The sequence below is a fragment of the Falco rusticolus genome, chromosome 8 (assembly GCF_015220075.1).
Source record: "Falco rusticolus isolate bFalRus1 chromosome 8, bFalRus1.pri, whole genome shotgun sequence".
Classification (NCBI taxonomy): Eukaryota; Metazoa; Chordata; class Aves; order Falconiformes; family Falconidae; genus Falco; species Falco rusticolus.
In genome coordinates this window covers 22,739,935-22,812,023 of record NC_051194.1, presented here as the reverse complement: position 1 = coordinate 22,812,023, position 72,089 = coordinate 22,739,935, and positions in this window count along the sequence as shown.

Sequence of the window (72,089 nt, the reverse complement as noted above, 5' to 3'; positions counted from 1 at the left end):
ATTAGCTCTTCAGATTCTGAGGAAAAAACAGAAAAGATTGCCCACTTTGCAGTTCTAGGAATTTCCCTACAAGTAAAATACAAGGAAAAAGATGGCATATGTTGCAAAATGAGAAATCGTGGCCCACCAAATATTTTGAAGGAATAATTCGTCGTTATAAAGAAGATTTAAAGGATGTCTCCTTTAAAAACAAAAGCAAAGAAACCCAGACAAAATACATGTAATGTTTGTGACCAGGTGCACAGAAATACCCATTTGTCAAAGAGCAAAGCAGTCAAATTCACAGCTGCAACCTGTCAAGAAATTCCAAATTATTTCTGTAAAGTCTAAAAGTCATGTTTGTACAGTTAACTGTCAAAAACTTTGGTTTCTGATGTAAGTGCATCCTGATTTCATAATTTTGTGGCTTATACTGCGTGGGGTGCTTCTGTTTGATTTTTAGGAACAGCTATTATAAACACTCTATTGAAATTGGGCTGTTCATGAAATTAATCTATAGCAGTTCGTTCAGGGGCTGCAGTTCATTGCAAATAGGGAACAGGAATCCAGAATGAACGTTGCTCGTGTGTTAAACTGTGCCCTGGTTAGTATTTGCCATAGAAGACAGGACAGGGCATTCACATACTTAGAAAGAAAAGAGTTAGAAAAATTAGTAATGGAGCATCATCAAATGAAACATCTTTGCAATTCCATTAGGAAAATCATGACTTCTGATGAAACATTTAACATACAATAACATTAAACAACTTACAAAGAGCAACAATGCAAGGACTATCAAGAAAGCTGAGATTTCTAGGGACGATGCAAACTAGAAGGTGCAAATGCACCAGCTTAGCTCATCTCCCCAGGACTCCCCTTCCCAGAGGTGCCTTCACCTCTGGCTCTGATCCACAGCCAACCCAGCCGGTGTGAACCAGCTAAGCATCACCAAAACGTGGGTGACTGACACCACAGGAGACCGACTGAGTGCCAGCCTGTGGTACGGCAGCAAAACCTGCCCACGCTGCGCGGGGGGCAATCTCAGTGCCCCGCCACCACAGCCGGCCAAAGGGTTCCAAGGTAACAGGGCCGGGGCGGTGTGTTTGGAACACCCACCGAGGCAGGCAGCGCATTCCCTGCAGAACTGCTGACTTTTTCCCCTTCTGTGAATTCTCCATCCAATTTGTCACCTTATAGACTCACAGCTAGGTGAAAGTTTTAGAGGTGCAAAAGATCTCGCCAAATCATAGATTACTCTCTTTCCCAGTGTAAATCCATAGACTTACGCTGGGGAAAACACAAATGCTGTGAGGTCAAAACTGGCTTAACAACCATCAGGTTGCTCACGTGGCATTGCTAGGTGGTATAATGCCAGAAAACACTCTTTATCAACAAACTCCAGAAGTGAAAGGTTTTTACAGCAAACAATGAGGTGAAAGAAAGCCATATATATAATCAATTTTGTTTTAAAAGTCTGGGGATGTGTACTGTTTGTTGTACCAGGTATCAGTGGGCTATTACTTCTTCTCCAGCACAGATGAAGATCGTAAAGTACGGTCCCCCACTTTCAAACATCAGTGACTACTGTTTGTTGGGGGAAAACAATTTCCCAAATGATTGACGAACAAGGTATTCCAAATATACCCAGGCATCACTATTCACCTGGGAATATTTGTGAACAGAAAACCCACAGTTTTCCATACACGTATTGTCAAACTATCCAGAAAACAAATGTAGCAGCAATCACTGTTCAGCATTTTGTGAAGACGTAACACCACAGTCCTCTTCTCAGTGTCTCTCCAGGCTCAGAAACTGTGCTCAGAATGATCATTCTTCTTCCGTCCAACTTGTTACCTTCATTGTTACTCAGTATTTGCAGGCAAAACTGCCAAAGGGGCCTGAAATCCACTACATAACACGCTAATCTCACAGCAAAGATGGTTACTGGCCCCGAAGAACTCACAATAGAAAAGACAAAGAAAACAGCAGATGCAAAAGCCACGCTGTACATTCCCCCCCCCCCACCACCTCTGCACACCATGTTCCTCCCTTACCAGCCAGACCATTACGGAGCTGCGGCTCACCCAAGTAGCCCCGGCAACTTGCTAATAGCACAGGGGAAACAGATTCATTTTTGCAAGATACAACCAACCAAAGTCCTTTCCACCCTTGACTGGCCAAATGCCCTCAACAATAAAAAGGTGATTTGAATAAATCTTCAGTGCAGTGACTGATTATTGTTACATTTACAGAAGCACAAGTTCTCTTCATTAGAGGAAAACAAGCAACGATGAAGAAGGGGTAAGAACAGTACCTAATGGCCTGGAACTATTATTTTTATATTGGGAATGCTCCCAAGCCTGGTTTCTTGGAGGAAGGGATGAAGGGGACAGAGGAAGAGAAGGCACAACACAGACCACAATGAGATGCTGAAACCAAGTTGGTACAAGACGACACGTTCAAAGCGCCCCATTCCCTGCTGAACGCATCTTCCTTGTGATGTGACAGACCTGGGGGGTTGCTGTTGTTCAGGCCCAGCTGTCGGGAAGAGGTGTGTGCCCTCAACCCACCACACATGGATGCAGCTGCAAGCGGGAGGTCTCTGAAGAGCAGAGGATGCACAGAAACCTGGAGCAGAGGGAAATAACATGGAAAACTCTGCACATGAAATGGGAATGTTGGCTGTTCCTGAGCTGGAGGCTAAGCAGCAAAGACTGTCCAACCACACCAACCACTGTCTCTTTTGTACTGAGTGGTCACTACATTCAATCCACCCCAGGATCAGGTAACTGAAGAACTCCTGAGAGTTGAAAAATATATAACACTTTCAAAATATCAACCCAGATTAACACTTATGGATCTTCCAGCCTTCCAGTATGTTTCAGAACCAGGAATGCAGTCCATCATCAGGATATGAATGGCATGTGGACCTTACTGTAATCCACTACTGCTAATCAAATCCACTCACATCTACTTACATTGCAAGCAAAACCACTTGCTTAAATTTAAAATCTATTTTTAAATGGTTTTTACCTGACCTTGTCCTCAGGAAGCTAATGGACAATAATGCATTATTGCCCAATTAACAGTCCATCAGAACCTTGTTTGCATTAGTTGCCTTCCTATCTTCCATCTCCCCTCTGCATCTCACTAGGCAGTATTAGCCCATCATGTATGCAGAAGAGATTATCTGAATAAGCACACATCTCTAATCTGAAGATGAAAAACAATGTCCTGAGAGCCTTTAAAGTGGTTTCATAGAAAATGAGGGTGAGATTATTTTGTTCTCCTGTTTTCATTTTTCTTGGGGGGCTTTAATCATTTTTTTTTAATAAAGACAGTTGAGATAAGTGAAATATCAGTTCAGAAGTTACTGAGGAAACAACATTTAGACCACAGTAACAGAACAGGCAAATGTGAGCGTCATAATCTTTTAGCATCTTTTGCACAGTATTAGCAAAACACAGTATCATCAATCTCCCAGTGTTGTTTTTCACCTGACTACCACCTTTTGCCTTGCACACCCTGAGGAGCGTAATTACAGTCACATAACATATGTACATTGAGTTTGAAAAGAAGGGAATAAAAATGATTTTCATACAGATAGCTTTGGTAAATAGGCAAAGTCATGTGGGTTTTTTTCCTGCAACTTTCTGAAAGTTTTACACATATCTTTGTTTAATTTAAAATTTAGGAGAGCATTAGAGTTTGACAGCATGAAGATTCTACATATAACAGATATGCCTCCTGAATATGAACCTACATATTTTTGCATAACTCTAGAATTAATACGGTGGCTTTAAACAGAGAAGCTACTATCTATATGTATTTTCTTGGTAAAAATGTCTTTAAAAACCAAATATGCCTGGAAGAAGGACTGCTATATATGCATATAAATCCACACTTTGAAGCACCTATCAACCAAATTTTTAACTTGAGAAACATAGATTTATACTTCTACATTTTTCACTATGAAAGATAAGAGGCTGAGTTCACAGCAAGAAGTAAAAACTCAGCACTAAATAGATTTTCTGGAATGCTGAAAAAATCTGAACGAGACATCCATTATTTCCAAAAACATAGCACAAACAGACTCCTTAGACCTTAATCTTACCCTAATTTAAGATAAGGGAAGCTCGCAGAACATCATTTTGGCTGTAATTATTATCTCCTGAAAAGCGCACCGCATTCTCTAGGGCATGTGCAACTGAGGAAGATTAGAGTTCAGTAAGTCTCCTACGTCTTACCGAGGTATTTATTTCTGCCTACCAATTTAAGTATGGATAACGTACTACAGTTGCGGAAGTTAAAAAAAAAAAAATAATAACCAGGACACATTAGCACAGTCACATTCCCCTCCCTCTCCCTGCTGAAGGCGTTCTGTCTGTACTGATTACAACTCACTCACTCATTAGAAACTGAGGCCATAAGCTTGTTTTATTGGTGCTCTCAAGGCAACTTTAAACCGTAGCAGAAAGGCTTTAGCTGTGAAATGCACAAAACGTTCCCAATCCAGCCTGGAAACAGAGAAAGCAGCAAGCCAGAAACACAGCGCTGCTAGGGGCGTGAAGCCGAGCAGGATGTGATCCCGCATTGGTTTGTATGTGAATGCCTTGCCCTGGGACGACCACGCTCCTGGAAGCAGGGAGGCAGGATTCAAACATTGAGGTGCGCTCAGAATCAATTTGCAGCAGCAAGTAAAGCTTCTTATGTGTGTGATTCAAAACAAGGTAGGCACTGCCTGCCCCAGGGAGTCTCAGCTGCTGTTTTCCCATCCTGAAGCTCTTGTAACTGATTTCTGCAGAACACGAGAGGGAATGCGTGTCTTTCAATATTTAAGTGTATTGCAATGATCAAGAAGATTGCGTTATAGCTAAAACTAAGGTGTTCCTGAATTTAAATAGCTATATTAGACATACTACTGCCTTGGTGCTTTCTTCTACCGTGAGACCTGTTCAAGAAATCGATAAATTTTGTCTATGGAATATACATAAATCTTCTTAAGTCATGGTCCGCTTTTAAGTAATGTGTAGAGGGGTATTAGGCAATTAGAGATGGCTGAGTAACTGAGCGTTTTTGTGCACTTTTAATGCCTGACCTTTCATCTTTAGCTTGGATGGTGCTAAGACAGACCTAAAAATACACACTGGATGAGTTTAGATGATCAGGTACTTAATTTAAGATATCCATCTTAGCATTTGAAAACCTTACAAATGAAGTGTCCATGTTTTAAAAATGGGCCATATCCAGTAGCCGCTAAGTCTGGTCTGTAATCTGTTCCTGGTTATGCAAAGAAACCACTTATTGAAATTCAAGTACATGCTTAAGGCCAGTTAATGGCTATTTTTCCCTCATTAATACAACAAACATAGCTGATATGAAAGGTAGCTGTTCTCTTGCACTAATAAATCTGCAAGACGACAGAAATAACTTCTTGCGCTCTCTCTGGTTCTTAGTCTAATATGTCTAGTGACAGGAAACTGAATATCAAGTAGAAATAGGAAGATGGTTTTATCAACGTATATGGTATCAGTGAAACCATTAATGGGACAATCTATCCTCTTCCAGTGTCCACATTTCAAAAGAAGATGTTGAAAAATTTAAAAAGGTCCTGAGAAGCACAACAGGAGCGACTAGATTCTGCAGAAGAGCTACATAGGGAGAGGCATATGAAGTTCAACCTGCCCAATTTATTCAAAAGAAGGTTAAGAATTGACTGGATCATAACTTAAATTATTCGTTCCAGTTACAAATTCCTGAAAGCAAAGAATTCCTTAATTTGCTAGGCTAAGACTAAAAAGATCCAGCAACAGCCAACAGTTTCAAGGCAGATGCGTTTGGACTAGAAGTAACTGCACCTTTTTCAGTGCAGCTAATTAGTTACCAGGAAAGCTTTCCAGGTGGCACAGCTGACTCCCCAGCTTGTGAGTTTCTAAAGCAGGAGTGCCCCTGTGCGTAAGGCAGGTCCTTTGGATCAAATGGCAACTGCAATTCTGATGCAGAAGTTTCAGGGCAGGAGGCTGGATAGGGAGGGTTTCCCCGTCTGGGGGAGGCAGGAAGCAGAGGGAGACTTTGTCAAACTTAACATCAACCCTGTGCACGGATATAACTGACCTGCACCTCGGGAATCTGGTAACATGGCAGATCACGGGCTCCAGCTGCACGTGCTGTCCCCAAGGCTCGTACATGAACAGATTTCGTTGGGGTACGCTGCTAACTGTACAGCACCTTACCTCTTACTTGCACGTGGGGGTGCACAGAGGATGAGGAAGAACAGCAGAATCCATTCCCTTTCCTAAAATTCCAGTAGAATTTGTGTTATTCAGTCTCAAATTAATTTGAAACAATGGAAGTATCAAATGCTTACAGATCTGTTTTCTAGTATTACAAAGCAGGATATTCTGTAGCGGTCTAACCCCGCAGCAGGGGTTAGGGCAAGCTCCACTGCTCTCACTTTTGCCCGGGGCTCTACACTTTCTGGAAGGGAGCAGCAAGTTTTTCTTGCTAGCACTCTGCTGCGACCCATGAGGGACAGCATAAAAGGAGTCTGGTTTTGGCTAAGCTTTACATTTCTGAGTTGGTTTTTATAACGACGCCACTACAAACTTAGGAGATCTCCATCATCTGCAACACACCCCAGAAATCCTGGATGCGCTTTTCCTGCATGTTTGTAAGGAAGAAGCGCACATTCATGCAGGGCACCCCTTCGTGCCTTGTACAGCACCCAAGTAACAACCGCAACGGGAGTCAGAAAGGTAATAATATTCCAAATTCTACATGAAATCACTTTTCATTCTCCACATGGATATGAACCTGTTCTTCTTTCAAAGGCAACCCCTCTTCCCAGCAGCTTCAACAGAGTGACCGCTGTGAGACGGTGGGGGCTGGAGGAGCCCCAAGGCCCGGGGTGCCAGCAGCCTCCAAGGAGCCCCATCGCCAGCGAGACCCCCAGCTCCCCGTCCTCCGTGGCAGTTACACGGACACCACAGGCTATTTACAAAGACAAACAAATTGAAACCAGCTATGAGAGGTTACAGAGTGAAGTTCAAGCACACTGCTTTCAAATTTCCTTGTAAATAAAAATACATGTGAAAGAGAAGAGCTCAGAGTACCTTGGTGTATCCCTTGAGCATGGTTCATAGCCCCCAACATACTGTTCTGGTTTTATAAATTAGAAATCTTGTCATCTTACCATAGAGACCAAGAAAATTGTGGCAAACTTTATCTGCTAAGTGAACCTTAATAACCTCAACTTTAACTTCAAGAAAATTACACTTGGAAACATTTCATAGTCTTGCAGGAGACATAAAATTCTTTCTTTTCTCCCACCTCTCTGGGAGTTATTAACCCTCCCCACAGAGCCGCAGAGACCTCCAGCAAATTGTCCCTTCCCAGAAACCACAGGCAATGGCAGTGCCGAGGGCTCCACTGGCTTTGGCAACATATTTTCAGTAAAAGCTTACATCACAGAGTCAGATGAAAACCTTTAACAGTTAATTAAAAGAAGTCAAAGGAAAAAAAAAAAGTCATAGCCTTTGAAATAAAAATGTTGTATTGCTGTGATGGCTTCTCATGGAACTATTCAGAAATGATTTTTCATGATCAAATGGATGGGACTATTTAATTACAGCACTGTACTAAATACCCCAGTCCCTCTGAAAGCAGCAACAGTAGTTATTTAATTTCACAGCGAGAACTGCCCTCCAGATGCATTTGCTGATAAGGATTTGCTGTGGACGCTGCAGCTGGACTCTGGGCGCAGCGCTGGCAGTTTCACAGCACAGACAACTCCGAGGCGAGCTGGGGATTTACTGGTGCTTAACAGCTCCAGCCCTCCTGACTTTTAACCATCAGCCTAGGAATATCGTGTGATTATGGATGCTTCCAGAGATACACGAATATGACAAATTACAAATATATTCTGGGGCGCGTTTTTGCAAGAGAAGTTTGAAGCAACCTATAATGCCTTGAAAAGGTAAACATAAAGACTAAAATATATCATTCAAACAAAAGCACAGAAAGAATTTTTATTATTATTTAGAAAATTCTCGGGTGTGTTCTCATAGTGCTTTTTACAACAGACTTGGCAGTACTGCAGCTCTATACCTGTACAAAAAAAACCCCAAACCCTATGAAAGAATGACATTGAAAAAGTAACACCAAAAAACAGACCAAAAACTCTGATTGTGCAACTGAGTTTCAACCACTAGTTGAAAAAACACTTACTAGTTCAGATGAGCAGAGCCTGAGCATCTTTAACATACACAAAGAAACTTGCCTGACTACTCACGTCGGTCAGAGATGTCAATGCCCAGACGCTGCAGCGCAGAAATTTTTTTCCTCAAGTTTTCTCAGATCTCGGGGACACAGCATTCTGAACCTGTTTCCTTACAGTTTTTATTCAATACCTGCTCTACCTTTCACTATTGGGGAATTCCAGACTTCCCAATCTTTTTAATTATCATTAATAATATTGAGTTTTGACTATGAGCAGAAAGCACAAGTTACAGTTCTTACAGGAGCACCAGAACACCTTCTGTGAAGCCAAGCGGCATGCCTCCAGTTTTAGGTTCAGAACAGACTCTTTCCTCAGTCCAGGCAAAATTAAAATTTCACCCTGCAGATCCTCCTGGTCCATAACCTGGTGACATCACGTCACACACAGTCTCTATACACACATCAGAGAGATTTTGATGGTGTGACTGGAGTATTAAGCAAGTGGCCAAAAATACAGTTCTACTTGATCAAGCTCTCAAAGGCACGTGGAAAACCCTCCTGCAAGGGAGCCGTACCCACCTCAAAGCCTAAATGTGATTTCTGAAAACACTCGTCAGGGCTATCTGCAGGAAACATCCTCCCACGATGTTTATTCAAAAATTAAATTCAAAACTGTCTAGTAAAATACTTTATGTTTAACATGACCAAACTGTGGGAAAAAGCCACAAATTTATTGAACTTTCCACTTTAGGCTGACAGCCTTCAACATGTTTGCCACCACACCAGTGAAAAGTGTAAAAACCGCCCCCTTTCAACCGTTTCAGCCAAACCCTGCTGACACAAGCGAGTGTTAATTATCCCAGGCCAGACCTGAGGACCAGACTGCATGCTGGCCAGTGCCTCCCAGTGCAGAACCAGCATCCCAGCGGGAAAGGCTCCCATGCAGAAGGGTTGCACTGACCATGTCCTGTGCAGGAGCATCCACAGCTGCAGCACGGACAACTGTTTCACCCCTGGCTGGCACAGACCACCAGCAGCCACCGTGACACAGCGGGGAGCGGGTCAGGATCCGTGCGCTGCCCTTTGCGAGGCAGATCGTAATGTACAACCCCAGTGAATGCTCCTGCTTAGCCTGCACAATCACGTAATGCATCACACAACGAAGTGATCTGTGTGTTAATCCACTGCATGGGATTATAAAAATCAGATTAAAGACGACACTAGAAACCTTCTCTGGGAGTACTTCACCCTGACCACCATGGCAGCGGGGGCTGAGGCAGGCATCCCAGTGCCAGGCTCTCCTGAACTTTGCCTGCAAACGGCAGATCCACTGCCAGCTAAGGCCATCGATGGCACGTACAGATACAGGGTCTGTAAATATATTAAATTGGCGTCAACTTTGAGAAAAGAAACCAAAGAACTAATTCATGTGGCCAGACCAGGCTATTGGAGAGAAATGTGTAATAAAGTGATTCTGTTTAAACAAGGGGAGTTTTTAAATTTATAGGCACGTTATTAAAGAAACACAGCAGTCACTTCAGGAAACTCTTATTTTGTTACAAGTAGAAAAGGCAGAAGAGCTTCCAGAAGTTCATTTTCTAAAGAAATTTTCACTGCCACCCGACCAGTGCAATTCAGCAGCCGGTTACTATGTCATTACAATTCATTCTGCCAGGCATCCGTGGTTATTTGGTCTTTCAGTGGGACTAAGGGTGCTGTGCCATCTATCTTCTGCTTTGAAGTACCAAGGTAACACTTTTTTTTTTCCCCCCTCAGAAACAAACGACTATAAATTTACAGTACAAAGACCTTCTAGGTGCATATAATGCTTGGAAGCAGCCTTCGATCCACACAAAGCTGCTGTACGGGATGTGGCTTGAGAGGGCCCATTATTAAAAAAGGGATCAAAACAGGCTGCAATTATGCCCAGCTAATCCTCTGAAAACAGTGAGGTATTTCTTCACCACAATAATTATTTGCATGGGGTGAAAATAACAACCATATAGAACAAATTAAAACTTTACCTTCAGATGCGACCTCAATTGTTATGCAGATTTCATCATTTTCATTCAGCCAAAAAAGACCCTTAATACCAGCCCCTCTCCCAATAATCAAAATAAAAGTGTGACACCATTGCTAAATTAATTACAAGTTTATTTGATTTATTTTTGCCATACGTGGTTTCTTCATACGACTTTGACCAGCCTCATATGCTCAAAGCAGATGCGGCCTGAAATCCCTCTGATTAAAAGGGTGAGCAATACATCAAGTGTACTTGGAATTTCCCGTAGGCTATACCTGAGCGCATGAGGAAGACTCAAAATGACAATGCAGTGTACAAACTGCTTGTCGAGGCTTTGTTTAATCCAACTATCACGTGTTTAAATGTCAGGCTGAGCTTTAGTTACTAAGGTGGCAGGTTCTTAAAGCGAGAATTTATTATGTTGAAAATTTTCCAAATGTAAGACTGAAACGGGAAAAATATGTCGACTTTTATTTATTCCCTAGATAAATATAGGCAATTTAGTCCTTCCCCCAAAGTACAGGCAGTTAGATGATTAGACCAGTAGTCAATTCAGTTGGCTAGGAAGGGCTCATTAAAAAAAAAAAAAAGAAAAGAGCCCACATTTGTTAGGCTCCGATTGGACAGTGCACGAAATGAATTTACAGTGTCAAATCAGAGATGGTAGCAGGACGAATGAGGGAGGATATAGCATGCGGGTGGGTAAATCTACCGATATTCATTCCCTCAGCTGGTATAGCTCACGAAATGGAGGTGTCCCTCATTATGTATGTGTCTCAGGAGCTTTCTTTATATTTTAATAAATAACAACATCAGCCCAACAAGATTATGAAATATATCATTAATATGAGCTAGAGGTCTGTGTAGTGATAGGACAGATATTAAATTGAACCACAGTGGTGCTATCTCTAGAGACTTGGGAATTTTCCAGCGGCAAACAAGGCCACTGAATGAAGCAGCCATCGCTCTGTGCCAACAGCTTTTACAACAGGTTGGGAGTAATAAAAGAGGATTTTCTGCACGATAAAGTTAAGCCTTAGAAAATCTGCTGGTGTAGATCGGTGTGAAAGTACTCGCCAAACGTGATCCTTAATTAAACTTTAATTAAGATAAAGCTCTTTCCTTTAAAGGGGGGGGGGGGGGGGGTAGCTGCAGCAAAAAGTGTCAGCTATTTTCCTACCAATTCTTGATCTAAAATAATTCTACATTAAATCACAGAAAACTGTGTTCAAATAAGTTAAATCCACAAAACCCAGGAAATTCAGAATCGCGGATGAAATGCCACCCTCAGCTCGCCCACGTGCCTTTGCCTGTAGGAGCCTGCGATGCCCCAGGTTGGTGGCATTGGAGCCCTGGGAACAGCGGTGTTGGCTGCGCGGCGTCCCTGTCCCCCCACCCCCGCAACATCCTTCCCCTGCATTTTTGTGGAGGTTTAGGACTTCTGCATTTCATCGTGAAGGCAGAAAACAACACGCGCCATGCGTATGGGAAACGTTCTTCCACAACAGAACGTGCTCACTTCAAAACCCAGAACGAGACCTGTCAGACGTGCGCTGCCCGCATTCGCTGCGGTGAACGAGACTCTGTATGAATGGGGGGTACTGGTAAGTATCATCATATTAATTTGTAGACAGTTTCTCAACACAGCGAATCACCAACACTCCCACATAAATCTATTTCGCATGAGTTCACAGCACGTTCTCCGCTAAAAAGTTTATGGCCAGACTTCAGCTGCAGCAGGATGGAAGAGGAGCTCGCGGGGGGCTCTGCACCCTGAATCACTGTGCAGGGGCCGGTTTGCACTCGAAAAGCCACTCTGTTACCCTGCATAGCCACGAATTTTGGCCCGTATACGGCCCATACACTGTCCCCCTTCTTCTTTGGGAGCTTAAACCAGCTCCTTTCCAAGCATCTCAAGCCATTTCTGCAGCTGCGCACTTGATTTATTTTTTTAAAATAATTAAGATCACCAAAAAACAACTGCTGACCATGTTTTTGAAGTCATACTTAATCACATCTCCCGTTCATATTTCAAACTTTTCAAACTGGACCGACTCACCGGTCTTTCTTCAACGCTTACTTGGGGCAGCATTCGCCTATCCTCAAACATCTAATTCATGCTCTCCGAATTACACCTGGGAGACAGTTCCTTTGCTCCTGTAACTATATAAAGACAGTTTGCTAACTTGAGATGTTCCAGATCAAAGCAAACTGCCTAATCGAATTTTGACAGCATAAACACCCCTCTGGAGAGGGCTTCCAATCGCCTTATAGCCACGTCTGGGTAAGAACAGCAGAGGTACCGGGGGACACTTGGCTCTCTTTCTAAACTCTTCCAGGTGCCACCATGTACCAGAGCGGGGATCCAGCTTGCATCAGCTGCAAGTGTTCTCGTCTGTAGCAGAGCCAGGTTTTTACAACAGCAGACCCTGAGAAAACTGTAAATGTTCACAGATCAATGAGATCAAAGTACGTTAGGGAATGAGAGGCAGGGAGAGTCTTCAGCTTCAGTCATAAAACTGAGAAGCTGGGAGCCAGTAAATAAATAATGCTGGGGAGAAAGGTTCTCAGACTCTCTTTTAACTAGTGCAGGGACAGGCAATAGTTCCTTTAGAGTCCAAATTTACTTTAAATGGGAAAACAAAACAACAAAGAAACCCACACACATAAGAAGCTTCTTTTTTTTCTTCTCCCCTTCTCCCCGGCCCCAGCATTCTTGCAAAGAACAGCTTCCTAGTTTTTACTGAATTTGTTAAGAATCTCCTTTTATTCCCCAGAAATACTAGAGAGCGGATATGATCCTCCCCACGTTGCAATTAAATCCAAGGGGAGCAGGATGGTGCTTTAATGTTTTAATTACTCGGTTTGTCGTAAGCCCCAGGAGCAGACGGGAGTGCCGACAAAGGCTGGGAGCCCCACGGTCACCAACACAAAGACCCACCAGTGGCTGCGGGGCGGACGCCTCGCTGGCCCGTCTCCTCCACCACATCTCCCAGCAGAAAGCCATCCCAGCACGGCTCCCTCTGTGCAGGGACTGGGCTCTGCCGCCGTTCTTAGCCCTGTACGAGTGAACACGCGGTCAATCAATTAGACATCTCTCCGCTTGCCTCCAGAGGCTGCACATGTTTTTAAGGTTTTAAGTGTATCAATTGCAGTTTCACTGAAAGTCAGTGGTAATTAGCACTTTTTTTTTTTTTAAGTGCCAAGCTAAGCTCTTACAGAACTGTTATACTTCTTAAAAAATATTAATCAAGGCAAGAAAGTTAAATGTTTCTCTTAAATGTCGATTGCAATGACTAACAATTTTGAGATAGACAGGAAATATTGCTAGCGGGGAGAGAAAAGGGGACAATGGGGAAGAAATACACATTTCATCCCTCCAGAGCTGGTCAACCATTCTATGGAATACTGACAAAATCAATTTTATAGGTACCAGTTTTTGCATGTTTATTTAATTCTTTGTATCTGGTACATATTCATTTATACCTTCCCTCCCCACTGGGCACATTTTAAAATTAATTTGCTTGGTAATACAATAGTGTAATACAGCATTCCAGAAAATGCAGGTTCTAGATACTGTGGGAAATCCATAAATCATTGCCAATATAGTATTTTAAACAACAGTATAAGCTCCCTATAGCAACATATAAACTTAGGGGTCTTAGCTAAATTCAGGAAGCCAAATAAAAGCAACAGGGGTATTGAACCAGAGAGCAGATCGTCTATATATGTTCTTATACATTCTCTTAATCTATTTACAGCATTGGAGGTTGCATCAAGTTTCAGAGATCAAACTTTAGCAGCAATGGCTTCTCTTGCTTCTGCACAGCCCTCAATCCCATTTTGAAGAAGCTTGATCTGAACCGTGATTGTCAACATCACATATGATGTTAACAGCACAACTTCAAATTGGAGAAGAACAACCCAATCTTTTGGGACTGCCCAGCCCAGCTCTGACAAAACTAAGGCTCCCCCATGCCACTGGTCTATTTTCTTCAGCATTACTTTCATAATTAATATTAAACTTTTCTCCTAAAAGTCTCAAAATTTGTTACGCAATTAAGACATATGTGCACACAGAGAAATACATGCTGCCTTGCCTCAAACCTAGCTGAGACTGGTAAAATCGTATTACTTATACAGAACATATATCCACAGGGTAAAACAAGTAATTTCTACAAAGTAAGCAGCAGAGGCAGAGATAAGAAGAAATGTTTTTTGTCTTCCCCCCCAATTGTTTTATTCCCCTAACACACCTCCTTTTGAGATTATTTCTTTAAGTGTCTGTACGGAAAGTGTCTTTAAGGATCTGTACATTCAGGGGTACTTACTTAACCTTTTTAGACTCTCAGTTTTGATAGAACTTTTTCTTTAAGCTTCAGAAAGTGAGTCAAGTATGGATGACACGATGCTAATTCTTTTCTAATTCAAATTTTAAACTAGCATGTTTGACTTAAATCAGAGATTGAACAGGCACGTTGGAGTGAACAAGATCTGATAAATTCAGAGGAAAGAAAAAGCAAGGTTTAGAACATCTATTGTTCTTCCAATTAAACAATATTCTGTTATCTAGTGACTCTTAATAAATTTAGTGATAAATTAATAATTGGGGAGCAACAAAACAGCCAGCTGATCCTTCCATCTGTCATCCAGGAGCTGAAACTCCAGCGAGCTGCTCCCCTGCACTCCCTGCGCTCCACAAGCAGCAGCTGCATTATCTTGGTTCGGATTTTGCAAAGGAGAAGAGGCACAGTACGATGGGATAACGCGCATTGCCTCCGGTGTTGAAGCTCAGCCCCTCACCATCCCTCCCAACCAGGTTCTAAGGTTTGTACTGCCTTTACTGGGACTTTTACTCCGTCCATCTCAACTCTATGTTCAGGTGCTGACTCCACCATAGCAGACCTAATCAAGGCTAACGAGCGAGAGCCTGCACTCTGCCTGCAGGACCCCTGAGCACCAGTTATGACCCACGTCCTCCCCATGGCACCAGGGTTCACAAAATACTATTCTTAAATGCTCTCTGCCACCCAGGGCAGAGAGTAGAGAGGCATCTTTCCAGCGCCACATTATCTTCAGATGCAGCCCAAAAGTGCACCTCTGTCCACTCCCACAAAATCATTAATCACGCAAATTAGCATCACTGGAGAACTAGCTATCTTTTATTTACCACATGAAAGAGACAGTAAGAGTAACTGTACATTTTGACATGTTCATGCCATAAATTATCCTATGTCCATATTTTACCAGCATGCTATTACCCTGGAAGATAATGGTTCATTTTTAGGCTGTTACAGCAGAGATCGTAAGGTTCCACCGTCAGCAGCTACATCTCGTAACTGCCTTTCACTCTCTGAAAGCACAGGCAATTTTTTCCATAATAAAAACTGGATTAGCATGTATCAAGAAGAGGTTCCACCAGCTGTCACTTTGAAATCAGGCTACTCTATCTGATGTTCAAGATGATAATGGATAAACCCATAAATGACAAGCAGTTTTCTTGTATTTATCTAATAAGTGGCTAATACAGGCTAGCATCTTCTCTAATAAAACAATATAACAGAAGGAAGAAACAGGCTTAGGTTCTATTTGAATTAAATATGAACTGAGCAATAGCGGCACATGAAAATATAGCATGCCAAATTGCACATTTTTTTTAACCTGTTGCTGCTTTCTGAAATTATATTTCATTTTAATGCACTATTCCCCAAAGTAGTAAAGAATTATGTTTAGGAGGATCTGATTTAAAGTTTTCTGAGATCCAGCTAATTTTAATTTCATTATAACCAGAGTCTCTCTCTCGCTCTGTGTACTTATGTATGCTAAACAGAAAAACAGGGGTCTATAAATGAATGGGTTCTGCAAGTATATTTAAAACAGCAGCATTGCACTACATGAATTAGCAGTGGTAGCAATAGCTTCAAAAAACAAGCAAAGAATCCTTATTAATCTGCAGAATATTTATGAACTATTTGCTAACTTTTTTATTATTATGATGATACAATATTAAAATTACAGTTGAAGAATCTCAGTGGAAAAAATCAGCAGCTTCCTTAAGGTAATGCAAAAATTGGGGTTAACTTGGCTGTATTAATCAAGTAGGAAGAAAAATATCATCAACAAAAGGTCGATCACTGGCTAATAATGAAAAGACGAAAGAGCTACCTTGATGAAATACTGTGTGTTCATCTTGTCTTGAAACCAACTTTTACACTTTCACTATATAAATCCACAAAAAAGCATAGGTGAATAATTAAGGTATGAAGAGCAGATAAACAATGAGCAGTGGAGCCTCTACAAGCACCCAGCATCTCTACCGCTGTTGGCAATTCCTGGCAAACCCACATCCACCAAAAGGTGGTGCTGGAAGGGACAACTGCAAGAAGTCAAAGACGGTGTAAGAAGGGAAGGGACCCTTCCCCTCTTACACCAGCTTCCAAATGGACAATGGTTTTCCTCGGTTCCTCACTAATATTCAGCAGCGTGGTGGGGGTTTATTATTGTCTGGAGCCCTTTTCTAGTTTTATCTACTCTTCCTCCCAATCCTCTTCTTTAGATGCCTGCACAATACTGATAAAACAGCATCACATGAAAAGAACTTCTTCCTTACAACAAGAGAGGAACCTTTTAAGAGGGTTTTCTTTTCAACACGTATGTGAAATTTTTCAGAAACTGCAGACTGCTTCTACAGAAGAATCATGACATGCTTCTTGCAGCACGTGTTACTGTGCAGAGCCATAGGAGTCCAACATGAAAATCACCTGCAGTAAAGGACAGGGAGAGGAGGGACACAGAAAGTGAGGAAGACAAAAGAGCAGAACTAGGACCCAAGCCAGGAGATACCCCATCTCCTGCACATCCCTTTCTGGGAGCTATCAGCAATTCAATTAGATCATCAGCAGCTCCTCAAGCAAGGGAAACTCCGCACACATCCCGTTAGCTCAGAATACTGCTTCCTATGCTGACTGGCAAATTAACACAATACGAACACAGTCGCCTCTTGTGCTCTGCTGTATATACGGCATACTATTCCTTCCTCCATTTTCACTGTCCATCAGTTTATATTTTGATACATAAGACTTAATCACCTTTATTATTGCTTTACTTTGTGCAGCTACAAAATTTATTAGGGACCATAAAATGATCTGAGCCCTTTCCTAAATCCTGCCACAGCATCCGGCTTGATAACCCTCTGTGGCAGGCACGGAGAGAGGCATCGCCTTTAATTTTTTCTAAAATTACTGTACTTGAAATTAAAGTGCTTCCTTGTTACAAAGCAAGGTAAAACAAGGCTCTTTGTGACTGCCTTGCCATACCTTTCAACACCAGAAAGAAAAGTGCATTAGTTTAATGCTCAGAAACTGCACGTGCAAGTCCCAGCTTAGGCACCTCACTAGGTCTAACCCCTCGTGCTGGCCCCATGGCCCCTCCGCTGCTGACACCACTCAGAAATAACATCTGGAGTGGAGTTTGGAGTGGATTTGGAAAGATGTGGGGGTTTTCCATCTGCAAACGGTCCGGTTTACATTTTCTTTGGTTTCATAAAAAGGAGGAGGCGTGAAGGAAACCAGCCACTGGCACGGCACCAAGTGTCTGCAGCAAGCGAAAAGCAGCTTTCACCAGCCAAAGGGGGTGGGGGGGGGGCATGGAAGAGGAGAAAACAATACTTGCTGGTCACAGGAGAGGGGGAGCTGGAGGTCAGAGGGTAAATTCCACTTGCAACATGCAACATATTTTCGTGGGCTGCATCAATACCCTGACGATCACCAAGACTTCAGCTTGAGAGAGGGGCATTTGATGGCAGAATAAGCAAGCTCATGTAGGTGTGGAAGAGAAAGTAGTTGGAAATGTAAGGAACAATTAGCTGATGAGTAATGAGAAATGCACCACATCGCCTCACTTTCAGCTGGTTCTTGGTTTTTGTTGTCTGGCTCTGGGAAAAGCAGCTTCTCAGTTTCTTTCCTTTGTTTGGCCAGGCATGTGGGAAGGAGCCGGGTGTGATGAAGTAGAGGCCAGTAAAAGGGTTTGTTTATCGCATTTTTTGCTATATTGTTTTGCTTATTGTTTAGGAGAAGTTTTGGGTTTGTTTTTTATTAAAATCACAGATGAGTCAGAAAGGAGGAATTGTTAGCAAGAAACCACAGGCACCAAAATTCTTTGTACTTCCAAGAGGTCTCCCACGCAAAGGCTGTAAAACCTCTCCCTCACACTAACTGATAAACATCACCTATTTTATAAACACTGATGCACATAAAGATTAAGAGAGTTCCCAAATGTTTGGCAGTGGCAAAACTAACAGTATGCCATAGACATCGAGTGCTTCTCTACACAAATGTGGTAACATTTATTTCCTGAACAAATTAAATCTGATATTAAAAAAAAAAACAACAATGCACAAACAAAACCCAGTCCCACAACTTTTCCTGCCCTCAATTTAACTTTTCCCTATGAAACACTTAAAGAAAAATAACATCTGGTAATTACTTAACAGCACTGTAAATCATGAGCCAAATACACCTGCAAATATTCATCACCTGATGCACTTGAAGGCCTCCTATTCAACAGTTTCATTCTGTAAAAAAATCTAGTAACCCATAGGAAAGGAAGATAAAAGGCAGACCATGGAAAATGGTAATTATGAAACAAAGTAGTTACACAAAACAATGTGGTAATGCTGAAATCTACTTACGTTTTTCATAGATTCAGGTATCTAATAACATGTTTGAAAACAGTTGACCTTGTGAACTGGCACAAGAACAAGTTTTTGCTGCTGCTGTTGTTATTCTGTTGCATATTTAAGGCAAGATCACAACCATCACCTCCATACATGGTCAAATATAAGGACCAAAGCGTTCCTTCTAAAAATTGATTTTAGCTGAGCTATTTTGTTAGTAAATGTCATATTCCCAGTACAGAACAAATTGCATCAAGTGACAGGTGATTTGCATTAACAGGAAATAACCCACAGAGAACGTGTGGGTTTGTAGGTGGATGCAGGGGGATGGAGAAGGCTCACTAGTCTAGTTTTGCCTGGAAACTTTCGCGAAAACAAACCTACAATATTTCCCCAGCCCAGCCATACCTCTGCTGTTAGAGGAGGACATCTGCCTTCCTGCGGTGGGCAACCCATGTTCAGGCTCCCAGACAACATTTGACAAAAGTTCCACATCAGAGATTAAGGTCTTTGCACAGAGATTGAGGTCTAAAGAAAGAAAGGAAGTGGAATAGACATAAATGTAACATAAAATGGATTGACATCGGCTAAAGGGCAGATGGGGAGGGAGGCATAGTCATAAATAAAAACTTTTCTTTAGGGGAGAAGGAACTGGAAATATGTTATTGGATCGGCACGAAGAGCCTCAAATTATGTCACATAAGCAGAAAAAGACATGAAAAGTAAACATAAATTGATAGTAACTATTGAAATCTACTGTTCTTAATCACTGTGAGACTGATGGAAGGTCACTTGGATCATCTTTCCTGCGAATTAACTAAACAGGCAATATTCATCAATAAACTACATCACATTAAAAAAATACACAGCTGCTCTTGGAAGGTTATTTGTTAGACTGGCTTGAACATTTACACAAAACAAGAGACAAAACATACCTGGTTCAAAAGAACATTGGCTCGGAAGCCTAATTAGGTTTGGAAGACACAAGTCTGACCAAACCTCCACGCTACAGAAGAAGCCAGCACAGGGCAGGACTCTGCACAGGTCCCAGGAACCTGGCAGATCTGCCCCAACAGCTCAGCCCCAGAGATGTGCTGGTGGTACCCCACCTGCCAGGCACTGGTGCTGATCTTATCACACCAAGCTCTAGCCAGCTAGCAGGTGTAAATGATCACTTATGTCCCTCTGAGAGAAAAAAGACAGAGTGCCTTATGTTTATCTCAAGATATTTTAGGAGCATAGAGTGGTCTCCATTATCTGTGGAAGAAGATTTAATAACTAGCTTAGACCAAGAAGCTCCTTTTACATGTATTTAAGGTCAGATGAGGTGAATCTCATTGATTGCCTGCCTCAAACATGAGGGTGATGCCATTCTGCATGCACTGAGGCCTCTGTGATAATGATGCTTTAGCTACAGGCTTGCTCTCAGGGAAGTCCCTCACTTCTCAGGAATGCAGAGGAACGACAGCCCAGCCTTCCTGGAAACCCCTCGCTCCTTACAGATGTATTTCAGGCTCTTGGTGGTGCTGGCACCCTTTCTACATGTGCTATTTCCTTTGACCTTTACAGAGAACTGAAGGAGATCTTTGTAATTCTGGGCCTTCTGGCGGATTTTCCAAACATGTCCCTCTGATGAGCTGGTGCGATGGCCACCAAAGGTCAAAGGTTCCTGGCCAGCAATTAACACCTGCGTGCTGATGACCTAATTGGTGAAAGAGGGATAATGGAAGTGATGCTGGAAGATCTATTTCCCCCCTCAGTGAGATTAAAAATAAATAAATATTTTATGTTTTGTGAACTTAAAATATACTGAATAAAGTTTATTCCGGTATGAAGATGAGCATAAGGTAGTGACCTTCTGTGAACGTCAGAACTCAAGTAAGGAAGCAACACTGAAGTTTAAACTTATCTGGAAGGGCTTTATTTTGTACCATTTTCTGGGATGCCATGCTGAAATTGTAACTAAATACACGATTACAGATTAATTTAATTCTATCCATCATATTAAATCTGATTAGGATTTTTAAAAGATTGTACAAGAACACTGCAATCTACGCGGTGGGCTGTGTGCGTGCAGTTTGGTTTCAGAGGGTTCTTCCCCTGGAAGGTGCTTCTGCAGAATGCGCTGCATTATATGTATTTGCTATTTTGCAATCTAAGATAACTCTGAAGTGTCAGATATGCATGGGGTTTTTTTAAAGGAAGCAACACTTTTAAACATGACCGGTCCCTTAAATATACTGTAGATCATTATAATGAAGACATGAATCTCCCACCACTGCAAAAAGAGCAACAAAGGTTTCAGTCCTGAAACAGGGGAGTTTCTTACCTCTATGAATATTTCCATTACACTCATGACATCAAAAATAAGCTACTTTGCAGATTCCGACTTTTAGAAAATGATTCCCTTGAAAGATTGTGTTTTTGTGTTCTTGTTCTAGCAATTAATGAATTGGCTTTGGAGGAGGGTCTGTGATTTTATGAAGTTAAGTTAGTACAAATCATAAGCTTTTATTAATATCCCAAACAGATACATTACAGCAGACACACACATACTTATATATGCATATAAATGACTGTGTCTGTATAGATATAAATATGTACATGTTGCAAGAGATGATCTATCTTCTTTTTTAATCTTCTTTAAAATTATTAGATAAATATATTATTAGATAAAACAGTACAATTATTTTGCTAATGTACAGACATGAGTTGTATCAGTTATGCACAAATATATCATCTGTAAATTCTGAAGGAGAAATATTTCTAATTTAGCATGTTTGATAAAGCCTGAAAAAAGATTCGTTTCCTTAAAATATTTTAATAATAAAAACCCTTAAAAATCAAGTGTTGGCAAATGTCCACTCAGTCTGAATATTTAGAAGGATGCTATGAATGGATAAAAAAATGAGAAAGAGAACGATCAGTGAAAAACATCTTCTCCTTCCACAAATCCCAGTGGTAATTGCACAAGGAGTTTTGCCTATAGCAGAGAGGGAATGTGAATTACGTGTCATCAGAACTGTAGCTGTTCAGACCCAAACACCCCACTAATACTGCGTTTAACAGATCATATTAAAGCTTGGCAAGCCCACCAGGCTTTTAACGTTATCAGGTCAAGCATGCCCCCACTTCTGTCTGTGAAACCTATAATAAAAATAATACTTTACACTTCTGTGGAGTCTTTCATCTGCAGATCTCAAGGTGCTTTACAGATACTGAATAATTAAGCCTTGAACCATTCCCTGAGTTGAGTGACGAAAACAGATAACTGCACCAGACACAGCAGCGTCACCAGTTTCGGACAGAAGCCTGGAGTTATTTCATCCTCAGCTGGAAACAGGGGAGGTTTGGACAAAGTGGATGCTGTTGCCCAGGCTGGGAGTATTACCGCCATTTTTTCAGAAAGCCTGGGGAGATGGTTTTAGTCTTGGGCACACCTTCACTTCCACGTATCCTGCTGCATCCTGCTGTACGTGGGGTAGTTTGGGTGAAGTCAAGCACCGTTATCAAAAATAACCAACAAACCGACCCCAAAACCCAGATGTTGCTGCAGGTGCCCAGAGATGAGCACAGCTAATCACGGTGAGAAATCAACAGAGGCAGCAGCAGGCAGCACAAAGGAATGTCTCCAGCACATGAAGGGCTGTACAGCCTGCAGCACCCACCCGCGGTTTTCAGTCTTCAGGAACTGATTGTCCTTGCCCCCCAGCACACAGACCTTTTAGTATTTCCTCAGCCGGGATGGTCCCCGTGCTGCCCAAGCTCCAATTCAGAGAAAGCGGAGGGTGAAGCAGAGTCCTTCACGGACAGCACCCGATGAGCGCAGTGGGTGGTGAGCTGCAGGGGAAACCTGCATGGTGCTCACACATGGTGTCGAAGGTTGTCCCACTGGGCTGTCTCCCCACCCCAAGAACTGTCACCCCAGAACTGGCTGCTCCCCAGCACCCAGGGGAGCACCATAAGGGAAAACGCAAAACATAGCCCATTCATGGTGGCGGGTTTAATTTTTTTTAGACTCATATTGGACAGTTTGGAGGTTTGGTGAAATGGCAGATCAACACACACGTCCGCGGCAGCATGCAAAGTAGAGAACATATTACCTCCACATTGTTTCTGTTTTGCTTTAAAAAGAAAAAGGACTAGTGAATTGTTATCTGACAGAGCAACTTCCAAAATACCTTGATACAGAATTGTATTTCAGGGCTGCAACACGTAAGATGGAGTGACCTGGACACAAAGCCACTGAAGGAATTTGTGTACACTCCTGCTGCCTTTCACAATTGGATTTGGAGGGGCGTAAACTACCATAACTCTACTGAAATCAAGAAAGCTTTGAGAACTAAGGGATGTAATGTTCTTTATTTATGCTCAATCAGTATTGTCCAAATATTGTTATTTTAAAATAGGAACCACGCGTGAGCGAACAAGCTGGGCTGCCTGAAACACAGGCAAAGTGCAGTATGAATTCTCAAGTTAGGCGCAGAGCATACTTCCACCCCTGCTCCAGCATCTGGCATAAAGAGACCCTCTGGGCCCTCGCATTCATTCAAACACATCCCTTTGATTTTTAATCTAACTGACGGCACATTTGATAGCAGCCCTGCTACCTCCCTGTTTCCTCAGGAGTCTCAAAAATTAAACAAAAAGTAAGACTTCGCACTTCATGAATTTTTGAAAGAGACCCTCGCATATGTCAACAGGCCCACACTGACATCAACAAAAGTACATGGCAGTCGCTGCTGTTTTCATACAGTAATGCTCTCCAAAGTATTTGCTTAATCTTTTACTGATGTTTAAAGGTGCGTGGCTTACATTAAAAGCATATTTTACTCTTTACTGGGAAGACTCCGAGCTGGGTATTTTTGAACAGTTCCGTGATTATCATCCTTACGCGTTTATATCAACACCAAAAGGAAGACCAGGGAAAATGTTGCTACTGAATGGGGCAGGGGATCTGGTGTCAAAGGGCATGGAAAAGGCTGAGGTAGTCCATTCCCTCTTCACCTCAGTCTTGCAGGACTTGCCTTCAGCAGCCCAAAGTCCCCGCTATCAGCTGGAAACTTCAGCACAAGACTCACCCTTGCTGGAGGAGCAAATCTTTAGGGGGCGTTTGCACCAAATGACCAGACATGAGTCTGTGGACCCTGATGGGATGCACCCACAAGTGCTGAAGCAGCTGGCCAAAGTCATCACAAGACCACTTTTGATAATCTTTGAAGATCTTGGTGATCAGGAGACACTTCTGAAACTGGAAGAAAGCAAATGTCTCTCTTATCTTCAAGGAGAATCTGGAGAACCTCAGGCTTGCCCTCTGGGAAGGTGATTGAGCAAATAATCCTGGAAACCATTTTCTGACATATGAAGGAATAGTATCATGGATTTATGTAGAAGAAATCATGCCAAATAAACCTGACAGACTTCTACAATGACATGTCTGGCTCGGTGAACAAGGGGAGAGGAACGGATAGTGTCTCATGGACAAAATGATGGAGTAAGGACCACATAAATGACAGCGATGTGGACTGAGAACTGGCTGAGGGAGGTGATCGTGATCTCTACTTAGCACCAATGAGGCCACCCTTGGAGTGCTAAACCCAGTTCTAGACTCTCCAGTACAAGGGAGACACGGGCATACTGGAGGGAGTCCAGAAAAGGGCCAGAAAGACAATTAAGTGACTGGAGCATCTCTCCTATGAGGGAAGGCTGAGAGAGCTGAGACTGTTCAACCCAGGCAAGAGAAGTCTGAGGAGGGGTCTTATCAAAGTGTGGAAATACTTGATGGGAGGCAATAAAAAAGATGGAACTAGGCTGCAAAGGCCAAGAGAGAATGAGAAGCAACAGACACAAATTGAAATACAGGAAATTCTATTTAAACCCAAGAAAAACTTTTTACTGTGAGGGCAGCCAAACACCAGCACAGGTTTCTCTGAGAGGCTGCGCAGTCTCCATCCATGGAGATATTCAAAACCTGACTGGACACAGCTAGACAGAAAGATAAATCAATCTCCCTTGACTATCTGGAAAGTGAAACCTTGTTATATGCTTCCAGAGATACCAAGTTATCAAGTACACCCCCATATAGCTCAGATGACCGTACTCATGGGCACCTGGTGGCTTTTCAAATGGTATTTTCAGTGGCTGGTTTTAGCACAGATCAGAATATATATGTCAAAAAAGAAGTCATACATCATATAGGAAAATAAAAGTTTTACTGCCTCTAACAGTAAGCACCAGCCACTCCAGTTAACTACCAGCAACACCTTCACTGACAACCAAGATCTGCAGAGTACCAAATACAAGTAGACCCTGTTATAGCAAAACTAACAGCAGTGAGGTTGATCATGGCCTTCATCTGGTGTAACTAGATGACGGCATGGCTGCAGTTAGCTCAAAATCACATTAGAGTCAAAGAGAGAAAAATCTGAAAATCACAACTGGCTTCCTGGGGTCATGTTGGAGAAATTGGTCCATTCCTACCTGGATCCCAAGTTTACTGGTGTTCATGTTAGATGTTGCATTGAAAGATTTCCCCTGGATGAGAAGCCTCTTAGTAAATAGAGCTATACACTCCCTTATCGCAACTTCTCCTGAAGGAGGGTCTGTCCACCTCCAGTAATAACAATTTAGACTACTAACCTAGACAGGATTCAAAGCAATCCAAGATGTACAAAACCACTAGCTCTTTTCAATTGTTTCAACTGGTATTTTTTACAGGGTTTTTGTTATTTTTTACATATGCTGGTTTTGTATCAATCTAGTAGCACTTGAATTTAAACTCAAATACATCACCATTTATCCATGATAACAGGGTGAGAGTGCTCCTCCAAGGTTGTGCCCCCCGACTTCATCTGCAGGTTGGTGACTCTCACCAGACGGAATCAGCACCTCCACTGGTGCACCGATTACTGGACAGTCAGATGTTATCACTGCAGCAAAATGCCTCAGAAGAGATCTGTAAATGTATTTATCTCAGAACACATTTATTTTAAACAATGAAGTTGTAACATAGGGAACTACATCTAAAATAGTATGTTTGCCTAATAAGAGGCATTTTTCTCTTGTAAAACCCTCTATTAAAGCCACTTTGCTTTGTTAACTTTCATAGCATGTATCCTCACTATAGCCTTCAACACCTGAAAAATTAGTGGAAGAATTTGACTGATTATAGAGGCTGTTTTCCTTGTTCCACTGCTTGTTCTAAAAGGGATACTCAGCAGAACTTGCCTTTTTTTTTTTTTCATTTTGTGCTGTCTGCATGAGTAATTACCTCCCTGATTTCTGAGATGCAATTGAGTAGCTTCCACATTAGAAAAATCCAAAGATTGATAGAGCCATCTCTCCTAAAGGATTAGTTTGCTGCTGTAATTCCACTGAGTAGGTCATTCAAATAGCAAAATGCTACAAAGTCTAATTTCTCTTGTTTGTAAAAGCCAGGTATTGATACCTATTTAAAAGAATCTGAAAAGGGCTGGTTAGCCTTTTGAGGGGAAAAGTGTTTTCACAATCCTGCTGCAGCTTCAGCAGGGCAGGGGGAGGAAGATGATGCTTGCATGCCTAGAACGGATCAGCTTAGGGGCTGGTGATGTGCGATGCAAAAGAAAAGATCAAAGAAAAGACTACAACCACGCAAAGATTTTGAAAATGCTTCACTCTTCTAGAAATTCACGAGCAAGTTTCTCCCGTGACAAGGACATGTTAATTGTCTTGGTGACTTTGGGATGCCAAGGGAGCAGTGGCAAGCCCCTTGGGTGCCAGGTGCGCAGCATGCCCTGTGGAGGAGAGCACTGCCCCATGGATGGGCATGGAAATGGTCAGAGGAAGAAAGGTCTTACATGTTTTCATGTACAGGTGCTCAGCTTTTCCTCCATCCAGGACCAACAATTTGGGTGAAGTCACGACCAGGGGAAGAGGGGCCATGTGTGGTTCGAGGTCAGGGCTACCAATATGGTATCACAAGGTGAGATATATATTCAAAGCACTTAATGTGTATGAGAAAAAAAATTAGTACACTTCCACATTTTCCAAATTATCTTATGTAATACTTAACTTTTATATATTGGGTTCTTTAATTCATTGGAGATATTCTGGGAAAGGTTTCAATAGCATTCAGTATCACTAAGTCTTTTCATAAATATCCATTTTCCAAATATCTGAATAATGACAGAAGAACTTTTGACAGAGTATTAAGGCAGAAATTCATCTAAACATCACAGGTATAACCATAAGTGGTGTAGTCTGCAGCTATGATTCTGATAAGTATTTGTGCCAACATCATTTTACCATGGAAAAATTACTGAGTCACTCTTTCGCTCCACTGAACAACAAAAAAAATTTTTAAAAAAACCACTATAATTCTAAATAACAATTTTTAATTAAAATACTAAACCATGTTATTGTCTTATATTCACAAAGATACATTTTATGATAATCCTAGGGGGAAAACTAACACAAATATAAATAATAAATAAAATTCTTCTGCTTTCCGAGTAAATAAGTATTTTACTTCCATTGAACTACTGTAGCAGCCAAGTAGTACTTGGGCTCATACAAAGCCTATTTCTCTGTCATGACCCATATCCCTTTTGGTGTAAACTGAGCTCTACTGATGTCAAGAGAGGCTCAACTATTTATATCAGCTAAGGATCTGGCAGTTAATTTAAAAGGCGAGAATAAATCTTAGGTCTGCTCTGAAGTCAGTTTAACTGAAATGCAAAAGATCCTTGCAAGTTAGGTGCACATTTAATTAATTGAAATTCAACCTCCCCAGACAAACCACAGATGCTCTACTTATTTAGCACAGTGTCTCCTAACCAGCTGCACTAATCTATTCAGTAATACTACCCTGTAGCTAAACATCTGGAGAAACCTAGGAAAGAGAATAATAAATACTTCTAAAATTCTAGTAGGCAGGCACCTGAAAGTGACTTTACAGAAAAAAGGGGGTTTGCATGTGTGTATGTGTGGGAAGCAAGGATTTAAACCTCAGACACCCCTAGAAAGAGGAATATACTGGAATGGATAGAGATGATGTCGGCCAGTATCTGCACTGCCTTTGGACCAACAGTTATCAAAGCAGTAATTCAGATTCTACATTTTCCATTTTCACTGTTTTTCAGTTGGAAACTGCCAGTTAAAATATTAACCAAAAGTCATATAAGCTCAGATGAAGATATATCATCACAATTACACGGACAGAACATCAATATTTTTAAATTATTTCCATCCACCTCTCTTTTGGAAAATATACCTAAAGGAAACGACATTTCTCACCACAATGTCTTCTTCTGGTTTGCTCCTCTCCCATAAAGACACCACTATATTGACTCTTCATCAAGGCTTTCAGTGCCTGGAAAAGTTGTCAGAGCTCTCTGTGTCCCCATCAAGCTCACCTTCCCCATACTCATAATGCACTACCTGTGCCACTCGGGACACTCAAGCTTTCACACCAGGACTGTGGAACAGAATTAAAACATTTTGCAAAAGATCAAGATCTTATATAAAAATGGCACATACAGAGAAGAGAAATGGATGCAAGAATCACAGACTCACAGGACGGTTTGGGCTGGAAGGGACCTTAAAGCCCCCCCAGTTCCCACCCCTGCCCCGGGAAGGGACCCCCCCCAGCCCAGGCTGCTCCCAGCCCCATCCAGCCTGGCCTGGAGCACTGCCAGGGATGGGGCACCCACAGCTGCTCTGGGCAGCCTGGCCCACCGCCTCGCCGCCCTCACGGGGAGAGGTTCTTCCTGATCTCTGACCTGCATCTGCCCTCTCTGCGCTCAAAGCCACCCCCGTGCCCTGTCACACGTGCCCCTGTAAGAAGCCCCCCCCAGCTTTCCTGCCGGCCCCTTCAGGCGCTGGGAGCTGCTCTAAGGCCCCCCCGGAGCCTGCTCTTCTCCAGGCTGAACAGCCCCAGCTCTCCCAGCCCGGCTTCCCAGGAGAGGGGCTCCAGCCCCTGCCCATCTCCGTGGCCCCCGCTGGGCTCAGTCCACCAGGTCCATGTCTTTTTTGGACATAACATATATACATTCAAAATTTTTTTGAAACCCATAAAAATGTAAATAACCCAGTTTAATGCCTCTTTTTCTGAATACAAATAATTTGTGACTATAATTCATTTTAACATCAGTCACCTAATCAGGTAAGCCATAAGAACAGCAGGGGACTAGATCTACTAAAATAGACCTGTGTACCTAATATTTATACTCCATGAATGGCACAGAACTGTTACCAGAAGTTGAGCTCATGTTTCACAGGATCAGAGCTGAAGATAAGGAGGCAAGTACAAGAGGAAGAGCCTTTCTAGCTTGTTTTCTAAAAAAAAAAAACCTAGTATTTAAAGGGGTTTCTTTGAGAATTATTTAATTTTTTCTTCTGAGGGAAGGAAAAAATCTTATAAAAATTACAAATTTGGTAAAATTCTTTAAGGTGTCTTTATCAACATATATGCTTATGTGATGTTGTTTGAAATGACAGCCTATGACTTGCAAGCAAGCCGTACTACACACTGCTCTTTCTGGGAAATGTTCTTCACTGAGCCGATGGTCCCAGGCACTATTTAAGTGATGTGACCAATAAGGAAACCAGAAAAAGCTATTTTCATTTTTGTATTTCTCCTAAGGCAAAATATGGGAGTTCCTGAAACACAGAACTATTAAAGTTCATTTTTGAAACTGAGGAGAAGATACACAGTGTTTACTCAAGAAAGACAGTGAGAATTTTGTCTTATTCCCTGTTGCAGGATTGGATCCTAAATGGTACAGCTTGCCCAGGTCTCATTTCAGCACCTATGGCATGTGAGGTGACCTGGTGTAGTCCTTCCTAGGCTAAATAAAATTCATATTGCATGCATTCCACGTCACTAAAAAAAATTAGGAATTTTTTAAAGGATAAATAGCCAAAAGACAGACCACAGTAAATTAAATGACCTCCCCCCTGCAATGCTAATTCAGGAATTTGCTATCTCGGCATCTGATATCATGACACCAATGATACTTGAGAGACTGGCAAATGGTAGGAAAGCATCATTTAATTAACAAAAAAAAAAAAAAAAAAAAAGACATGAAATCAGAAAACCTCTCTATCAATCTGCCAAGCTGTCAGAGATGCTTGTTCTGAAACAATTCCTCTCATTTCCAATACATTATGTCAGAACTGGATAAAAGGCATAGACAGTGAGTCTGGAGACAGCCGCCTCCTCTCTTGAGCTTTGTTCAAACAATTTGGGGTAAACCTAACATCAGTTCCAGATGACAGTAAGTCTGGACACCGTTAATTTGGGAAGTCTGATGCAAGCAAACAGCTCCTGAGGAGGAAGAGCATCAGGACGACAGGTCCCGAGTCACGGTCCCTTCCTCCCACCCCAGGAAAAGTCTTCAGCTCTTGCCTGAGGGGAGAAGGGGTCTTCATTTTAAATTGATAGTACTTGATGAAAAGACAGTGTTTGTCAAAACAGAAATTAAACTCAAAATGTAAATTCAGCATTGATTATGTCTACCCATAAATACATTACAGTGCAACCCATGGAGGCCATTAAAATATAAAAACAAAGAACTATTAGGAAATTAAAGAAATTAAGGACAAATATATCAATCCTCTAACCTTAAAAATTTCAATAAAAGCAGCTTGATATACTCAATATTAACCACACAAACCATGCTTAGGAAAATACCAACAGCTGTTTGGTGATGGCAGGGAGTAAAGGCAGATCACTAACTAGCTGAGGACTGCTGAAATGCAGACAGACAGTAAAAAAGAAACTAGATATTAAAATGCATCAGAAAGGTATAACAAGACATATGTGGAGATGATGTTGATCAAACTCAAAGCACCCCAAGCAATGCAGGCTGTTACTTTACCAGACTTCATGGGCACCCAAAACTGAAAGAACAGCCAGCTCATCTCGGGGTACCAACATTAAGACACCATGAAAGTGTCTCACTGGGTTGCTCCAGACCATATGGACAGGGACAACGCATTAACCACACTCTTTCAAACGTTTTTTCTGGATATTTATCAGGGGAAAGAAAAACAACCTTGCGTCAGTCCTGCCCAAAGAATCCACCACTACAAATGAGTGACAGGAAAAAACAACATGAGCTGATCTTCACTGTCTGCTGCATTGGATTGAAACTCAAAGAACTTTGCACTGACCCAATCCCTGAATTAAAAAGCAGCCAGCGTGTACTGAAACCTACTACGTTAGAGGATGCCAGGATGAAACGTGTGAGTAGGAGGAGGCCACACCGAGTGGTAGCGTTACAAGTGCACACTATTATTTAGCATTCATAAAACAGCTACAAGGAAAGGAACCATGATGCAGTGATAATTTACATGGAAAAGTACAATACTTTTCTCCCAGATCAGGGAGGGAAACCTCCAGAATACCTAAACCTTGTTTGCAGCAGGTAATTAAATAGACATTTACATAGACATAACTGAACCATTCTTTAGTCCGCACCAGTAACAACACAGGAGTTCTAAAAAATACCGCTGTTCCCCCCCACCCCCCACCCCCCCATTATGCAGACAGCATCACCCGTACCTAACCCATTCATGTCAGTCCTGAACGCCTCCAGTAATGAATCCTGTACACCCCACAGGCTGAACCTATTTCCATCCTTGCCTCATCTTACTGTCTGGAAACTCCTAATACCTCATGCAGCTCTCCCTGTCTACAATATAAATGCTCCATTTCCCATCGTATCCAAGTGAATGTGGAGAGCAGATCATCCTACCACTTCCAGCAGCAGACTTTCTGTGTATTTGATACATTCGATACATTTTCCTCTAGTATACTGTAGAATAAGTGGTGCCTCATCTCTCAACATTTCTCCATAGGTCATGTCTGCTGCACTTCTCATCACACATTTTGGTTTTCCCTCCAGCAGTTCCTAACTCTTGAAACAAGCTGCCCAAAATCAGGTACTCTAGCACAACTGAGGTCTTACCCTTGGTGAGCAAATGACACTCCACATCTTTAAGGCTGTTGTCTTGTTTATACACTCCTGTGTGAAGTTGGTCTTTTCCAGAATAACACAACACTGTTGACATGAGTTCAGTTTGAAAACTACTGCAGCATGGTCTAGCACTCATAAACACTACAGACTACTATAATCCACATCATCCACAGAAAACAGACGAAATACAAACCAACGGCTACAGTTCTAGAGCACATACAGAAACAGTCTAGCATCCACACCACCTGCAAAACATCACAAATCATCACTGCCTAGGATGATCTCTTCGGAGCATCACCAAGATCTACAGACCATTCCTCTCTCTGACAGACATCCCTGGAAAAGCTTTCTGCTCCCCCTCCTATCCAGCCATTTTCTTGCCTCGTTAGCTGATAATAGTTTTTGACAGGAAGGTTTTCTAACATAGAAGTGAGTGCCTAAAACAATAAATAATGGTATTGCAATACAGATAATTAGTTAATTCTCTCTCTTCATTGTTTCATCTTAGAAAATTGCTCCATCAGCATGCCTTCAGCCTCCCTTCCTTAGATTCTTTTGTGGATTCTAATCTTCTTGCAGGTTTCATGCCTCCAAAATTCAGTATATTACATTTGTTTGCAAAATTCGAATGTACAGCAAAATTTACCCAAGCACATGAGTGGTACCCTCTTGCCCCATCTCCCAACAGCTTCCTCTGGTCACTTTGAGCAAGGAAGAGTTCCCAATGCTCCTGTTACTTAACAGATGTTTCCATGGCATTTCAATTAGTTCCACTGTTTATCTTAATGAAGAAAAAAACTACCATTTGAACACTGTTAAAATCAGTCAAACATTTGTACTAGTTTAATATTGCTACGTGGATTTTTTTCTGTATTTCTATTAGAGCATTTAAGATGTTTAGACAGTGTTGTTCACAGACACACATTGTGATAGAGTCTCTGTGGTGTCAACTGCAGATAAAAAGCACCCACAGCACACATAGCATGAGAATAACCTATGTAAGTAAATATAAAACCTGTTTGGCATTATCTGGAATACATAAAAGAATATAATTGGCTAGATATCTGTTTCTGAATCTGCAACTCATTCTCTGTAACATGGGTTAAGCAGCGGTTGTTTAAAGGTGACGGGAAAGCATAATTGAAAATTGAGCTAATCAGAGATTCCTGCGCTGAATTACCTCTGTAGCAAGCTGCAAGGGTGGGAGGAAGACGGAAGACAAAGCAAAGAGGATTGCTCGCTCACTCTCAACATCGCAATGTTCCCTTCCCCTTCTCTGAGAGTCTCCCAACAGACAACAGAGAAATATCAGGAAACATATACTGTAGATCAACAAAATAGATCTTTGAGATGATACAAATTAAATGCTGTCACATATTTGTTTTACACCACTACATTTCTAAGTCCCAACTATCACTGTCCTTAGTTATTTTTCATAAGATGATAGGATACCAAAAATTATTCACAACTTTTACAGAACTAAAATTCTCTTCACCCTAGCTTTCAAATTATTTTTCATTTCTTAGTTTCAGGATGCAGCTTCAGGACGAGGACTGGGAAGAGAAGTAGCTAAACTCCATAAGACAGTCTGTTTTCATTGCATTCAGGGCCCTGCTGTACGCTAAACCCATCAGAAGCATCACTAGGTGTCCCCAGGTCTCTGGGACACACATGCAGTCCCAAGAGTTTTGGGGGGTAAGGATTAGCATTGCTACATCCTGCCTGATTGTCTAATCCTTACAGAGCATGTAGGTGTTTCTAGTCCCTGCCTGTTCATGTTCTCCTTGACTTCACGACTATATACTCCTTTCCCAATCATTCGCTGAAACAGCTGGCTGGGGACAAGTGGTTCAGGCAACACAGACCCCTGAGAGGTTTTCAGAGGATGAGGAGGATTGCACCATCACTCAGTGGCCAGGGAAGCTAAGCACAGCTGAACCATTGGAATAGCTGGATGGATACCAGGTGAGTTTCCAACAGGGAAAACGAAATAAAAATTACAGCCAATTGGATTAGCTGATTGTCTGGAGAAACCTGGAGCTAATGCTGGCACCAGCTCACTTAATGTCCCTGCCCCTTCACTCCAACAAAGGTAGGAGCAGAAGCCACGGGATGCTGTTTACCAGGAACCATAGCAACTTCCAAGACCATTAGCTGCAACCAGACGGCTCTACTACCTGACTGAAGGGTTGGATGTGTGATATTTAGCCTGACCTATAAAAATATCTCTGGAGCAACCTGCGTGCATAAGTGTCACATCAAATGTTTGTCATACAAGGTATGTGACACTAGGCACCTGATGGACCATCACTGCAACTGAAGGGGGATCTGCCCCTTTAAAAGGCTTATAATATTCAGCTCAGATACTACAAAAATCGGCTGGTGATAGTGGCTGGGCACAGAGCGTGACAAACAGGTCCCTCTCTCTTCCTTACTTACAGGATCCTATATTCTCAGTTACCAAATCATTTTATTGAAGATGCATGTTATTACAAGTGCCGACCCAGAGTTCTCCTTAAATGCTACCAAAGACGGCAAAATACCACCCTACAGAAACCTAAGCATGAGGAAAGAGGTCCGTGGAAATGGAGAATTAATAAAGTTTCCAGATGTAGATGGCTGCTAAAGCACAATGCCAGCGAGTGATCCCTCGGGTGGCTGAAGCAAGTCTGAAGAGGTACCACCACTCCTGCTCCCTGCTCCAGGTACAGTGCTACAGAACACACAATAAAACTGAGAGATGCTCTTGGAAGCACACCCGACAAAGTTAAACCTTAAATATCTGAGCTGGCATTTAGCCAGAACAACTGAGATTACTCTACTTACTTTCCTTGAGTAAAAGAAAAAAAAAAAAAACCCAACAAAAAACAAGTAAAAGAAAATAAAAGGAACAAGAAATTTTGAATGCTAAAGAAAAAAAACCTAAGGTTTCATCTAAATTTAAGACAGTTCACTCAGCTCTCATGAAACATCCTGCCTTCTCAGGCATTTGACACCTACAGCATTTGACTTTCTTTTTTAGTATGTAGATTTTAAAATTAATTCATATTCATTCTCCATGTGGTTCTGTGGGGGTTTTTATTCTTCTAAAAAGCAGGATATTTACTGTCACAACAACATTACAGGGCATTTATTGATGTGGTACTTTTGGAGTTGGTGCTTGGGGACTTGAACAGAAAGTACTACCAGTGCATGAAATCATGCTTTTGGCACTCCTTGATACTAGAAGAAGCTGGAAAATGTATATTCATTAACTTGAGGCTTCCTTAGGAATTACCAAGAGCTACAGAAAGAATGAACTGAAGCTATAATTCCTAGAAATATGGCTCTAAGCAAGTGTTTACTTGGTATTTGCCAACATTTTTGAAGGCCAAGCAATACATGAATATGACGTTCTTGCCTAAAGATAGTTGTATCAGAAGAAAGTACAATAGTTTCTAGGAGTTGTTATGGTCTGTCAAAAACAATGGACACAACAGATTAAATTATCTCCAGACAACAAAAAAAACCTGATTCCTAATGTAGTACTGGAGAAGAGAGGGACAACGTAACATGTATGTTTGTTGTGTTTGTCAGAAATTCATATTTATTCAGACAACTAGCACCTTTTAGAACTCTATCACTCACTAACCCAATCTAACTAACTAACCAAATACACTGTCATGTGATCTTAAATACCTGCCCTTGAGAGACAGGAATAACTCACAGCCAAACAAGCTCTTAATTCTTCAAATTCATAAATTATTTTTAAAAGAGAACCTAAATCTAAAGCTATTTAAAGCACAGAATGACTTAAGACAATTAAGTATTAAAATAAAATTTCCAACCAAATTCAGTTTAGAATTGTGCGATCAGCTCCAATGACATCAACAAAGTTTACTCCACTTACTTGTAAGCTAAATGCACTCTATGTTTTGATAACATCAGGAATGTTTCAAATTTCCTCATATTTAGTGGTTTTTCATATCTGCCCACTACACATGTGAATTACTATTTTAAATCGTAAGGGATCTGTGTAACTGGACCCTAAGAAAAGTATTGCAGAATTTATTTTCCTTCTGATTGTGTTCCTGTAAAGGAAAAGACTTCCAAATATCAGTCGTTACATGCTGGTTGGATGTTTTTAGTTAGAAAATAAAGGATTTCCTGAAACCTTCCTTGTTTGCTCCATAGCATCACGGAGAACTCCCTCAACACAGCGGCGTCCCACTCAGCGCGCCTGCTCTCAGTGGCATTGCACCTCAAGCTGGTGTGCACGCAGCCATGTTCTCAGGACCTGGAATGGCCATGCTAAGGGACTGCTGAAGGAGGTACTGACCTGCTAGCTGCTCTGGGAGGGGAAACTTAAAAGAGCTTGCACAGAGTCAGATGTTCAGGCGGGGGGATTACGTGCTTGACAAAGTTGCAGCATCTCAGGATGATGCAGGCTCAGGATGATGCTCTGGAGCTCAGCGCACTGCAGGCTGCAGAAAAATAAGGAACAGTTACAAAAGCAGCATCTGGGTGTGCTGGTCTCAGCTGGCATCCACAGCTATCAAACTGCAAAAAAAAGGGGGTAAGAACAAACAAAACCAAACAAATAAACAGAAGTAAGTATGGAGCAAAGGTACAAACTGAAAGCAGGCCACAGGTACACTTACGGTCTTCCCAACAGGAAGAGATTCTGTATTACAATCTGTTCAAAAAATATTATGCAAATATGCAAAACCTGCCTTTTTCTGTCCCTTTTTTCAAACTAATGCTGAGATAAATGTACAAAAGGAGGGCTTTCCTTTGTAAACATAATCTTCTTCCAAAGAAGGGCAATGTCATCCAAAAATAAATGCAGGCACAACTCCTTCCTTTTGAGATTTTATACATACTTCACTACAAGATGAACAAAAGGGAACACCAGCCACAATGTCCAAATGGCCAGACTGCTGCATGGGGGACTTCTGGAAGAGTGCCTGTAGACATCACGAACACGCCCCTCTAGTCCACTTCTCCCTTGTATCTTAAGTTATTTGGTTCTTTCCCTTTCCTCTCCATGATAAAAATTATTAATAATAAAATTCATTTCACAATTGCTGGAGTCCCAAGGTCCTCACCTCTGTGTACTGGCTCATGCATGTCACCTACAAACCGTGGTGGGGAGGCACTGTCAGCCGGAAACAGCTCTGCTGATGACAGAGCTCGCCATGCCCACACCGGGCTGTACGTTCATGACACCAAAGCTGGAGAGAAACCTGACAGAGGTTTTCATGGTGCATCTCGAAAATGCCATGCAAAAGTGTCATAAGAAGCAGGGTACTTGTGGGATGCTGAGGACCCACCAAGGTGCGGGGATGCAGCTCGCACTGATGGATGCAGTTCCCAGGTATTCAGGCAGCCAGGTCAGGCTAAATAACCTAGGTATTATCAAACTTCTTTTTCACAGGTATCCAGGTATTAAAATGACAAACTGTAGGGAGGACTGCTAGCCTGGAGACACTGCTGTTTCATTATTTAATGTCTATTTTTTGAAGTGCCTGAGATTTTCTCTGCAAAAAAATAATGAACTTTACAAAATGTCATTTTTACTAACAGAAATTATGGCTTGAATACCTGAATATGAATATTAAATACAAAGAAAAAAAAGTTCATTTAAATAATGCTAAGGTTGTGACACAAACTGACAAAAGCGGGGAAATGCAAAGTCACAGCTGACACTGTCCTTAATTCACACGACTTTTGGGAAGGGCGGGAGGGCAAGAGTGTTAACTCCAGTCGTGGTCTAAAGTTTGAAGACTTTGATTTCTGTAATTTTGTATCCATGCCTTAATACATTTTAAAGATTTTTTTAATCCCCATATGTAATAGAAGAAAACATTTTTTGCAGAAATTACCAATTGTGTTTGAAGCCGTTGCTATGCTCGCTGCATGGGGTGTTGTAGACCTTCATTGTGGGGGTGGGGCAGAGGAGCTAACAGTGTTACCTGAAGGTAGATACATTGGACAGAGGTACTACCCCACATTTTCTCTACAAGAACCAAAGGATTTACTTCCCGTGGTGCGATCAAAGTAGAGTAACTACAGAGAAACGGCAGAAAAAGCTTATAGCAGCACAATCCGGGTTTGTGTATGTAGGAACAGTAGCAGTACCTGTGTCCGTGCACCCATGCTGGCACAGCTGGCACAAGGCAAGTGCCACAGCCCTGCCTGGCACAGTGTCATCAGCAAAGTGACGGTGCAGGACCGCACAGGCTCTGCCAGCCATACCCACCCTGGGCAGCCCAACTGGGTCTTCACGGCTGAAGAGAGCAACCTTGGTTTTGTAAGAACAGAGGGTTGCCATGCATAAGGAATCTACTTTCTAGTCTTCCCTGTCGGTGGTGAGTATTTAAAAAGTTTGGGGTTTTCTTTTCATCTTGGTGGGGAAGGGAGGAGGCTAAGAAAAAGAGGATTTAATCACTTGAAAACAGACACCTCGAATTCTACAAATAGAGGGTTGGAGCACATTCAAGATAACGTTATTTATGCACTCTGGCCACATCGCACAAAACAAGAAGATGGACAAGGGCATGGCACATCATCATGTAAATTATCTCTCTCAATAAATCCAAAACCTGAGACCAGCTCCTTTTACACCCACAAATGACAAGGGGCAATCAAAATGACAGTCAAACTGAACTTGGAGAGTCCACCCCTATTTGCAAGCCTCAAGAAAGAGGTGATTAAAACAAGCTGTGCAAACGGTCTCCATTTTTTTCTAGAAAAAAATGGAAAATCTTATTCCTAACTTACTGAAACTATGCACACCCACCCAGAACCAGTATGTTTATGCAGAGCTGACCTGCACCATTACTACTTTACAGCCCAGGGCTCCAGTAGCTTAAGTATGCCTGCGTTATGCAGATACAACTGTCAAGTGTAGATAGATCTGATGGATCCAAACTTCATCAGTCCAAAAAATATTAATTTTCTATGCCTTGTTTCAAATACTATCACTGTAATCATTTATACACTCTAAATAATAAACAAGCATCATAAGATAATCCAGGTTGGAAGGGACCTCCGCAGGTCACCTGGTCCAATTCCTGCGGACAGCCAGGTCAGAGACAGCGTCAGACCAGGGCTTCAGCCAGCCTGGGCTTGAAAACTTCCGAAGACGGACACCTCTCTGAGCAACCTGTTCTACTCCTTTGCTATCCCATTGCAATGAGTTTGCTTTATATCCAGTCTGAACCTCTCCTATTTCAGCTTCTGCCCGCTGCCTCTCATCCTCCTGCCATGCACCACTGTGAAAAGCCTGGCTGCACCCTCCCAGTAACCTCCCTGCGCGTACAGGCAGGACTGCTGTTTACCTGCCCCAAAGGTGTGTCTTCTCCAGGCTAACCAAGCCAGGCTTCCCCTGCCTGTCCTCACAGGACAAGTGCTCCAGCCCTGAACCTCCTCGGTGGCCCTCCACAAATGAATATATTGGTATGTTAGAGTGAACAAAAAGCACACAGACATGCCGTTATAACTCATTTTTTGTCGTGGAGTTAGGAATTTTGTTATCTTTTGCATCTTATTAGTGGAAAGGTTAGAACACCTGGTGAAGTCTTAGTTTACTGCAAAATACTGTGTCCATTAAAGGAACACCTGCTGACTAGGGATCTGCAGCCAAGCAGGATTACTGTTCCATCCAGGGAAAGAGGGGAGAACTTGAGCATCATGAAGCATTCACCCTGTAAAGGAATTCATTATCCCAGTTTTACTGTAGAAATTAAATAATACTAATAATGTGAATACTAGTGTGGGACAGGATATATGACTTTGACATCACTGTGCCTTTTGGATATTATAAAGAAATGAAGAATAAAATCTCACCAAAGAGTACAATACAATCAAAATACTATGTGCCCTTGGAGCAGTAGGGCTTTAAAAGTTCATCGCACCAAGAAGACAACAACAAACCATCAGTTCAAACAAAAGGCAGTATTTCCCTGATTATTTGCGTATTAGAATCCCTTACCACCTAATCACTTCTTAAAAATGAAAACAATACCTTCAATCCTTTATCAATTCTATATAGTAATGGGCCACAAAGCTCAAAACACTTACATATTCCTGATCATTCCGCTTATTCCCACCCAGCCTCAGTCACGCCAAAAAGCTTCAAGCACAGCCAGCTGTTCTGCATGCCAGTGTTTGCTGCAGTTGTTTCTGAAGGAATGATGTATAATTAGAAGCAAGATTGCTTTTGCCGCTATGCACAGAGGGTGACAAAAAGAGTATGGGATTACTGAGCAGGGTCTGAAAACCCTTGATAAAGTCACACTGCAGTAAGCTCCAGGTTCCTCTACGATTGCCAAATACAGCTGTCACTTGCCAATAGTGATATCATCAAGCAAAGATAAATCTGCTGATTTCCCACAACAATAAACATTAAAGTTATGTTTGGGTCTCTTTTGTAACCCATCAACAAATGCACACCCAGCATAAACTGAGGAAACTGTCTGGAAGTGTGTATTAGACTCCTCTCTCCTGCACCTTCTCCTACAACAGCACTTCGGAACGACCACACTGGCCACGTAGTTCTCACAAGCCCTATGATAATAATGAAACACAACAATAAAGTCACATACATGGCAATGTCTTGCTTCCTATTTGACCTGACCACTTCTTCTAGTGCTAAAATTCAGATATGTTTGCCAGACCTGTGGAAAAACAGTGAAAACAGTGAATTTAATTGAAACTACCGGGTGTCTTTGCACATGAATTCACTGGATGACAAAACTACAATGTGTAAAACTTTTGTACTTGTGTTGTCCACTGACACGTAGCTGTAATTCACAATCTGAGAACAAGAACACACATGAAAGAAGCTCTGTAACTCTGAAACCACTAATAATCAGAAAAATATTTCTTTAACTTACAAAGATTTTTGACAATAAGCTCAAGAGACCTTGAGATGTTTAAATAGAAATGGCTACAAAGAGGAAACACTCTGAAAGCAAGACAGAATTATGTTAAAGTTGGCCTATGTTTGTATTTTTCATGCCAAAGTCGAAGACATTTCTAACCTAAGAGAAGACAAACCAGTTGCCACCTGGTCTCCTGCAGAACAAGCTGCTTCACGAGCTCCGATGGAGAGTCACGCAGTTACGCTGCTCTGCAAACCACCGGGGGGGCACTTAGGCTCTCCATCCTGCTTTTCACAATTCTAGGTTATACAAATCAATCATAATGCACACAAAAATAGAAAGCAAAGAGCATTTATAATGAAATAATATGAAAACCTCATCAAGTATTTTTAAAGTCACCTTACCTGATGAGAACCACGCTCAGCCCGCACCTCAGCAAGCCTTCGCTTGACGCTATGGCACAGCATGAGGTGGTGTCTGGCAGTGCCATGCCAAGGCAGGAGCTGCGGGAGAAGTCGATGGTCAATACCAGAAAGAACACACAAAAAAACATGCCTTGGTAATAAAACACTCAGGTGTTCATTAAGTGAGGGAAAGACTACCTGTACATGGAAGATGCTCAACACATCTTGGTGCAGTGACAAATCAATGCATCTGGTGATTACCTTTGCAGGTCACTTTCTAATGCAACTATCAATCAAATTTCCTTCCATTCTTTCAAAATTAAGCAGAAAGAAAAAGAGATTTTAGTTTCCTTTTCTTAGCTTATTTTTAACAGAGGCACTACAGAATTATGATGGTGTCCTTTTGGTAAACCAAAATGTCAGACACATATTATTCTTTTAAACATCTCCTGGCCTTTCTCTGAAAGGTTAAGGTGGTTTAAATAAATTTAGTCAAAGTAAATGACAGCTGAGGAAGAGTATTAGAAAACTATACTTATCAACAACCTCTTTTCCTTAAATTTAAACAAGTCATTTACCAAACTGCAGTTTAAGGAGATCATGACAATATGTGCTTTTCCTCAGAAAGATGAAAACAATTTTAAATAGTAAAGAAATGTTGGGTGGGAGGAATTACACACAAGTTAATGTTAATGCATGGTCTTAACTCCCCTAGAAGTTACAAACCATGCTTTTTAAAGTAATCATGCACCAGTCCGGTCTTTCACATGAAACCTTAAATGGGAGATGTCCTTTTCCCTTTTACATCACCTTAATGGAATTAACTTAAATGGAACAGGCAAGAAAAGTGTGAATCCAGACATCATTTGCAATAGAGTCAGACGAAGTACATTAACGTTATACAACTGGTTTACAATTGTAAGTCACAGGAATGCTGTTTAAAGCATAGGATTTTATATATATTTATATACTATGAGATGCAACTCTAAAAGCAGTTCTAACACACATGAACACTACAGACTGCACGTGTACAAAATATTCTTCTAAGTGGAAAAATAAAACCCACCCAAAACCTAGTAGCAAATCAAATGGCCTTATCAGGTAACTTAGCAAGAGATCATTTACAAACTAGCATTGATCATTTTGATCTTGAGCTCATCGCCCAAATCAGATAATGACCAAAATATGGTATTTGAGGCTTTCAGGAAGGAAAGGGCAGACTCTGAAGAAAGTCCTCCCCCCTGGACTTACCCAAGAGGGCTGCTAGCACCACCTTCCTTTACACAGACACTGGCAAGGCAGCAAGGGAAAGCCATCACCCAGCGACACTGACCCTGGTGCAACACCGCTGCGGGACTGCGGGACAAGGCACTGACCCTCCTTTGTGCCTGCAGGTCGCCACCAGCCTTTCTCTTGGAGATGCCCACCTCCCAGCAGAACCCCCAGCTGCTTTCCTCCAGCCCCTCACACCAAGAAGCCTTTGCCTCATCATGTAGGACATTAAGCCCCTCTGTGCCCCCGCATGCTCACGCCCTGTGAAGGATGCACCCGCCTGCTCCTGCTGCTGGACTGCACCTTCTCTCCGGCTGGGAAGGAGTAAACACTGGTGACCTCTTCACAGCCAGAACTGTGTCTTCCTGCTCCTGGGCAAAGTTCTTCAGAGGAAAAATCAAACAGTAACATGGTCCCAAAGGAAATCTAGGCCAATTGCTAAGGGAAGTATCAACAGCCTACGAAACCTACCAGGATAGGACAAGGTACTACAATTCAGATTTATTGTGCCATATACGCTCACTTAGTAGCCAGCATAGAGAACCATAAAGTTGCTATATTTACACTCAGTGTCTCACTAGGTACTGTTCGGTACCAGCGCACAGGCAATGATCATTGCATCTAAACCATTATTTCCACAGAAACAACGGAAACCAGAATTACACGGTTCCCACTGTCCCATTTGAAAGGATTCACTTACCTTGCTGATAAGGGATCAGTGGCAGGTCTCCACGAAAGCAGGAGGAAAATACTGAGAGAACAGGACAGCTAACACAATATTAGTCAGAGGAGACTTGGGGGCTTCCGATGGAAGGAGGAGAAAGTAGCATGATTAGAACAAGGACTAAACAATCAGAAAACTAAAACATCGCAAGTTACCCTCTCATACTTTGTTTTCCTAATAATAACGCGCTGACATTATTTTTTACACACCAGTGCAGTATTTTTCCCAATCACACCTACTGAGAAACCAACATCAGTGAGTAGATATGGCTGCACCACTGAAATCCAGATGCAACACGTGTACCATATTTTGCTGGTAATGTCTGCCACACCTTGGCCACCTCCATCTTCATATCAACAGCCAACACGGATGACTTCAGAGACTCGCTTCAGCCAGTTTCCACTTTCCTGTAACACATTATGATCTCCACTGTACAGCACCTTACCCATTTCCCATGCAGATGAAGTGAAAAAGGTGTCATTTATTTGGGCCTCAGTTGCTCTCCTCCTCCATCCCCTTCCGTCCTACGAGCTCAGCTCACAGTCCTGTGTCTGCTACACACACAGAACAAGCCTGCTTTCCTTGATATATAACAAAGCAAAGACCTACTGTCCAAATACTTGATGTTGTTTTAATTACCACACAATTATAAACTCCTGGGTAAGCACCTCCTTTCAGATTTGTCAGAAAAACAACATTATCCAGTCTTTGCAATTACACAAAAGCACAGCTACGATGAAAGTACTGTTGTCAGTACTCAGCTGCAGAAATTTTATTTTTACTTTTTTATAAGAAAGCCAGCATTATCTGTTCACTGGCCCAGCACGAAGGTCTTACAAATTTCTCCCAAGTTTCCATAGAAATGCATTGATTAGAGCATAATTTCAGTTAATATTGTCTTCTTTCAGCATGCTATGCTTGCTTACACTAACTGTGCACCTTCCCCTTGCAGTCGTTTTCATCTTTTGTTCGGCTCAGTAGGTTTCCTAACTGGTGGATTTTATTGAGTTAAATCAAGCTGTCACTTCATCTGCCTGAAGGATGACTCAAATACAACACATAATAATAAAAGAAAAGTAGGATAAAATAATCTTGTCAAGCCAGAAAAACTGATTGCTTGAAGTTGTAGCCCTCAATCAATACACTAATTCCACAATTTATACCTCTTTCAATTGGAGAGGAAAGAAACCCTGATATGGTATTTCTTGGCTCACTGACCAACTTTGACCTTCTATCTATGTGAATGCAGGATTAGCAAGTGCTTCTGCTTAGTGAAATCACCTATGAAAACAGGAAAGCAAATAAGTGACATTTGAGGTTCAAACTAACTTTATTAATTTCAGAAATGCAAGGGGTGCTTATTGCTTAAGCAGTACAGTTTCAAAACAAGAGACTGCGGTGCAGCTGGTGGTTTGCCTATTTGGCTGTTATCAAAGGAAACGAAGCAAAGGCTTAGGAGCCTTCAGCGTGGGGTCGCCCCAAACCCGCACACGCTGATAAGGCAGTTGTTCAGCAGTCCAAGCAAAAACATTTGGCCTCCCAGGAAAATGAGGCTGCTACCATTTCTATGGCATTTCACAGTGCCTTAGATTAAAAAGCGTGTGCTCTAACCAAGCTTTGCTTCTCGCAGAGTCCCCTGACTAGAGTCAAGTGGATGAAGACAGTTTATTCAGGCTGCTTTAGACACCAATTTCTTAAGGTATAATGAACCATTTTGTCATTTGTTATTTTTTTAATGGTTCATCATCGCAAAAAAACCCTTTTATTTGTAAATCGTAATTAATCTGCATAGCTTTACAAAAGAACAATAAAACCGTTCATTTAAAAATTCTGGATGCTCTTTGGCTGTCAGGTTTCTGCTTTGCTTTCATAATTCCTCCCCTGCAGGCACAAACCAGGAAATAAAAATTCTTTGTTTAGCAAGCCTTTTATATTTCACCCTGCCACCTGCTTAACTCAAGTTGTGGCATGCTATCAAACAGGCCCTGGAATGTGAGTTGTCTTTCTGCCCTGTGCCTTAAAAAGAAAAAGAAAAGCCTGTGTAGACTGCTATATTAGCTGTGATGTTAGAAGTGGCAGTCCATACTGCTTGAAATAATAAATATAATTAAGACATAATTTTCCTTCGACCAGGAAAAGCTGGTGTTTAACAAATGACCATTCCTCCCTCTTTCCGGGGATATTCCTTATGCTTATTTTCAGTGATTTCAGCAATAGTTGCCACCCTGAGAAATAAAAGCTGAAGACAGAACCATGCCTAATTTAGGATGAGATTCCCTCTCTGCACTTAGCCTGGACCAGGGCTCTGGAGAGAGCAGGCAACTCTCAAATCTGCAGCCTCTCTCGGAGCAATAAATGACAAAGCTACCACACTCCAGGAGATGCTTGCTACCGCTTTTGTCCTTCCTTCATTTCACTAAACCAGGCTGGAAACAGCACAGTGGTTTTCCCAAACAGATTCAAACATCTCAAATACTTCACAGGAGTGATGAGGAAAGAGCTGCTTTCGGTGCTTTGCCAGGGAAGCAGCTGCCCAGAGAAGTTGCTGGCACATGGTGGTCTAAGAGAAGGTCCAGCATGGGCTTCAGCTCTCACACTGCATGCCTCAGCATGGCACCAGAAGATCCTGATGAACCAGAAAGTCTACTGCCTAAAGGAATGTCACATACTTACAAGGCGGTAATTAGTGACAGCAGGGAGAAGCTGAAGGACTTTGCTGTTTGGTAGGTGTACAAGAGCTTGACCCTCAAAGTCAGTATCTTGTCCAAACAGAGAACCAAATCCTGATAGCTCAGTCAGAGATTTCTGCCGCTCCCTTCAACCTGAAATGGCTTAGATAAATGGCTAAACAAGTTCTGTTCAATTAATTTCATCTTCAGCAGCACTCAAGTTTTCACCTCATTCTCTTCCATGCCATACTATTACCTCTGAAGTCAATTCCCGCTGCTTTTCTCATGTTCTTGACCATCAAACTTGGACTGAGATGCATTTGGACTTGCAACTCAAGTGTTGTACAAGTCAGTTCACAAAAGGTTTTTTGCAAGAGAAGAAGTTCTCAGGGGATGTGCAGGTTTATCAGACAGCCTGTTCTGGTCCAGGTCTTCCAAGGAATACTTGTGTCCTGAGGCCAGGGGCGAGATATTGGCATTTCCAACAGGCCGCTCATTATGGGCAGGTGAGAAGCTGCAGCCATAGCTGGGTCACAGCCGACTTAGAGCGTTGGCTGAAGAATAACTGGAAGCATCACTGAGCAGCTGGAAACTGAATCCACTGGGTAAAAACAAATGGCAACAAGCAATGAACATGGTCCCTTTAATACTTGCAATATTACTGATCGTTCTTGGATTTATGCAGCCTCTGGCCACATAACAAGGAGCACAATTAAGCTTGAAAGTTCCTTTTACCAAGACACAACTTTGATTAACCTTTACTTTACTCAGAGTTTACTTTCCTTAGAGTATAACATGCTGCTGCAGACATTTCCTCTTTTTTCAAGGGAGTGGATGGTATTTCCCCAGGCACCAGCCCAAGCAACACAAAACACCTCCATGGAATATTAAGCAACTTCTAGAAAGTACCCTTAGTGTAACTGCATTTCCTAACAGCCTTACCCCCATCCCAGGTAGCAGTTAGTATCAGTCCCCTCTACCACTCCACGTTAACACTGTGGTTGGACTGACAGTATCTATTCCTCTGCTTTCGCACTACCTCTGGCAAATTACAGCATCTCTTTTTAATGGGGGAACAGAGTTAATGATGCAGTGTTAATGATCAGAAATAAAGTGCACAAGTGTTAGGTGGTCATCTTACACTCTGAACATCCTGACTCAGAAATGATAAATTATTCAAACCTGGCACTGCTTTAACATTGTTTTTTATGTGCAGTTTTCACAGCAAAAAGAGAAAGCACTAAAGGAAAAAAAAAAAAAAAAAGAAAAAAAAACCCCCAACACTAAAAGAAGAAAAGGTTACTGGGTACCAAAATGTTCCCTTATTGATTCTAAGCAATAAATAGAAAACAAATGTAAAAAAATACTCCAGGTTAGATCTTAGTCTTATCAGACATTTTTCACATCAGTAATTTGGATCTACTTTACCATGGGTATAAATACCTGCAGGAAATAAGGGTCTACACCAAAATGTTGTCTTCCCACCTCTTTACGTTTTAAGGGAAGGGGAATAAAAGAAGACATTTCCAGAAGAGGCACAGCCCCTGAGCCCACTGATCATATTGTCCTTGGATTTCTGCTGCTATGAGGGATGAAGATGCATCTCATGCTGATCCTTTGAAGCTCATGGAGATGAAGGTTAAGAGGCATTTGAAGTTGTTAGTTTGTTTGTGGCCAGGGAAGAAGACGCTTGGTGCCCTCAATTCTCAAGGCTGAAGGATGTCACCATGACTAACCTATTGACATTAAGTCCAATACGCAAGAACAAAGATTACAGCCAGGGTCAGCCAGTGCCAGTCCAATTTCACTCAAAGTTTTATTGCTGACACCATTGTTCATCTGATTGTTCCTGAACACTTTCTTAGAAAAGAAATGCTTATATTTAGTCTTATTTTCAGTCACCAATTAAATTTCTGTCAGCTGACTAGGTTTGAAAATACTGTGTACTTGAGAAAGTGGGAAAAGATCTATCAAAAAGAAAAAAAATTGCTCATGGAATAAACAAATAAGGGTGATGGGCTCTGAGGCTGAACAACTTTACAGTTTACGTGCAAAACAAAGACACTTGCCACAGCCACAGCTGCTATGGGCATCTAGGATTTGCAACAGTTCTAGCAAGAAGAAACAAGCAGTCCAATATTCCAGCAACTGATACCCATGAATCTTTTCATTTGAATTCTCACCAAAAATAAAAAGCAAACACTGCCAGCTTACCATACATTAATGATTTAAGCCATGGGAGTAATACCATTCTGAAAGACTATCCAGATCATGGCTTTGCTGTAGTACAGTCACTGTCCTAATCGCCTTTTGAAACATACTGCAGGTATCAACTCCTGCCTTACCAATACAGCTAATAAAAAACTCAAACAGTTTTGCAGCTTTCAGGAGACAAAAAGACAGTGAGCAACAGTAACCAGAAAAATGCTAGGAATTAGGTGGTAAGTAAACCACAAAAGCCTGAAAAAGGACACCCAAATAATACTACTCCTGAATCCATACTCAAATAATTTCACAATTGAGCATCAAATACTGTCTTAATCCGGCGTCCCGTTAACAGGACCTCTCTCCTACGTATGTTTATTTCTGTAGTGACAGCAAGAGGGTTGAGCTCCCCTACCCCGGCTATTGTATAAACTATACCACAAAGAGCCCTGACCCCCCAAAACTGGCAGCCTAACCCCCAGTGATGGAGCACAGGAGACAAGGAGCTGGGAGAAGCCAGGCAAGGGTGATGATCAGTGTAGCAGCGGTGGTCTCGGCACAGTAGCTGCCTCCCCACTGCCAATTTTTTCGTAGGAATCATGGCAGAGGTGACCTTTAAGGAAGGATTTGAAGGCAGACAGTACGGTCACTCAGTAGATTCTGCGGGACTATGAGGGGCAGCATGGGGAGGAGGAGGAAGGTGCCTGGGGGCTGCTCACGAGGGAGCCATGCAGCCCTGCGCTGCCTGTGGGATGGGGACACCTGAACGGGCCACCAAAAGCCTTCAAACCCAGGGCAAGGAACCCACGCCGTGACTATGACTGAACATAATCATACCTGCTTACAATGGGGACCATTTTGGACCCTGCATTCTTGACCAGCCTCAGTGAGCCCCATCCAGTCCAAGATCCATTCATTACCCATGGACTTGCTGTCAGCATGAAGAGGAACCGTGGCTCCTTGCCGCTGCAGGGATCTCGGTGGTGATGTGGTGACTTCCGAGCCAAACATCACCTCCTAGGTTTGATTACCCAAGCTTCAGCTGATTGTTTTATTATATCAGTTAAATGTTATGTTGTTTTCTCTTTTGGTGCTAGTACTTGTAATTTAAAGAGAGAGAGAGTGACAGAGACAGAGAATATATACAGCAGGGCAAATATTTGTTGTATAAGATAAACATACAATTATCTAAAATGTAATCTTAATATGACTTATTAAAATAGATTACATTTTAATGTGCACTGCAATTTGCGCATTATACAGCACACTCTATATATGCAGCTTCTACTGTGTGACTACCCTGACAACCTGCACAACTGAAGATATATAGAGAGGCAAAAAAAATACCACTATCTTTCTCTAAATGGATGTATTTGGTGTTGATAGTCAGATACAGTTTTCACCTTTATCCCAGCTTGTTTCTGACCCACTGAGTTAGTGTTAATCACCCCTGTGGGCACCAATAATTTCCCCATATGTGGAATTTGATAAGTTAGAGCACCCACTTCATTTCAAGAAGATTCCAGCTGACTATCCAGTTATCGCTATGGACAGCTTCAAGCACTTCCATGCCGGTCCTTGTATTCTGAGCTTTATCAAGTGCTTTGCACTTTTTGTCTTTTATCTCTTAATTGAGACCTGACTGCAAGAAATGCCTATCTCTTAAAGTGTGTTGCATTAAGTATTAACTTGAACTGCTTTGGCTACTTGAGGTACAGAAAACCTTAAGAAGCTGGGAAAAAGGTGAAAAATCTCCCCAGATCTCTATTTAGAAAAACTGTGTAAATGCTACAGTGCAATAAAAATAATCTTTTTCTTCCTCCTCTGCCTCTTCCCACAAGTAAAAAAAAAAAAAAAAAAAAAGCGTGTATTACAAAGAGAAGTAAACTTCATCTACACATTTCCTTAACTAGAAATGCATTAAAATGCAAAGGTTCTGGAAAAGGAAAGTATTATGAAATGAATGATGTATGAATAACAAATCATTCAGCAATTAAAGGTGATAAAAAATTCTTTTTTTCTCACTGTAATCATCTGTTTAGTCCATTCAGTTTTAACAGCAGTAACTGAATCCTCCTCATTGAAGATATCGGGCAGGCATGTGATGGCCACAGACAGCCTTTGAAGAGAAGTATCTTTATTTTTTGAACCATCCTTTCCCAGAACGATTATTACCATGAGGTCTTGCCATGCTGAGACACAGCGTGGAAGATGCGGGTTCTGTCTCACTGCTCTGTTACGCTCTTACTCCTTCCAAACAAACATGTTTTGCATTCAGTAAAAGCCCTAAGAGCAGAAGTATTTCAGTCTCTGTTGATGTGCACCTATACTAAAAGCCCAAAATCTGACCTGGGCTCATGTTTTTCACAACTCTGCTTGGGAACAACATCCCTGAAAGTTGGACTCAAACCATCTGAAGTTGGACAACTAAATTCAGAATATTTTTTTTTTAAATTGGCATGAATCTCCTTGTGAATCAATTTTATCCTCTGTAAAATGGGGTAAAAAGACTTCAATGTCAACTTCAAGTCTTGGGACTAACACAGGTAACAAACCGTGCTGCCCAGGCAAGCAACTGTGATCCACTACCCTGTTCTTCATGAAAAATTGCTTTCTTTTTTACAACAAAACAAAACAAAGCATTAACTACTTTTTCTAGTTCAAACCCCATTTCTCAGGAGGACCAAGCAATATTTTTTCTGCCAATTAATTTGAAGCACATAAAAGTAGTAGGAAAGCAGGACTTCTCCTTCCCAGGAGTCCATTAACTCAGAAGGAGCTCTGCCTTCATGACTATAGGTGTCATAGCAGACCAGCGGTGCAGTAATACGCAATGTTCTTTTGCATTGGTATTTGTAGCAGTTTTCTTTTTCTGAATATTAATATAAATATATATATTTATATTAATATACATACATACATAATACATAATACAATATATATACATAATATATATACATCAAAATTTCAAAGGCTATTTGCCGATTAAAAGAGTACAGGCAAATTCAGGTCTTGCTCTAACCCAAAATTATTACCACTTCTGCAGGTCTATGCTTTTACTGACACATATGAATACCAGTTTGCTGCCCCCAAAAAAGCCATAAGCAAAGCAGACAAGATCAGGACGTGTGCATGACAGATCAGGAAAAGGAAACATTAATAAGCCAAAAGAATTTTTTTCTTTCAAAGATAAAGGCACCAGTAGCCAAGATCACATTACGGTGAGTGAGCAGTATTCTCACCTTCCCATCTAGAGGGTAATACTGAAATAAGAAAAGCAGAGGAAAGGCCGTAAAAATAAAGAGAAACTCATTATACACAACAGCCATTCAAAAAGGGTTCGAGTATGTTACCTGCTGTATATGAGAGGCAGAAGGTCTTCTCACGGAGCACAAAACTCTAGTGGGAAATAAAGACACTTAGGAGGATGCTTTGGCTGGTTAGGTGTAAAAGTAGTACAGAAGCACCAAAGAGGTATAGGGTAAAGGAACGTAAAGGGAATTTTTTTACATGGATAACCGAATAAGTGAAATCAAATACCTTATGCAACAGAAATAAAAGGTAACATACATGTTATTAAAGAAGATATTATTCAGCTACAAGAAGCCTTAACCTCAGAAGCTTTGCTATGGCATCGTATCTCTAACGACATTCCCAAAATAGAAGGGGTCTCACACTGACACAGACTCCTCACATACATATGTGCTGTAGTAATATTCTCCGAGCATGTTCCCATTTACATCAGATCTCCAAAACAAAGAAAAAAAATGTGAAGAACCTGTAATCTCTTATTCTTTTCTTATGAGTTCATAACATTTTAGCTTTGTGTTAGTTTTCGGAAGATTCTGTAAACTTGATACATGCGGCAGGTCAGCTGCCCCAAACTTGTAAAAATCCCTTCAGTGAATCATCGCATGGCAGTAGGGCCCAAAGGACAATATTTTGAGTCAAGCTGGTAGCCAAGACTATAGAAAATGCAAAGCCTAGTAACAGATAAATTCCCTCCATCACATGACTGCAAAGGACAGAAGGGAGAGTACGTTAAATTTCAGGAAGATCGTCTCAACGTCGTGCAACTCCCCAGGTCCAGCTTTCCTAAGCAGTGCACCACAGGCTGGGATCAGATGACCTGTGCTGAGAAATGTCTCTGCATTTTGCACATAAGCACACACAAGAGGCACTGTATTCCCCTAAACCTCACGAACCATTTGACTATGGAGACGCTTGTGTTATTGTCAGTTTCAAGAGTTAAATATTCCAGGAGGAATTTGTTACTGCACAGTGATACATAATGCCTGAAAACCCCCTGCACCAATATTGCTCTCAAATTGGCAGCAAGTGAACAAGGGACATGAAGGATGCTTCAGCACAGTAACCTATCCTTCCTTCTCTCTTGGGAGCCACTTGGCCAGCTTTCATCCTCATAATTATAATAAATTTGACATTTCATAGATAATATTGATTTCTGTATTTTAGCATTTCACCATAGGTGACAGTCTAGCGTCAAGAATGAAATTTCTATTGATCTCCAGCGCATTAATCTCTCATGTGTATGTGATCATTTTTATAAGACCTTTTACTGCACATAAATCAATATTTCATATTTCCAGCTATGCCAGAGGAGATGTCATATTTGTAAACTGTAAGTTGACACCTGCAATTCCTTCCTGTTCAGCTTCAACTGTTCAGTAACAGTCGATTCAGGGTTGGGAAAGGATCAAGCTCCAGAAACAAGCTAGATGAAAAAGAGGAATGTAGAATACAGTAATTAGCTTAATGAACAAAGCAGCAGAGTAAGTGAAATAAAGCTATGGTTCTTCTGCTTACACTTGCCTCATGAATACGAACATCTTTAGGGAGGTTTGCTAACTGACTGATAACACATTTTAATATGTTTAGAGGACATTATAGCATAAATGTATTAAGAAAATAGAAGCACTTAGAAAATTAAGCAAACTCTGAAATTAACTGCCCTGCTTGATACACCCTTATAACCATCTTAAGTTACACCTCTTACATACACTATTATGAAATATTTTAACCTTGACATGGTACAAGAACTATTTAGTTCCCATTCAAATAACTACGAGCAACTCTGTAATTTAGCAAACAATAATTAGAGTAATAAAATTCCCCTTTTTAAATTGAAATATTAACTTCCCACAAATAATGAATGGAACTAGGGGAAAAAAAGAGAGAGTAAATTACAGTGAGAACTGTAGCTTCTCTTTGCAGTGGTTTCAATGAACCAGTTTAAAATCACATGAATAAAACATCTTTAAATAATATAGAATCCACATCTAAATAAATAAAACTCTCTAGCTGCTTTGGGATTTGTTACATTTGTTAAATGAGCAAATACAGCATGACGTCCAGTGATTACGCTCAGGCAGCAAACCCCTTTACAGCATTCTGCCTTTTTAATTATTTGCTGTATTAACAGTGACCTCCTATAGCTTGGATAGTTTAATAGTTTGGGATAGAAGTGGATAATCTGTGATTTAACGAATGGAGTCACTTAAAATTACATCTATAATGCATATTCAGACATACATCCTGAAAAAAGCACTGTGTAAGTTAAGTACTGGATTCGTATATATAATTGCAACTGTAAGCTTTTACACCTAATCTGAAATAACCATTCACTCAATCATTTTGAAATCATGTGATATTACCAGTCAAAAGGTATGCAATTAGGATTCAGCCCAGTGCTGTGCGGCGGTGACAACGCTGCAGCTCAGCTAATGGAAGCACATTGACAACAACCACACCAGCTCTTCGCAACAAGTATTTTCAGACCTGCGCTCAGATGAGGGACCTGGTTTAGAAAGCACCACAGTTGTCCTGCCCAGCTAAAGGCTGATTTTGTGACTCCCATTTTACAACAATTTCCTATAAGCACTATTGACATACTATTATTTCAAATTATATGTCTTTTCACTGCAAGGAAATGCTACCCTTGCTTCTTTTTAAAGGGCAATCCTTTTTGTTCATCTCTAAAACATGTTCATGCCCATGAAGTATGTCACCATATGACTGTTTTAACATGATGACAGACACATTATCGAAGTATGACTGACCACTATGTGAGTGACTAGTTCTCAAGTTATGTCAGGCGTTGACTGAAGGGGCAGGATTAAAAAAGCATCTCAACAGAGCAAGCGGGTGTCACGGGAAAGAAGTCAGTGGGTGATAGGTGTCTTTACAAACAGTTTAGTCTTCCCAGTGTCAGAGGAGCGAGTCTGGAGAGGGCATTCTCTGCTGTCAAATTTATGTTGTTTGGCAGTGAATTAATACTGTGTGTTTGAAGCCCTGTGCGAGGCAGCAGAATAGCAATGCTGCTTCACACACTGGAGTTGGGCAGGCACGGTGTTTGTGCTGCCCAGTCTAATCCCGACATGTTTGCACTTGGCTGCAGTTTGCTATAAGGATTTTCTTTAAGAACAATGCTGAAATAGTAAACACAGTTCGCTGGGAACCATTTCACGGGTGGTGTTCACAATCAAGAGTCAGCCTCACCATCCAGCAACTGATGCCTCCGGGGTATCTGGAGGTGGTAACGCAGTGGTGGTGGGTACACTACCAACTTTCCACACAACCACATCTGTACATCTCACATCTGCAGGGAATCTGCAGATACGGAAAACCCATTTGCATGACATGGCCTCAGCACAGAAACAGTTGCCAGAAGCATGATTCACAGACAGCAACAGCCAGAGATCTCTGCCATGGAAGTGTCCCCATGAAGATGCACTAGAGATCATTTCCTTTAAGTGCACACAAAAGGCTTTCACAGAATTAGAGAAAAGAAGGTAGGCAAGAATTTCTAAGCATAGTTGAGTATTTAGAACAAAAGTTGTGGATGCCCCATCCCTGGCTCAAGGCCAGGCTGGATGGGGCTGGGAGCAGCCTGGGCTGGTGGGGGGTGTCCTTGCCCAGGGCAGGGAGTTGGAACTAGGTGATCTTTAAGGTCCCTTCCAACCCAACCCATTCTATGAATCTATGGAAATATTGCAAATTATTATAAACCCACACTTCAGGCAATTGGGAGACCCTCCATAACCCAATGGATGCATCCTGTGGGTCAATAGTTGGTTGCACAGCTGGTATTTTGGTTGTTATGACCATGGAACCTTCTTTGAGTGCTGTTAGGAATAGATGGGATCCACCTAAGCAAGAGGGGAAAATGAATCTTTACCAGCAGGCTGGCCAACCCGGTAAGGAGAGCTTTAAACTAGGAATGACAAGGGAGGGAGGTGACAACACCTAATCCACTGAGGAAGTGGTGGGCCAGGTTGGCACGCAGTCTGCATGGTGGTATGGACAAGACAGACCCCATAATGGCCAGCACAGGGTTGAAGGGTGGCCACTTCACGTCTATGCAGATTAACGAGGAAGTGCTAGAGGACAGCATTATGGGGAAAGCTCCCATGCCATACCCCCGAAATCAGCACAGGGTGACCCTGCTGAGCCACCAAAGTAGTCACACCATGTTCCACACAACTGAGTTTGAGCAATTTCACATCATGTCTTTCCATCAACTATCTGACACCACATATCCTTTCTGAAACAATTTATTTGCTCAAAACCAAAATAATCTGATGTTGCATACTTTGCAGTCAGTGGATTCAGACACAGCACAGTATCAACATGTCTCCTATGCTCAAAGCCAACAAACTTAGGGAATATATGGACAAAATTGACCATCACGGAAAGAGAACTATACTGAATTTAATAAAAAAAAATAATCATGTGCATTTCTAATGCCAAAGAAGTCCTGCAAGTTACAAATCTCAAAAACTTCTATACCCGCTTATAAAGCAGTAATTTAATGTATCACATCATCAGGTTCAAATTTAAAAGAAGCTGAAGCAGAGGCCTCTAGATAGAAGATTGATACAATATAAAGAAACATCTTACAGTTTTCCAAGCTGCTGCTCCAATCCGAAAGTATAATGAAATAAAGTGAACTCTAGAGGTAGGCTTGAATGCAGTTACTTGGGTCTGCTCTTTAATGCTCCAAGAATAATTCAGTATCTATTCAGACTTTCACTGCTGGGGTAGTAATATTTATTCATTCTGTTATTCTTAGCAGCGTTGTCTTAGACAAAGTAAAACATTCTGAGAAAAACAGCGGGGTTTAAGTGAAAAATACATACTTCTGAACAGAACTTGTGTCATCTTGGATGCAATAAAGTGGGGTGGCAAACCTACTCTCAGAGAACAGTAAGACAGTTTCACATGAGCCTCTTGCAGAACATGCACTCTGAATGAAGTCACCCCATGTGGTGTCAACACGGGCTATTATTAACACATTAGGTGAGAAAAAATGCTTTGCATTATTAAATCAGTGAGAATATCATTCATATTGTGGTTGGGCTTTGCCTGATAATTTACGAATAGTAAACACTCCAATATTCCCATGGTTGAACTGTATTCATCAGCACAAGGCAGCACAAGAGCAAAGCAGCTGTTTCAGCCCCTTGTAATCAATACAACCAGACTGACCAGATTTTGGACAAGGAACAGACTTCAAAGCAAAGTTTAGACTCACAACAAACGCAGTGGTATGGTACCCTGCGCTAGTCATTGGCTCTATCAAACTTAGAAGTTATTCTCTGGCATGAGACCACCAAACACACTTCTGCCTCACACAAGCACCAGATCCTGATCCCACTGCAACCAGTGAGCACAACGGTCACAGAACTGGGTCATTGTCTTGACTGATTCCAGCAGATCTGACATGGAATAACTTGTTTTAAACATGGAAGTGACCAAAACCACCAAGTTATGTTTTGATACACTGCAATTAAATGTTCAAGATATTGGAATCACAAAGGATCATTTTTAAAGCAGGGAAAGATCATTGGGAATCTACTTCAGAAAAGAAGCTTGAGGTGCTCTATCAGATGCTGTTGAAAGTCCTCCAGAAAATGAACGCAAAAGGTGAAGTTTTAAACAATGGCCCAGCCAGACTTCTTTCAGGAATAAAATTAGTATAATTAGTGAGACTTATGGGCAGGGAGAAAGCACTTGACCAATACCAACACATTTTGATTTCTCTCTTTCTGATGGGTTAACATCTCCCATACTAATGGTGAAGCCAAAGTGTTGGAAAAACGAAGATGGGAAATGGTGAGCAGAAAGACAGTGGAGCCCAGACCATCTGAGCTGCATGTGAGTCTGAAGAGTCACCATTTCCCAAACTCTGCAGATCATTTCAGAGCTGTCTTTCCATGGGTGCAAAAGTATCCATACAGAACCAGCTGCAAAGCGTGGGAAGATGCATGCTCCTCAGGGCTGTAATTAAAGTCAAAGAAAACACTAGATAGGTCAAAAAATTAAAATTAATAAATTAATTATGCTACCCACAAACATGACTACAGCTACAAGTGATCACCATGAAAAATTAGTCCATAGATATAAGATTGATACATCAAATAACTTTTCACTCAATATTGTCCACAGACTCCTTAATTTCACTTCCTGGAGGATTTCAGTCTTTAAAATTTATTGGATAGCATAATCTTTAAAAGTTCATCTTCAGGGTGCCCATTCACTGGAAATTAAAGTTTAGTGATATATTTCATCTCAAATTTGCAATTTGTCCTGCAAAAATAATGCATTTGGAACTCGTAAACACATCTGAGAGCTCTTCAGGAAGCAGTACCAATTCTGTCACTGGGGAAACCGAGTCATGGAAAAACCTTTCCCAAAACGTCACCACTGAATTAGTAGGAGTAAGGAGTAAAATCCAGATTCCCCAACTCAGAGGAGCCTCTTGCTCTTCTGGGTGCTGGCTCTGATTCTGTTCCCAGTCTGGAACACCAAGGCAGGCACTGCAGCAGGAGGGAATATATCAGGGTTCTACATTCCTCACACAATTTAACTAAGGAAATTATATAAAAGGGGATTTCTTTATACTTTCCACAGTGTACAGTTTATGTATAACAGTAACATTCACAAACCAAATCATAAAATTCCAGAAATTATCCACCAATGAAACACAGAACAGTGAAGAAAAACAAGAGAAAAGCATATTCTATTTACAAACTATTGGGGATGGGGCGGGGGGCGGGGGGGGGGGGAGATTTTTTCAGCAAGTTACCTAATTCAATGTATTTGTCAACTCTAATGTCAACAGCAAGTCTTAGAACTTAAATTACAGATGAACATCTGAAAAAGACGAAACAATCATGAAAGATAATAAGATGAATGTACATTCACCTGACAAAGGAATAGGAAAACTTCTCTTCAGACTGAACCATTTTCAGTGTATTTATCCAGACAATCACAATAACTCCTGAAAGCATGACACTCCAGAATTAGAGGTGCAAGGGTCCATTCAGCCATTCTGTTTGGTTATGGTCTTCCGTTAACATGAAAACCACGAAACTTTGCACAGTTCCAACATGCAACTAGTTTTAAGAAGAGTTTCAAGAAAGGAAGTGTGGAGACCAGCAGGCACCAGATCTGATGATAAAATAGCCACAAAGTTAATTGAACAGATTAAAATCAACATAGTTCCAGACTCTGCTACTCTTGCAGACTGTCAGATTTCTCTCTCTGTGCAGAAAGCCTTCTGGACCCCATTAACCACAATTATCATTACTCGTCGTACCACTTTTTTCTAGTCAGTGCTCACAACCTGACTACAGATGCAACGGTTGAGACCGCTTGTGGAATAAGGTACAGGGACAAAAGAATTTGTCCTACAGTGATTTAACTTTATAGCATTATGGAACAGACTATTTTGCTAATCAAACAGATCAGCAACGACCGTCCACAGAGTATATTGGTTTAGTACATGACTGAGCTTAAACCAAAGCAGAGCAACCTTTTTCCTGGGGCAGAAATTAATTTCTCTAGGCAGAGACCAGCAGGTATGCAGCCTGAGCACGTGCTCGTCCTTATTGCCACCACTGACTTACACATGGAGCGAATGGGTACCAGGAGCTATAAGCTCCACATCAATGAACAACAACCAGTCTGAATCCCTTAACTTTCAGTTGTTACTCCTACACGGCAGAGAAATTCATCTTGCACCTTGTATTAGACCTGAGTGTATCCACATTTTAGGAGTTGAAGCTAGGAGTTAAAAAGGCAGGAGGACGAAGAACTGAAATTTAACTTTGTTTTTTCCAGAAAAAAGTCCTTTCTTTTAGATCAAGCTGAAATGTTTTCACTAATGTAAAATATTCATATACATTAGTTCCTTTATTAACTTTTTCTCATTTTATTTTGGTCAGTGTTAAATGAGAAAAAGGTAGTTTCAAAATGAAAAGTGAAAAGTTCCATTTGCAAAACTCTGAAAGAAAATGTCAAATTTAAAAATTTTGTCTTCTCTTCTCTTTTCAGCATGTCTACTTTTTCAGTCAAACCATCTGTACAGACTCTGCCTGACCTCAGAAATTGTTTCAAATACATGCCACAACTGTATTTTCAGCCACCTATCTATTTGGTCAGGAAAAAAATAAAAATCTCAGCTGTACCTCAAATCTCATTTACTCTCACACTACTGTCAGAATTGTATTGTTTAAATACAGCAGAGTAACAACTATTTTAATTTACATAACTGTGACCAACTCAAGACCACTAAAATAAATGAGTACGTATTGTTAGATCAAGTACAGCTATGCTGAAGTGGCTATCCATATCAGAGATCCTTAAAAAACTGATTCTGCATGCTAGCACTAAAATTTCACAGAAAGTTAGCGGTGGCAACAGCAACCATCACACCACCTAAACCTGACGCAGAAGCCAACACATAAAAGAAAGTTAATAAAAAAAAAAAAGGCACTTAAGTCTGGCATTTTGTTCCTTAATCGTATTTGTTTTCTAGGGAGACAAAGCGTTCAGCTCACAAGATAAAAGGTAAAACAGGATTCATTTAAAAAGTCTTATTTTTTCTACTACTTTTGAATAATCCCGATACTCAATAAAGCAATTGATTTTTCCAAAATATGGTTATGTATCTATTTTGGTTGGCAAATCAAAGAAATACACAACAAAGGAGCTCTGATGACTTGGCGGTACAGTCGGGCTGAAGCCCACTGAAGGACACCCTCAGCAGGAGGTGATTTAGCAGCACTCCAAGAGGTACACTGGCCTAAGGTACAGTCATACATTTCCCAGTTTTGCTTGAATGAAAAAAAAGGAAGTGTTTAATAAACTGAGTAAAAAGTCAAAACAAGGGGGGTGGCTGAGGCGCGTGGGGGTGGTGGAATTCCTAAAGCCATTGATTCATACAATAAACGCAATGAAAAACAAAGAAAAAAATCTTTTAGTAAGAGTGATCGTGGTTGTACCATATGTACACAACAGTGCTTTCAACCAACAGAGTATTTGTAGTTAAATGTCTCACGAGATGGTGCCCCTCCACAGAGCACGCTCCCGCACCTGCAGCCGTCCCGGGGAGCCCTGCTGGCACTCACCACACGGAACCAGCTCCACCAGCGTGACACTTGCTCAGTTCAGTGCTTCCTTGGTCTGTTGTACCACAAGATGTGCCACATGCACATGTTCATCCAAAGGACTCAGACTGAAGTCAGTCACGGGTTTTCTTCACAGACCAGCTCTTAGGGGGTTGAAGAACCAATAATTTTGCCTGCAAGTGTCATCACAAGCCTGCAGATGAAGGATTTGTACAACACATACAGCATCCTTCTCTGAAAATAGACCTCCTATATATTTACAGATTCATTTAGGCAAATGTAATGAAAGCCCCTCGGTACTGGGTATACTAACTCATCATTTGGGGATTTAAACACTATTTTAAATACCCTTGGAGATGAAACCTCATAGCTGATATGCTTTGAGCAGGAGGTTGAGGGTGATAACCACCTGCGGTCCCTTCCAACCTAAGTTATCCTACAGCCTTATGAACCCTCTTTGCCCACAAAGAAAAGCAACTTGTAGCTGTTGGAGAAATATTCCACAAAAAGCCTTGAACAGAAATGTGCACAAGTTGTATGAGTAGATTTTTCTGCCGAAAACAGGTCCCCTGAAGTCACTGAGGGTGCTGCCAGAACCTACCCAGTAGAGAAAGACTTTGCAGCATTAGACCTCTGGCTTTAAAAATCAGTTTTGATGTGACCTAATGGCTTTTGCTGTTTTGAAAAGAATATGAAGGAATGACAGCAATATTGAATTTTTAAATCATGCTCCGTCCACCTGCAGAGCTTTTCTCGCATACTTTAATAAGGACTTTTACCATGTCATTATACATTTTAATTACACTGTTAAATGTCACAATCACAAATGCTAATGACATCATTATACCTATTTACACCAATTATGTCATTTGATGCAATTACAGTAATTCTGCCAATACACACAAATCAATAAAAAGGTTTTGTTTGCATTTTTAAATGAGAAATCACAAAAGAATAAGTCCCCTTTCTAAGAAAAGCAGGGCAAGGATCTAAATACTGAAACTAAAAAAGTGGCAGTTGAGGCTTCACTCTTTCTCCCACACCTGTGAACAGGCAATAACCTCCACACCAGAAGACAACACATTCCCACAGTAAAATAAGAGATTTCCAAGGAACATCCTAAGATAAGATAGCGATGTGCTGGAAGGACTCCTCGATCCTTCTGGAGAGCACCAGGGGACCGGCAGCTCCCACCTGTGGAGGGATGCTCGGCAAGTGCTGGCCCACGTCACTCAGAAGAGGAGCGTGAGCTGGAAGAGCAAGTGTTACTGACACTTACACATCATCTATAAAACAACCTCTGTTAACAGGCTCTTCAGTCTAAGAAAGTTTGACCTTCGTAAGGACCTCTGGGTTTTGATCACATAATTCCTTAACTGTGCCTTTGCTCAGATAGGCAGGTGAACTTCTATATATAGTCTTTTTGTATAAATCATGGGAGCTAAAAATCATGGGGGCTTTTTTACTCCTTTAATCTTTCGGAAATTCATTAACGTCCATCTCATCACAGCACAAGTGGACATGGTACTGTAGTACCTCACTGTGATGATGATCAAGCCTTTTTCAGAGAGATTGATTCCCAGGATTATACCTCCCTCCCATGCCCTCAGTCCTTAAACATATTTTTTTTATTCCTAGAAGTGTAGCCTAAATACATAATTGGTAAGCAAAAATTACCAAGTTACTCCATTTTAGAGATCTTCCATAGTCAATATTTACTATTCCTTTACTATTGGTATCACCTGCAGACTTGGCCGGTAATGATTTTACACTTTCTTCCAGGTCATCAACATAAGTATTAAACTGCAGAATTCCAAAGCACTCACATTTGATTCTTAAATTCCTAGACCTTTTCTTCAAACTCCAACAACCCAAGTTTCACAGGGCGTGGGAAATCACGCCTTTTCCAGATGACAGCACTGCTCACCTGATGGCTAACATTATGTCACGCACAGAACTGAGCAGCACAGAATGTATTTTTGGATTCTTTTCAAAATTCACTTTCTGGAGCCAAGGTCACTCAGAAACCAGCTCTCATTCCCAGCTACACCAGTCACACCTACCACCTCACCACAGGGTTGGAAAACAATGACAGAAACAGAAGCAAGGGATGCACAGTAGTCAAAGCCACCTGTGAGCTGTAGGCTGCTGGAGATAATGGGTTCAGATGACACAACTCCTGCAGCCTCATGAGATCACCATCGCCCTTACATGCAACTCTGAATGATAACTCATCATAACATGAATTCTAACAACTGAAATTACATGTTTTGCCTTCAGTGGCACTACTCAGAACGCTTAAAATTAGTATCATGTAAGTAGCAGAAGCCTGCCACCATGCATACATTGCAATGTCCAAACAGTCGCTCTTACTTCATGTCCCATCCTGTGCCTCTGTGTTGGACCACCGCAAAAAGACCCATTGTCTCTTGAATCCACTTAAAAACAGCCAAGCTCAAGCAAACCAGGCTCATAAACTCATACCCCATCTCTTATACCCAAAGAATTTAGCTGGAGCCCTGGAAGAGCCTGGATACTCATGCCTGGGCAGCAGGTATGGAATTCCATTTCCAATTTAGCCACACGCACATATGTTCAGATACCCTACCTTCCCTATCGACCTCATAAGCAAGGGAAAAGTACATTCAAAATTTACCAGGCATGCATAGTGTGTTGTTTTTGTAACTGTCGAGTCTAATCAGGTTTTTTCCTGAGATACTGAAAGCAATTCTATGATGGCTATTTCATAGTAAGTATCAACTTTGCAGCTCATTTATTTTGAGTAAAGTTCTTCCAAAAGTCTCATATGATCAGGGAGGGGGGAGGAGGGGAAGGAGGAAGATAAATATAAGTAAATCACTTCTAACTGAAAGCAAAGAACTTAGATTTAACCCTAAAATGAACAATTCAAGAATATCATAACTGTTCTATTTTTATATATTATGTATTTATGGATTTATTTATTATTATACTGTAACTCCTTTCTCAAAATAAGTTTGTCTTTACTGCCACATAAACTATTATATGCAAAATGTATATAGAATAATTTTATTTATCAGGTTTCTCTGGTTTTATTTATGCAAGACAATTAAGTTCTCCCATTTTTAAGCTAGACATACTAGTCAGGACTATGATTTATCACATTAAAAAAAGCTGAAACTTTGTGGAAGCCATTTTTCACAAAGTAGTTAGACATCACAGACAAAGAGCAGATACATTCACGAGTGGAGTCCTGCTCCCTTCTACAACTAATCACCCTTTGCTTAAGCTTTACTTAAGAACGAGCTACTGCACAAACCATTTGCTTACAGCAAACAGTCACAATAATGTTTTCTAGGTTTCAAAACTTCCATTCCATACAAAGACCCATATATTAAAAAAAAAAAAAAATAAGCCACTAAAATTTGAATATACCTGTTAAAAGCAGGGAGGAGGGATTGAAATATGAAGCTACTGTTGATTTGTCACTTCTAACAGGGTTTGAAAATGACTGGCATTGTTCAGTCATACTCCACTTCATGTGCCCAAGCACAGGAGCTACTTCATCAATTAAGACACCGATAGCTCTAGGGAAATGAATGGAAGCATCCAGTGAAAATGAACAAAACAAAACAGTCTGCCCCTGTACATCAGACAACCATATGGTAGCTGGTATAAAGGCACGCATAAGGGTTTTTTATAAAAAGACATGGTGTCTGCATATGTGTGCAGACAGATCAGACACCAGCAACGGACGCTGCTGTTGCTGTTTGGTCAGCTCACCACTGAAGAACAAACACTTGTTTGCAAGACCCTGTGCATACAGACACAGAAGATAACTACTTTGGGCTTTATGTATATGGACGTTTTGCACTGGGGGAGAGGGAAGGGCAATCATCTGGAGCTCTTCAGGGGCAGGTGCCTCTGCAGGAGCTGTATGAGCAGCCTGTCCACTGAGATCAGCAGCAGAAAAAAGGTGTTCTTATAACCAGCTCTGCCTGCACCAGCCATTTCAGTACAGTTCGTTGGCTCAATATCCACATTTTCAGAGCCCAAGGGTATGGTATCAGTCAAGTAAGATACAAAAATGCACACACACACAAAGTTTATACAGCTAATGAAGTAAATAAAATTCAGATTTGAAGACATTTTTATGACCAGTGCAGCAAGATTACATGCCACTGTGCTGAAGACCTAGTTCTGAAGATCATACTAATCTTGAACTCCATAACTGAGGTGCTACAAAGACTTTTTCTCCCTGTTTTGTGTTTCTGCAAACCTGCTGAGCCTGCATTTGTTCCATCATCCAGATTACCAATGAAGATGTTAAGGAGTGTTGGCCCCAGCATTGACCCTGGGGTACACTACTGGTCATTGGCCTCCCAGCGGGACTTCGTGGCGTTGCCCAAGATCAAAATGAGAAACAAATTAGGTTTCAATTTTGATGAGACAGACAATTCTGTAGTCCCAAATAAGCTGTTCCTAGTTTTGGACCTCCAGCATATGGCGCTCGTGCATGACCTCCTTTACTCTTGAGGAGGGTGGCTTACATCACAAATCCAAAACCAGAGAGCTCCACTCGCCACAAGCTCCAACCAACTCACACAGACAGAGCTTCAGGGCTTTTTGTGCTGTTCATACAAACCTTCCTCATGGCACAGCTAATACGGTATCTTCATGCATAAAAAAACCATATGATTGATCAAAAGCTAAGCAGAAAGACAGTTTTCACCTAAGTCTGCACAAGCAAGTACTGGTACCTGTCTTACATGAAATCTACCGATGCCATTGCCTCTGGCACTGACAGGTCTTTGATGACTCTTCAGCACAGTAAGGATACTTCAATCATATAGGAGCTCCTAAATAATGTGCCATGTCAATAATGTAGCATGCCTGAGCTAAAGCTGACCTAGGCACTGAAGGCAGTGTAGCCATGGTACTCAGCTCAGGCCAAAGCAACAGTGATAAAATTCTTGCTACATCTAGTTACAGACTCCAAAATACACTTTAACCTACATGTAAATGAAGACCATGAATTACAGTTCTTTCTCACAAAACCAAGGTTCTCTTTCTCTGAAGTGCTGCTGGCAGCCTACAGGAGTAGTTTTGTTAAGTCTTTTTATCCAAGACTGCTCTCTCCTCTCTCCCTACTACTGGAAAAAAAATATTAAGAGATTTCATTTTCTCTTAGTATTTAACATGATCAGTTTCTGTGTCTGGATGGTTTGAAATATGTTCTCCATTGGACAGATAAGTCTTGGGCAAATGACTGACCTTTTGAAATAATATTTATAATTTTAGAAATGTAAAACTTAACATTCTTTAGTAATCCAATATTAAAATACATTTAAGTTGATCTATTAAATGCTATGATTCAAACTTTAAAAAAATGTGCAATAGAAAAACATTAACAACATGTGTGGTTTAGAAAAATTCATTTATATAGCAGTTTGCAATGTCATGATGTATTTTAAATAAAAGAGCTACAGACAAAGGTATTGATTTTAGAGACTTAACTAAATAAACAGTATGTAAATTCTGTCTTTTTCTATAAAATTAGATCAGAACGCACGTATTACACTGGCTTTTTCTAAGGGAATGACAGCTATTGAATTTGGCAGACATTGGAATTTGGTTAAAGAGTTAAAGACCTTTGATCTTTGGTTTACAATTAAATGATACCACTGTAAAAGGACAGTAGCGTAGTGGGACAGACAGTATTTATGAGGCACAGCTGCAAGCAGGAGGTGTTATTGCTTCGGGCTCCCAGTAAAACTCTGCGTCTTGTTATGCGTTACTAATGTAATGTCATCTCAGAGGATGATAACGAAGATAGGAGTGACCCCAGCCAGGCACCGGGAAACACTTTGGGTGCCTTTCTTGGTTTTCTAAGTCCCCTGGAAGTGTTGCCTTTTCCAGCCCACGCTAGGGCACTGCAAGCAATGATGTGGTTTCTGGAAAGGCCTTGCTTGGGGATCATGTTGGGGAGGGGCCTATAAATAGGAAAGTAAACTTTGGGCTGAATTAGTCTCCAAGGCAGACTGCTGAATGAATCTCTTTTTCCAGCCCCTGCATGGAGCAGCTCGCTGGTACCCGGGCAAGCCCCTCTCCCTCACACCTGGCTGCAGTGTACCTCCCAGTTTGCAGTTTGGAGAATAGCGACACTGACCACTGTTATATAAAAAAAGAGGAAGATTTATTGATAACCTTTCCAACAAAGGGAAGATCATTCCCCAAGTTCCTTATTAATTTATGAATTTATGCTTCTCTATAATTATCACTTAGAGTAACCACTGGAGCTCTAATAAATGTATAATGAAAGCAAAAACATAGCATGCCACAGTGCTTAATCTGAAATTACATATTTATAAAAACAAAATATGCAATTCAAGCCTAGTTCAGGTCTGTCTATCCCAGCCCACCCTCTCTGAGGGCTAGGGTTTTTTTTCCCCTTCTTTGTTATGTCATTCTGCAGACAGATCCCAGGCTGTTCCCTGTCACCCACCGGAGCAAACGGCTCAACAGAAAGCACAGTTGGACAGCCCTTAATTAGTGCTACTTGGGATAGTCAGGATGAGAGCCTGTGTCAGCATCTCACTTAGATCCCAATTCAGTGGGGTTCTGAGCACGCCTGGATGCTGCCGGCTCAGCTGGTGGGGGGGGCCAGCCAGGATGTGCTCAGCACCAGCCACAATCTGGCCCTTCAGCAGGAAGGAGGGAGCACTGAGAACCAGATGACAATTTGAAATGCAGGACACTGGGTCTCTTTCGCTCCCACCTACAGTAATACAACGCTGCATGACTGGTAATGTTAGGAGAAATGTAGGAAACAATGTTCTTTATGTTAAGTGGCCTCAAGTTACTCTATTACATTTTACTAAGTATTTATTTCTTTAAGTTTGAACTATGCAAGTTAGCTGCTCTACCAAAATATATTACTAGAGATGTAAGAATAAACAGATAAATATCAAAATCACTTTTCAGATCATTAAAAACTCAGAATGGAAATCAAAATACTATTATTCAGCTACCTGAATACAAAATCCTTATTTCTTATTCAAAAAGAAAAAAGAAAGATGTTAAAGCATTGGATTGCTTATACCTATTAAAAACATACTGTAGTATTCCATAGTGAACAGCCAATTATTTGAAAAAGCAGCAAAAATTGTATCCCCATTACATTGACTTGTAACTGGAAGTTTGCCAGCAGATGTTTTCAAGGAATTATGCAAAGGCATCCTGAATTTCACATTTTAATTTTTACTACTTTAACAATTTCACCTTCAGTTTAAATTAGCTGGCAATGTCAGTTTGTTGCCTGAATCAAGTCATATCAGGCACTGTCATCCAAAATACTGTATCACTCACATATTCCCACCAAAACAAATTGTGCTTTCATTTTATTATGATCAACATTACACCCAAACTGGAGCTGATGGCATTTTCTATTGCAAATTTATCATTGTTTATGAAAGATTCATAAACTGAGCTGGGCATCTGCTAATGTCTTCATAATCTGTGAGTAAACTTGAACAGTTCAGATAACTCTCAGCTCAGAATTTCTTCTAAATAATTTGCTTTGAAGGTTCAATATTCATGGTGTGCCCAGACATGACCAGTCACCTGCATTATTTCTCCTCCCAAATTGTTGGAATCCAATTTTTAAAGCAAAACCACTAATGATGACTGGAGCGGCACAGGATACACATACCCTTTTGTTTGTATGGAATCATGTAAAATGCTGAGATGTGAGCACTTCACAAATACCTTGCAGATCTCCACATTCAAACAATTAAAGCCATGATCACAAGAGAACAGAAGAAAAATAAATGGGGGCTTCGTTTGTGTGTCATCCTTCTCTCTAATGCTCCACCAGCTACGCTCAGAGTTCAGGTAGTAAACAGGATGATTGATTGTCTGAGATGTACAAGTAGAAAAAACTGGAGATTCAGCTCGTTCTCTTGCTCCATTTTTCTTTTACTGCTACACCATTAGAGCTGGATGCCATCAATTTAAGCAGGTACAGGATCATACCCTAAAAATAACTCGCCTGATCTCTCCATTTCTTTTTAGAGGAGACCGAGTCGGGGGCTTTGGCTACCGCTAACACGCCTGTTACCGCTTTCTGTTGCACTATCAATTGTCAAAACACTCTGTTGTTCACCAGGCACCGATATTACAGGGCACTACATATACTTGGGTGTCACAAACCTCCACCCATCCCATAGGCATCACTGCTGTTTTCACGCAACACGTGCTTTTAGCAGCCATGTTCCCTTCCAGCGCGGCACAGAAGCATGGTGGCTTTCAAGGCTGGTGGCAGCGCAGCCTGCTTTATAAGGATGAATGAAGATGAAAAGGAAGACAAATAGAAGTGAATGAGCCACTGCTTTGTGTGATTCATGATAGCTTGCAGTAAGCCTGTTAGCCTCCGCCTGGCTCCCTTCTCAGAGAATAATGGATAGTTACAGTGTGTATAGTGACATTGTCAAACCATCAGGAATTGCTGATTATAGTGCTAAATATTGATCTCTGCTTCACATGTGTCAAAATTCTTTCTTCCCTTAATTAGAACTTCCCTAAGCACCATACAAGAACAAACCGAATATATCAGATCTCCGTGAAAGGGAGTGTGATACCAGAATATAATTGTGACCTCTTGTCGTCTTCTTCTCTCTGGAGTTTTGAGATGACTTCAGCTGTCTATCCTGCCCTTCCCAGCACATGTGATAATCATACTCATTTTTCCCAATCTAACCATAGGAAGATTTTTCCAAGGCTGTGCTTTTCATCATTTCAACCCACCGGGGCTGCAGTCAGATGGCAGGGAAACTTAAAGTGCCAGAAGGTGCCTTTTTCTATTTGTTTGTTTCATGGTACACTGCACCAGGCAATGACCTGTGGCAAGAGTGTCACGCAAAACGGAGACAGGTTCACCCAATCAAAGGGAGCTTTAAAATTAACACAGATCCCTTCATTTCTTCATGCGGGATCGGGGAAGGGCAATTTAATGGATGTCATAGTCTTCTGATTATCACCCTGCAATCACTAGCTATAAAAAATTAACTTTTGTTATAATGATTACTCCACATTATTTATATTAAAAGCACATTTCCTCATCAACGGAGTCATGACAATTAGTACTAATTTTGTATTACTGTTCAATCATCTTTCCTACTTTTTACAGTATTTATAATATAAAATAATGAAAGCCTGTGATGTATGGTTTCAATTTACTCCACAAACTGAGCACTTAAGTCATTTATCTTAGTTTATCTGTAATATACTGGGGCTTGGGGTTTTTTGTATTGTTTTTCTTAAACATGACACAATGGTACATTTACCTTTAGTTTGATGTGCTTGATAAAAATCAATACTTCATTAAAAGATTCCCCAAAAATTGTTCAGACCAATTTGAGCACAGGAGACGAACTGGGGGAAAAGGAAGGTACTTATATCTAAACCACTAACATTTATATAATTACATATATGCTGCGTTATCCACTGCCAGCTTATAAAATAACAGGGATAAAGACGTGCAATTTGTGGAAATCACAAAGGTGGCAAAAGGAGGAGAATGGCCTCATTCTCTCTCTGCTCACTGGGAAGCCAAAGAAGAGCAAACTAAAGAAGGGAGTTACACCCCAGTATGAAACTTCTGGGGAAGCAGTGCAACAGGTGTTTTGCTTTAACCACTCTCACCTCTCCTCCAGCCAAAACATTACCAATAAATTTAATTTTCAGATGCTCTGTTTTAACTTTCTTAACGAAACCACCCAGTACTACCAAAGCACTACCCTGTTTTTAATTTAGGATGATCTTCCTCAGCAGAGTGACAAAAATCAGCTTCCAACACCACCACAGAGCTGGAGGTCCCCAATGATGAGCCATCAGAGCAGCCACCGGGGAGGAGACCAACGCTTCCCCTGAGACCCTGAAAGAGCATCACACCTCCACCAAGCTGCACAGGCAATGCTAGTATTTCTAACTGTGTGGAAAGCTTTGGTGTTTACCATCATTGTTTGGTTATTTGATTTTACTCTGCTTTCAGTGTGTTTAAAAAAAAAAAAAAAAAAAGCATGCACTCACCATGCTACTCACTCCTTGCACCTACTGAACACACTGCATTTCCAAGCACCACACAACCATTCCCTGTGCCATCCCCCAGCCCGTCCTGGGTGGTGGGGAACAGTTAGCCTCCCTGTTCTGTGGCAAGGGAAGCAGTCATGAAGAGAACTCATTTTGGTAAGGCAGGTCATGCAGGAAATTATTGTCAGGTCGCATCAGATCTCCAGTTTCCAAACTCCTTTTTGCTCAGTCCAGCAGCCTGGGTTGATCAACAAGGTAAGCCCTAGAAGTACACTGAGGACTGCAACACGCTGCAACTACACCCCACCATGAAGAGCCAGCTCTGCATCGTAATCTACCTTATAAGCTCCAACGGCTATTACTAAAAAGACAGCTGATGCTTACGGATGCCCATTGTGTCCTTTAGAAAAGGAAACAGAAAGTATCTATTACTAACCAGCTGCTAAGTATTGAAGCACGTTGTTCTTATACTCAAATTCATGCTTATGAATTTTTGGGTTTGTATGTCGCCTGTTTGCAATAAGGAGTGATGAGAATTTGGCTCTGCTCTCTGCAAGTCCCAGTCTGAACCAGTAGATGACACAAACCCAGGTCAAGCCTCTGCCCTTCCTCGGGCAAACCAGCCGGAGTGTGACCCTCTTTTACACAAAGGGTATGTTACACTTCTGTGGCCTCAAAATAGGAATACAAAAAAGCTTCATAAAGGCATGCTTATCATATAATTTACTGTCATTTTTTAATAATTTTTTTTTTTAGTTTTTTTTTAATTATCATATAATTTACTCTAAGCCTGCTTTCTTCTATTAGCAGTGTTAGATACTTGAAAAAATTTATGTCATTCTAAGCTTATAGCTTGCTGTTCATCTGTAAAAAGTAAAAAGAGTGCCCATTATACTTCTAAACCAACAGAAATACATTTTGTCAGGTAAACAGGAGTCAGTGCCTTTGCTCACGTAGAGACCACTGACCCGGTTCCTTAGAGCTGAGGTCCTCCATACATTGACTAAGAGGGAAATACGTGTTGCTGCTGATGAGGCAGAACAACGCAAAGTGCTTAAGCTTTTAAAAATATTGCACCTGCAGATCAGCAGAAACCTGGAAGAAAACATATCATTCCTTTATCCATAGCGCATATTTAGAGTAATTCAGGGGAGGCAAATATGATCTGATCAATAAAGGAGCTTCTTGTCTTCCACACTTACGTCCTTCTCATGAATCTTAACCCAGAGAAATAATAATAAGTGACAGAGAAGGTATATAGTACTTTAAATAAGCAAGTGAGCCTCCTAAAGCTACGAGCAACATTCTCTGGATATCAAAAATAATAACTGGTTTTGCAGCAGTGCAGCATGGAAACACAAGGGTATAAGATATACTGTACTTTAAGCTCTGTTTGATGAATCTGAGCACAGTTCCTGGGGGATAGATTACTTTAAACCATGCTCTTTTACTTTCTAATCCTGACTTGATTTGATTTGTACTTTAATACAGCTGCCTGGCAATTCAACAGCAAATAGAGACTATTTATGTAATCATATTGTAAGTAGTGGGACAAGAAGAAACTCTCTAGAACCTTTTTGGAAAATAGTTTGTT